The following is a 72,089-nucleotide window of genomic DNA, read 5'->3' as shown; positions in this document are numbered from 1 at the left end:
TTCTTAGTAAACCCATGCTGGTTATCACTTATTATTCTATTTGATGTCATATACTCCAGTATGTAGTCTTTTACTAACCCTTCTAGTATTTTCCCCACAATGGAAGTTAAGCTTACAGGCCTGTAATTGCCTGGCGAAGTTCTAGAGCCCTTTTTATATATTGGCACCACATTTGCCTTGCGCCAGTCACTTGGCACCACACCAGACATTACGGAATCCCTGAAGATTTTAGACAGTGGTACAGCAATAACAGAACTGAGTTCTTTAAGAACTCTGGGGTGTAACCCATCTGGTCCAGGAGCTTTGTACATATTGATTTTATTGAGCTTCGATTGGATAATGCCTACATTCAGCCAGTCTACTATATTACAGGGTGCATGACCCGCACTAGCACCACCCAAGTCAGAAGTTCTCTCTTCTATTGTATAAACGGAGCTAAAAAACCTATTAAGTATCTCCGCCTTCTCTTGGTCTCCAGTCACCGATGCCCCATTTTCAGAATAAAGGGGTCCAACCTGTTGTGACCCATTTTTTTTGCATTGATATACTTAAAAAATTTCTTGGGATTTGTTTTGCTATCTTTAGCCACCTGTCTTTCATTTTGTATTTTGTCTGATTTGATTTCCTTTTTACAGATTTTGGTAAGTTTTTTGTAAGTATTGAAAGCCTCTGGTGACCCGTCAGATTTATATTTTTTAAATGCCCTCTTCTTCTCATTAATTGCCCTTTTAACTGTAGCTGTAAGCCACGAGGGGTGTAATCTAGCCCGTCTATACTTGTTACCTATTGGAATAAATTTAGAAGTATAAAAACCCAGGATAGATTTGAATTTCTCCCATTTAACATTAGTATCACCATGTGACAGAATCTGATCCCAGTCTATATCCTGTATTGCAGCCCTGAATTTTTGGAAATTAGCCCTCTTAAAATTCAAAGTTTTCGATTTTCCCACCTGTTTCTGATTTTTAAAGTTTAAGAGGAAAATAATTATATTATGATCGCTGTTCCCAAGGGGTTCCTGGACACTGACATTTTGGACAATCTCCGCATTGTTAGAAATCACAAGGTCCAACAATGCGTCACCTCTTGTGGGATCTTCTACAAGCTGCAACATAAAATTATCCTGAAGAATGTTCATAAAATGTCTCCCCTTCACAGATGAAGATGAGCCCTGACCCCAATTTATATTTGGAAAGTTAAAGTCTCCCATTATCACTACGGTCCCCTCCTGTGCAGCCCGCTCCATCTGTTTATATAGGTGACCCTCTATTTCCTCAGAGATGTTAGGGGGTCTATAAATTACACCAAAAATAATTTTCTCAAAGCTCTCTTGGCTTTGAATTTCAACCCACAAAGTTTCAGCCTCCTCACACTCTGAGACCACAGACTCATTCACAATTGCTTTTAAGTCTCTTCTGACATACAGACATACACCACCTCCCCTCCTATTTGCCCTGTCTTTCCGAAAGAGTGTAAAACCTTGAATATTAACACCCCAATCATGCGATGCATCGAGCCATGTCTCTGCTACACCAACAACATCTAACTGTTCCTCTAATATCAGAGCCTCGAGCTCGCCCATTTTGCCTGTGATACTTCTGGCATTTGTGAACAATCAGAGCTCAATTTTCATTTTATAAACAGCTGTGGGGAAATGAAAGCTGAGCTCTAATTGGTTTCCATGGGCAACTAGAACAGTTCTACTCTAAGAGACTTATGATAAATCTCCCCCAAAATCTTTATTTTATTTTCCGCACTGAGCAACGATTTCTGCCTGGAAAAAAATTCATTCATTTTTTCATAAAATCAGTTAGCCTTAAAGTTTTGTGTATTAATTAGCCGCTAAATAGATACTTACTTTAAAGGAAATCTACCATCAAAAAGCCTGATAAACCAGGGGCTATGACTCATATATTCAGGCACCGTGACCGTGATAATCTTCTTATACTTGTTATCCATGGCCTCTTTCCTTCTGAAATCCACATTTATAATTATGCTAATGACCCTAAAGGGCTTTGGGGATGTTACCAGAGCCCCTCCATGCTGCAGATTCACATTTTTTTTTTTAACTAAACTTAATGTTAAACCTAGACTGCTCAAATAATAAACACGTACTAACCCGGACCCGGATTGGCCCCTTTAATACCGCATACCCCAAATATAAATAACCACACAGAAACCATTGCTTAACCATTCTCCATTGTGGGTTGACTCGGGGTCGGCCACAGCTTTATTGAAACCATTGATAATTTAACCATTTCTTTGTTTGAATATATACACACTTTTAACCATTCCACTTTACATAACACCAGATAACACCTTGTATGCCTGCCATATGTGAGGGCATGTAGGGCAGTGTTTCCCCTAAAAATCCGCCCGCTGTGACAAAAAATACACGAAAACGATATAAAAAGGGAGGGAAAACCGATGAAAAAGAGGGTGAGTCTCTGCTACTCACCTCTTGTACCGCCCACGTTACTAGCCACGCCTCCAGCACATCCCTCTGATGAATAAAGATGAGAGAGGGTAGAGTAACCTCCAATTAAAGGGGCCACACATCTTTAATTGTATCCAGACTGTTAGCCACCTTTGAGCAGTCATTAGCCCAACGGCTATGCGCCTAGGGGCTATCAAATCCTAATAAGAAAAAAATTGTATAAAAGGCACAAAACGAGATGTGACCTTTTGTAAATTAAAAAAAAAAAATCTGTGTTTTAGGGGACTACGGGGGGTTATAAACCAATTTCTAGAATAATTGAAAAAATATTGGTCTGTCTGAAGTGAATGAAAATTAATTCTATAACCACAACACTTGGTATTTATCAAAATTGAACTATAGATTGAACTATACTACATATAGTTTTTACATTGTTTTTTTTCTTTTTTACTTCACATCTAACAGCGCAGAGCTATGATCTGTGACAACTGGTTAGCTACTATGTCTGCTGTTGGTCTGAGGTAGTCTGAGACACACCTCCTGGTTTCATCATTGGTTCAAGCTGTGTCCATCCCTAACAAACATAACTTTATTAGTCAAGAAATCAACACGTAAATACAAAAAAAGCAGATTTCCACAACAGCAAAGACAGAATGATAAACTCATTGATGTTTTTGGTGTGGGGCAACTGTTTCTGTTAACTCTTCTAATTCTCCTCTGTTGAGGCATCTTAATCGTTAGCGTAATTGTAAATTGTGGGTAATTTGTACATGTCAGTCAGCAGCTCCGGCAGTCAGTAAAGGTTAGGTTGGACTTGGCAACCAAACAGTTTTTGCCTTTGATCACTTTGATACACGTCAGGCGAAAATCCAAGAACCAACATGTGTGCTCTCCTCTAGTCACGGTATATATACAGAAATAAAATATCATGGAGTGGAAACTCTCCACTCGGGAAATGTATGGATTCATCTACTCCATGGATTCTGCTACTTTTGGATCATAGATGTAAGGAGGTGGACCATGGTCCAGCCATTCCTCTGTACGATTAAATACTCATTCTAAGAGAGTGTATTCATTTATGCAGATGGCATAACAATTACTGATTCTTTTAATTATTACAACAATAAAGTAATTTACATTTTCAAAAGGATTGTGTGTACTGCTGTATGGACCTGAACTGGAAGGTCAGAAGTTTGGATTACGCACTGCCGGCATGGTAAAGCCTAAGGGTCGGAACACCGCATTTTCGTAGGGTTTCCCGACTTTTTCCCATTTTGCCCTGAATTGCCCCGGGTTTTTGCCGCACGCGATCGGGTTGTGGTGCATCGGCGCCGGCTTGCATGCGACACAAATCGGGGGGCGTGGCCATCGGACAATCCGACTGATTTGAATTTAAAATATATTGGGCGCACGATCATAGTGAATCGCGGCAGACCCGAATCCTTGTCGGATAACGCACAGCGGGGATCGCGACGGGACGGGTAAGTAAATGATATGAGATTTTATATTGCAGGTTTAATTCGCTAACAGCCTGTTAATATTGTTAAGTCCTTTTGTATTGGCAGTGGTCATGAAGTCAAGTGGCCCTAGTTGTGGACTAGTGGAAACCATCAGATTTATCAGGGCTTGGATGCCAAAACAATTTCTTACTAGTCCTGAAGTAGGGCTTATTCCTGTTGCACAGCCAAATAGAGTACAAACTTGGTGGTGGGGGGGGAGATTTATCATACGCTGATGCTTGTGCATGATGTAAGCCTACCGCTTGTTGCGGTGGATACATCATGAGGCTTAGACCTCTTGATGTATCCATTGGGCGCTGACAGGCAAAATTACAACAGACATGGGGTAGAAATGCGCCATGCCAGAGGTGGTGAAATCGCAAAAATAATTGTAATTTCTTGCAATGCGGAAGAAACTGAGATTATTTCAGTGCTTCTACACCAGAAAACGGGTGTAGAAGCAGTGATAAATCTCCCCCTGTATAGTTAATCAAAGCCCCCATATACATGGGGGCTTATTTACTAAGGACACCCTTTTGTCGGATTTTCCGCTGTTTTCAGGATTTGCGCTGCTGTGACAGGTATTTAACTGGGGATTGTGTTGCACGCGATCGGATTGTGGCGCAGCTGCACTGCTTTCATGCAACATAAATAGGGGGGCGGGCCGTCGGACAATCCGACTGATTCGGACTGAGCGCGGGACTTAACTTAACTCACAAGACAATGCACTTACATGCACCAGGAAGAAGAAGTTAAACTCTGTCGGACCTGAGCGAGAAAGCGACATTTGCAGGATATTGGGCGCATGATCGTCAGACAATGCACTTTTGGGGTATGTGTCAGGACAGGTAAGAAAATGTGCCCCATTATATGTGACTAGAGCATTAATTATCAACAATGACAGTGGCTGCAGAAAAGGAACTATAGGCTTCATTATTCCATATTTCCTTCACAACAGATTTTATGCAGCAGAAATAACTTCAGGGCTGCAGTTTCTGCACAAAAAAAGATTCATCCATCGGTAAATAAATTTCTTACTGCCCTATAATTATTGATGTTATAAAGGAGTGATCTTCTGGGGGGATTATTCATATGACCTCTGGGGGTTATATATAGGACTTTTGGTGGAATTATATATGGTACTTCTGGAGGGGAATATATGCATGTCTTCTGGTGGGATTTTTATAGGACCTCTGGAGGGGAATATATATATGACTTCTGAAGGGATTTTGTATATGATAGGATATAATGGGGGTCATTTACTAAGGGCCCGATTCGCGTTTTCCCGACGTGTTACCCGAATATTTCCGATTTGCGCCAATTTTCCCTGTATTGCCCCGGGATTTTGGTGCACGCGATCGGATTGTGGCGCATCAGTGCCGGCATGCACGCAACGGATATGGGGGCGTGGCCGAACGAAAACCGAACGACGGATTCGGAAAAACCGCCGCATTTAAAAAAAGAAATGTGTCGCTTGGGACGCGCTTACCTTCACTTGGTCCGGCCCGGTGAACTCCAGCGCGTTCAGATGCTCTTCCGTCCTGGTGGACGGCGGAGGAACTACCTTGATGAATCCCGGCCGGACCCGAATCCACCGCAGAGAACGCACCGCTGGATCGCGAACGGACCGGGTAAGTAAATCTTCCCCAGTATGTGCAAATGTATAAAGATAAGATGGCTTCAGTATACAGTATACATTTTATGCCCAAATTCCATACTCAGTTTTCCCAACACTGAAAAAAAGTTAATTTTCTTATTTCACAGTGATCATAAACCAGGGAATATCTTAATTGATGACTCGGATCATCTAAAAATCGCCAATTTCAGTTAAGTCGTCAACAAATTAGATGGAGTAGAAGGAAGAGCAGGGACACCGGGGTACATGGCTCCTGAGATGAGTGTATGGAGAGGGGACTATAGACTATAGTGTGATTGATATAGACAGATGATGATACATAGGGAATGCTGGTTAAGACCTCATAAATAAAAACATCCAAACCTGTTTTCAATGGCTAATAGTTTCCCCCTCCTTCTTGGCAGATCATTGCAGGGAAGAAATACAACTTCCCGTTTTCCCGACGCGTTACCCGAATATTTCCGATTTGCGACGATTGTATCTGAATTGCCCTGGGATTTTGGCGCACGCGATCGGATTGTGGCGCATCGGCGCCGGCATGCACGCGACGGAAATCAGGGGGCGTGGCCGAACGAAAAACCAGACGGATTCGGAAAAACCGCCGCATTTAAAAAAAAAATTGTGTCGCGAAAATTTCACTCACCTTCATCCAGGATAGGCCGGTGTATTTCGAGGCATTCCAGCGAACTTCAGCGCAGCAGCGCCACCTGGTGAACGGCGGAGGAACTACCAGCATAAATCCCCGCCGGACCCGATTCCAGCGCAGAGAACGCACCACTGGATCGCGAATGGGCCGGGTAAGTAAAACTGCCCCATAGTTCTTTTTTTTAACAAAACTGCCATTGGCAGGCTAAATAGCCCATATCCGGACAGAACAGATTAAAGATAAAGCGTCACTTTTATTCGGTAGACTAAAAAGTATTAACTAGACAAAAGTAGCGTGTGCTACTGGGTGCACGAGGGAAAATGTGTTTAAAAAAACAGTGTAGTCCACATCATAGGTAATGTCAGCCAAGCTGTACTAAGCATGTGGAACATAGGACAGAGTAGAGTTCATAACCTGTGCGGGTCAATTATCACAGTAACACTATTGGTCAGATTGGGTTGGAAATCCTATACTTGATGATAATGGGGGTTATGATGTGCCCAACGAGCCGTATACTGTGAAAGCCAGATTGTGCCACAACTACCCCTGCTGGGGAAGCTATATCGGTCTGCCTATTATATTCCGAAAACTGCATGCACCATCTGACCCTATGCTCAATGAGTAATGACACAGTGTTATCCTGTGTAACAGGTAGAACTCTGGCTGTCCCTCTGTAAATAAGGTAGTATTCTATATGCGCTGACTAACTATGAAGTGCAACACTGCCAATTAAAAATTAACAGACATTAGCCCCCCCCCCCCCCAACATGTTTCGCCAGTGAACTGTCTTCATCAGGGGTATGGGCTAACAATAGACATGTATTTCTTAGCGGTATATACACAGATGCCATCATTGTCAAACTGGTGTTCCTTAGGCCGACAAAACAAAATATTCAGAGAGTCCACCCTTCATCATTCCCAGAAAATAGACCGTATTAGGCTCCAAATTTTGTTGTGTTCTGATTTCTCTCTTGGGTCCAGTATATAGCTAGAGCCAAGGCCCACCAGAGGATTCCCGACTGGTCGGCCAGTCTGACACTATATATAAAACATTATGACATTGAATGTTCTCCAGAAAATCTCGAGTGGTCATAAGCAGTGATGTCATGTCCAGGGAGGTTTGTTACAATGAGCCATCACATATAGCCCCCTCCACTATAGTCTATATACAGATATTAACCATAGTGCTTGTTCTTCTTTACAGTGAGAAGACCGAAAGAACCGCCTAGGTATAAACAACAGAATAAGAGAGCATCCATTCTTCAATCTTATCCAATGGAATGACCTAGAGGCGCTGAAAATACCACCACCATTCATACCACTTTGAGTAAATACATCCAGTACCTATCCGCAAAATGTAAAACTATGCAAATTGGACCAAAGATGGTCATTTCCAAAAGTATGTCATGTCTGGCAAAACTGTAGAGCAGTGAGATCTGTCCAGATGTTTGTGGCAAATTCACTCCATCCAAATCCAAATCCATTGGTTTTGTTACATTTTTGTCAAAAATCTGTACCACAGTGTACATTAAAGAGAACCTGTCAGCTCAATTAAACAATCTAGCTACACATACTAAAGGATGAATCTGCCTAGCCCTCATCAGCTATCACACTGTTAAATTTCTAGCTTTATCGGAACATACTGGAAAGCTGGGAAACACTGAGGCACGTAGTTGTCAGGCTTCTGGGGTAGTGGACCCACTGGACCACCAAGAACGATGAAGTAAGCCGACAGGATCCACAGTGGCAGCCAAAGCGAGGTACAAAGACGTTAAGCAGAATCATAGTCGGGGACAGGCAAGAGGTCAGGACGGGCAGCACAGGTTCAGAGTCGGGGACTTAGCAATAGGTCAGGGGAGGCAGCGAAGGAGCATAGTCAGGAACGGAAGAAGGGTCACAACGGGAAATTACAATAATAGCTCAGGGCATGGAACACATCTTTCTCTAGGACACAAGGCACGAAGATCCAGCAGGGAACACAGGAAGGGAAGGTCTATTTAACAGAATTGGCACCCAGCCGGCGCACCCTGGCCCTTCAAATTTTACAGAGCCGGCGCGCGCCCTAGGAGAATTTATTTGATTTGCATTTTCCATCTGTGACTGCAATTAAAACAGCATTTTACCTGCTTTACAATCAGTTTTGCAGCCACAGTGACTTGACCAAGTAGTTCTGCTTGTGACAATCTGTAGCAATCTGCAGGGACTGCTGAGCGACAACCCTGGAAATATCAGCCAGTATCAGAAGTGGCACCTTGTCGGGATCCATGGCTGGATCATATCTGTCAGGGTTTGGGGTCAGTGGACCCCCTGGACCAGCGTAGGAGATGGTACTAGCTGACACCTGGGACTAAAATCTAAGTGGCACCTGGTCTTCACCAGAACCCGCCACAAAGCAGGATGGTCTTGCTGCGGCGGGGTGCCACCAGGTCGTTCCACAGGACCGACTAGCCCGTGGTGGCAGCGGAGGTTGCTGTACGGAATCGGAATCCAGGATCAAAGTCAGGAACAGGCACAAAGTCAGGGCAGGCAGCAGAGATGCAGAGGTCTGAGGTCAGGTCCGGGAACGACAACGGGAGATCAAGGCAGGCAGGTAAAGGAACATAGGGTACAGCACAAGGTAGCTTTCTCTAAGGCAGTGAGCACAAAGATTCAGCAGGGAATCCTGGGAACAGCCAGCCTTGAAGGAAACCCGGAAGTGCCAGCGCCAATCAGTGGGGCGCTGGCCCTTTAAATCCTAGAGTGTTGGCGCTCCCTAGGCAGCCTGGAAACGCGCATTGACCAGAACGGATGGAGGGGGGCAGCGCCACAATGGAGAGGGGCACGGGTATGCCCGCGGTCCGAGACATGGATCACGGGGGCACCCGTGAAAGTAACACCCCCGAGGGACTGGCCCTTCTCCCACAACATCCGAAGACGTCAGGACAGATGGAGGTGACGCCATGCAGCGTGAGTGGCAATCTGGACCCCAACGCAAGATCTCATCATCTCCCAGTTGAGGACTGGAACATGACATTGTAGCCATGGGAGACCCGGGAGGACAGGTGAAGTGGAGCATGGCAGCACGTAGAATGACAGTTTCTCCTTATGAAGATCTCTAACTCGAAGACAGATAGGCTCAGTGCAGTACCGGACTGGATCGGAGAAAAGCTGTCCACTGACTGAAGAGATGCCAAGGGGTTGCTTGAAGGGAACCAATGGAATGTGATGCTGGGAGACAAGGGCGGCATCCACAAATTCCCCGCGGAACCAGAGTCCAAGAAAGCTGAGACTTGCACAGGAGTGTGACTACCGACACCGAGGAGTACAGGAACAGTCAGGCCTGAAGAAACAGTATTCACACCTAGGAATGTTCATCCCAGGACCCCTAAGTGCTGGCGTCTTCTGGACGTCTTCTGGGGGGGCAGACAGAATAGGCCCCAATGAAGTGCTTCGGAGGGCACAGTGCAGGCAGAGGCTATCCTGACAACATCTGGAACGTTCCTTGACGGAGAGATGAGATCTGTCGACTTGCATAGGCTCCACTTCAGATTGTGCATCCAGAGGCTAGAACGGCCTTTGGGAGACCGGAGCAAAACAAGGTAGCTGTGGAAGCGGAGTCTGTGGTTGCTTGTGATGCAATTCCCCAGCACGCTCCATGAACCGCACGTCTATCCGGGTGATAAGTCCACTCAGAGTAGACGTCAGGTCACGAGCGGCAAATGCATCCTTGACCTGGGAAGACAATACCTTTTTGAAAGTAGCAACCAGGGCAGCATCATTCCAGGAGAGCTCAGAAGCCAGGGTGTGGAACTTGACAGCATATTCTCCCACAATTGAGTCTCCTTGGCGCAGGTCCAGCAGCGCCGTTTCAGCTGAGGAGGTTCGTGCGCGTTCCTCAAACACTGAGCGGAATTTAGCCAGGAATGCAGTATGGGTGACCGTGATTGGATCGCCTCTGTCCCATAGAGGTGTAGCCTAATGATGAATGCCACTTTGGAGAGGTTCGGTGACAAACTGAGATGGCATCAGTTCTATGTGCATCAAGCACTGGGAAATAAAGCCCCTGCACAACTTGGGATCGCCATCATACTTGTCAGACATAGAGAGTCTAAGTCTAGGTTCTGCCACTGGTAGATAAGTCGGAGTAACAGGAGGGGTTGCAGGAACTGCCGCAGGAATGGTCACTGGAGCCTGAAGCTGGTGCGCAGAGGAAATCAGCTGTTGCAGCGCCACAGTGACTTGACCAAGTAGTTCTGCTTGTGACAATCTGTAGCAATCTGCAGGGACTGCTGAGCGACAACCCTGGAAATATCAGCCAGTATCAGAAGTGGCACCTCGTCGGGATCCATGGCTGGATCTTACTGTCAGGGTTCGGGGTCAGTGGCCCTTCTGGACCAACGTGGGAGATGGTACTAGCAGACACCTGGGACCGGAATCTAAGTGGCACCTGGTCTTCACCAGAGCCCGCTGCAAATCGGGATGGTCTTGCTGCGGCGGGGTGTCACCAGGTCATTCCACAGGTGCACAAAGTCAGGACAGGCGGCAGAGATGACAACGGAAGATTAAGGCAGGCAGGTAAAAGAACACAGGGAACGACACAAGGGAGCTTTCTCTAAGGCTCTAAGTACAAAGATCCAGCAGGAGCGTAGAGAGGTGAGTTTGATGCCAGGGCCGGCAGGGCAGCGCCACAACGGAGAGGGGCCCGGGTGTGCCCGCGATCCCAGACGTGGATCGCCTGGGCACCCGTGACAATATCCATTGCCTTTGCTAAACACAATGTTATCGTAATGTTATCTCACCATGTGATCATAGGGGAAGCCCTTAGATTGCATCTGAAAACGCAACGTGTGGACACTTGTGGGTGCGGTCACGTGGTCCGTTTTTAGCCAGACTAAAAATCCATGCGTTTGGCTGGTTTGAACTTGTTTATCTTCATTTCTAGAAATGAAGGCAGCTGTGAAACACATTGAATCCAGCCAGACTCATGGTAAACATACAAAAACTCATGCGTTTTCAGTCCATTTAAAAACTGACCAAAAACGAGCCAGGAACGGAACAAGAACGCACCGTGTGATGGCCCCCTAAGGGGGAAATTGTACTGTGTAAAGAGGGGTGGAGAAAAAGGCGTGGTTTAGGGTAAAACATTTTCCTCGGCATGCACCTCGCCACATCTTTTGTCCCTTTTCTTCTGCTAAGAAAGTTGGGAAGTATCGATTTCGTCACTTCAAAATAGTTAAACTGGGAATTCTAAAATCACAATTGTAACTGGAAATCTTGTCCATGTGAGATATGTGACTACTACTATTAGTAAGTCCTGCTGCCCCTGTGACTGTGATCTCTGCGGCTTCCCAGAATCACTCTCTAACCACAGCAGCGGTTGGAGTGCTGTGGCACACATGAGGTTAACGAAACAGCTTTGCAGCTCCCTACACATGATGTGGACCCAGAGGCGGGTCTATGTTTGCTTGAGCCCAGCGGACCATCACTTAGTAAAGAGCACGATCTATAGTTATACTATTTCTTAGACATTTGTAATGATTTTTATTATGACTGAAGAGAAGCGGAAGAAAAAAGTGAGGAAAGAGAGGATTTCTTTTAGGATCAGGTCGTTCCCATTGATGGCAGATAATAAAGGACTCTGTTTCTCTCCTCCACACTTTCTATAGTTGGGGCTAGCGGTGAAAGCGAGCAGCTGGCCAAGGACCAGATGAATTGATATTCCAGTCAAGACTAAGGTAAGCTAGACAATTAGGCTTGCTTATTCTCAGATGACATTCACAATACTCCTCCGTCTCCTTCCTGGCACTGACTGCTCCGCAATCAGAAATAAAGGAGACTAGACGCCAAATATAAGAGGAAACTGTAGAGACTGTTGTACTACAAGTTCCAGAATTCCCAGAACTATTACAATCGGATGAGGAGAACTCAAACCAGCCAGACATGTAAAAAAAAGTTTACAATTGAATATATTAAGATGTGCTTGTTGGCTGATTCTTATCTTATTGTGGTAATTTTGTGCGGGGAAAATATGCTGCAAATTTTCCATCACGGATGTCAAGTCCACATTCACACACTTCGTTCACACGTTGTGCATGTATTGCGCTAACCTTGTGTTTTAATTGCATTTCTGGTAACCGTATTACAAAACTGAGGTTTGTTAACATTTGCACTTTGTAAAGGCAAAGGTTAACACAATGTAATTAGGCAAATCTCCTCTCCTTAGCTGTTGTATTGCGTTGTACACAATGTAAACGCCTGAATACAGACTGAGGCTACATTCACACGAACATATGTGGGACGCATATACTGCGTATATTGCACAGCTGGGAGAGAGAACATGTTCTAGATTTCTCCGGAATACAGCGCCGTGCGCTATATATTACTATGGAGAGGGGCGGAGGTGACCGGCGCTCATCCCCTCCTCCTCTCCCTGGGTGCCGATGTTTGGCCGCCGTACTACGGTACATTGTGTAAATGTAGCCTGAGGGCGCGTTCACACGTTGCGTTTTGGTCGCGTTTTCATTGCTTTTGAAACGCATATACAACAGCTGATGAGAGGTGATTTGCCTAATTACATTACCGTTTACGTTGGTAAATGCAATGTTACCGCGTGTGTTAACAAAACGCATGCGTTAACATCGCGTTTATGATGCGTTTTGTAAACGTAAATGTTAACAGTGATGTAATTAGGCAAATCACCTCTCCTCAGCTGTTGTATATGCATTTTAAACACAATGAAAACGCAGGTCAAAACGCAACATGTGAACGCGCCCTCACAGTCAGCGCTCCCGAAATTAAGTAGATTTTTGCAGCTATACAATTGTAGGGATCATCACGAGTGGTTAGTTCAGCAACTATTTTTCACAGATCATTCTAAACTACAGTCTATGGGCCTTATTTATTATTAGGTGGCTCATTGCTGTTTTCTATGGGGCGCATTTTTTGTGGCTTGTAAGCCTGAAAACATGCGTACAACCCGTGATTTAGTTGCAATTCTGGGCACAATCTGAGTCGTGAGTTGCGACTTCTCCAACCATCAACACCGGTTTGGTAGGGAGGGGAAGGTGGCTGCCCGTACCTGTGCACTGCCTATAGTTTGCGCCCGTTCAGTCACAGGCTTTGGCGCAATTGTATACAAGGTCAGTCCTGGAGTAGTAGTGCCCCAGCGATGCATCACTGTGCTACTACTGCCAGGATTTATTAGGAGGCCAGAACAAGTCAGGGTGAAGACACACGTGGCGTTTTTCGGGCGTTTTTGGTTAGTGCGTTTTCAGATCGTTAAAAACCGCACCCGTTTTTAAAAACGTGTGCGTTTTTTGAAAACGCATGCATTTTTGTCTGTTTTTAACCCCTAGGGGACACAGCCTATTTTGGCCTTAAGGACGCGGCCCCATTCTTCAAATCTGACCTGTGTCACTATAAGTGGTTATAGTTTTGGAACGCTATGAGATATCCATGGGATTTTTAGATTGTTTTCTCGTGACACATTGTACTTCAAATTAGTTTAAAAATTTGGATGATATCTTTTGTGTTTAGTTATGAAAAAAAACAAAATTTGGAAAAAATTTGGAAAAATTCTTTATTTTCAACGTTCTAAATTCTCTACTTTTGATGCAGATAGTCATAGCACCCAAATAAATTCATAACTTACATTTCCCAAATGTCTGCTTTATGTTGGATGGTTTTTTAAGATTCCACATCTTTTACTAGAATGTTATGAGGCTCAGAATTTAGGTATCATTTTTCACATTTTTTGTAAAATCACCAAAACCTGTATTAGATGGACCTGCTCAACTTCTAATTGACACTGAGAGGCCTAAATAATAGCGAGACTCGTAAATTACCCCATTGTGGAAACTACACACCTCAACGTATGAAAAACCACTTTTAAGAAGTTTGTTAACGCTTTACGTGTTTTATAGGGGTTAAAACAAAATGGAGGTGCAGTCTGCAAATTGTAATATTTTTTCACAATACACCCATTTTGGGTGGAAAATTAAACATTTACAATGGATTAAATAAAAAAAGGCTCCACAAAGTTTGATACCCAATTCCTCCCGAATGCACCGATACCCCAAATGTGGTGGTAACCTGTTGTATGGGCGCACGGCCGGGCATAGAAGGGAAGGAGGCGGCATCCAGATCAGATTTTCTATGTCACATTGTACAGGCTATAATTTTTTTCTTTTTTTTAATGTGGACCTATAGGGGCTTATTTCTTTTGCCACATGAGATGCACTTTTCTGGTACGTAATTTAGGGGAATCTATAGGCTAATTGGTGAGATTTTATTAACTCTTTGTTGGTGGAGGAAATGAAAATCATCACTTTTCAGGAAGATTTTTATGGGGTTTTTTTTTTGCCCGTTTACCATACCATAAAAATAGCATATTATTTTTATTCTATGAGTCGCCACGATTACAAAAAGACCTCATTTATATAGATTTTTTATTTTTTTCCCATTTTTACTGCATAAAAAGTAATTTGGCAAAAATGTTGTTAATTTTAGCATCACCGTCTTTCATATGCATAACTTTTTTATTTTTTGCCTCACAAATCTGTTTAAGGGCTTATTTTTTGCGAGAAGGATTGTTCTTTTTAGTGGTCTTATTTTAGAGTGCATAACATTTTTTAAATCCCTTTTTAGAGCATTTTTATAGGGTATTAATTGAAAATGATCTTTTTTATGGAGCTTTTTTTTGTTTTGTTTTTTACGGGGTTCACTTTGCGGAACTAATAACGATTCTGTTTTATTATGCAGATTGTTACGGACGCAGGGATACCAAATATGTGGGGGTTTTGTGTATTTTATTCAATTGTACTGAATAAAAACCAATTTGGAGAAAATCTTGTTCATTTTAGCATCACCATCTTTTCATATGCATAACTTTTTTATTTTTCGGCTGACAAATCTGGTTAGGGGCTTATTTTTTGCGAGAAGAGTTGTTCTTTTTAGTGGGCTTATTTTGGAGTGCATAACATTTTTTAAATTACTTTTTAGAGCATTTTTTGATAAGGTATTAATTAAAAATTATCTTTTTTCGGAACGTTTTTGCGTTTTTTTTCTACGGCGTGTACCGTGCGGGTCCAGTAACGATTCTGTTTTATTATACAGATTGTTACGGACGCGGCAATACCAAATATGCGGGGTTTTTTGTGTTTTTTATACTTTATTAAGTGTTTTTATGGGAAAGTGACATTTTAGGGGCTTATATTTTTATGTATTTATTTTTTATTTATTATAATGTGTAGTGTTAAGTGTTTTTGCATATTTTTACTTCTACATACTTGAACTTAAACCAGTGATGCTCTGATCACTGGTTTAAGTTCAATACACTGCTCTACAATACTATTTTATTGTAGAGCAGTGTAAACTGTCTGAGCAAGCTTGCGCATGCTCAGACAGTTTACAGCCAGACCCGGAAGGGGTCTGGCTGCCATGGAGACTGGGCAGCTCCGGGGCGCATGCCAGTCCTCGGAGCTGCCCAGAAGTGGATCGGATCCCCCGGTAAGCGGCACGGGGGATCCGATCCACAGCGCAAACACCCTTACACGCCGCGGTCATGTTTGACCGCGGCGAGTAAGGGGTTAACACCCGCGATCGGAGCCGGCTCCGATCGCGGGTGTTAGCGCAGGCTGTCAGCTGTACTAGACAGCTGACAGCCGCTGCTTCTGGTACCGGCTCCGTTCGTGAGCCGGTGCCAGAAGCAGGACGTTATAGAACGTCCCCGTGCGCTAAGCATCTAGCGCCGGGGACGTACTATAACGTCCTGGTGCGCCTAGGGGTTAATTGTGCAAATTAAACACACTAAAACTAAAAACGGCCCAAAAACGCCACGTGTGTCTTCACCCTTAGGATGCGGTCAAGCGCCACGTTTACCGCACGCATTTAAAAACGCCCTGCAACAGTTGAAGGGAGATTTGCCTAATTAAACAGCTGTTAACACTTGCGTTTACAAAACCGCAAATGTTAAATGATATGTTAACACTGTGTTAACAAATTGATGCACTAACCGCAATGTTAACAAATGCGTTAACAACACAATTACAGTTTCGTTTTGTAAACACACCTGTTAACAGCTGCTTAATTAGGCAAATCACTCTTCAGCTATTGCAATGCGTTGTTAATACTTTTCTTATGCGCTTAAAAATGCATGCGTGTGAATGAACCCTGTAAATTGTCTGGCACTCTCATTCACTATCTGTAAGTGCTGGACGTAGCCAAAACCTGTGCTCAGCAATTCCCAAAGCTCCCCTAGTAGTGAATGGAGCAGCAGTAGGCATGCTCGATCTGGTGCGTCATTCAATTACTGACAACGAGACCCCCGTTCTTATGATCAATGGGGTCTGTTCTTGTCCCAGCAGTCGGATCCCCACCAATAAATTTTTTGTCTCTTATCCTGTGGATAGGGGTTAACAATCTAATATAAATTAGTGCTCTTGGCGTTGCCGTTCGTGTTCGACCTATTATAGAGAATTAACATAAGACCCGTTCCATTTCCATGCCGGTGTGTGCACAGAAGCTGCGCCTATGTGATCATGGCTGGGGGTATGCTGTAATGCCCGGGATCTGAGAGCCCTCATTATGAGACCCATGTGACATTTACATATCTGTATCCGCTATTAGACATTAGGCATGTGACTACATTTCCACAGAAATCCATGAAATACACAGTTAGAGAAGTATTACGTGACAGAAGGCCGCGTGTGGTCCCGGTTATAGCGCAGAATGTTTTTATATGTTTATTAAACTGCAGAGATTGGAAGAACAGAATTTCTGCAGTAAAATGATGACGGCTTAATAGTTTTATATCAAGCCAAAGACTGGGAAATGTGAGCGGAAATCATTTCTAGAGCTTCACTACACGGAAACCAGATGCGCTACAAGTGCAGAGTCCCTGGAAAAACCAGCTCCGTCTCTATCGCTCTCATCTCTCTCTATCATCTCTCCATCCATCTATCCATTTCCATTGACAATCTATCTATCGATCATCTATCAATCTTCTATATTTCATATGTATCTATCTATCTGTCAATCTATCCATATCATATTTATCTATATACAGTGGTGTAACTTGAAGCTGATGGACCCCAGTGCAAAGTCTGTGCCGGGCCCCCGGCTATAATCTATGGTTTATAGTAATAGTCTTCTCATATAGGAAAGTGACCCCTTATTGCCCCCCCCCCCCCAAAACCTTCTGGGGACAGTTATGATGACACCGTCTGCACCTCCACAAGTTACACCCTTGTCTATATATTGATCTCATATCTCTCTATTTATCCAATTTACACCTCGTTGCCTGCGGCATCCGTTGCCTGCGGGATCCGTTGCCTGCGGGATCCGTTGCCTGCGGGATCCGTTGCCTGCGGGATCCGTTGCCTGCGGGATCCGTTGCCTGCGGGATCCGTTGCCTGCGGGATCCGTTGCCTGCGGGATCCGTTGCCTGCGGGATCCGTTGCCGTGAGCCAAACCGTGCAGAGAGATGAGATAAAGTAGAAAGATTTAGATTATACTTATGTCAAACTGACCTCTTATTTCCCCCTTTCCTATTTCCCTTCTGCACGTATTGAAAATTGTCATTTGGGAAATCTGCACCAAAATAGGCATCTAATCCAGGTTTCATGCAGATATGTCTATTTGGTCTTACTATTTTAGTGTGTTTTTTAATGCAGATTTTTCGCATGCATATTTTCCTGTTTTGTTTCCCCTGATCTCATGTCATTTGTAGCAAAAACCTGCATTATATGTACATCATAGTCCGGACTTGATGCAGATTTGATGCAGATTTTCTCTGTTCTATAGACAAATATATGTTCTATGTAAAAGGAACACTTGCATAAAATTGGAAAAGTCACAGGATAATTTTTTTATTTTCTGCTCTGAGCAAAAATTTCACCGTGGAAAAGAAAAGTGTATCATGCACATTACGTTAAATTAACGCAAAACACCGGCGGCTCGTTCCCGATCGCAGGCGTTTCCATAGAAACGGCCAATGCAATCGGGCCGAGGCCCGGTCTGGTGGGCGTGGCTTTGTTTGCGTTTTCAAACGCTACGTGTGGCACCAGCCTTACTGTCACAGTGGTTTTTGTCATTGAGCACAGTCTGTGACATAGTAAAGTAACACCTGTGCTTTATATGTTCTCGCCCTATATAATACACACCTGATTTGGCTTTGAAAACTGCATCAAAAACCTGAAAACTTATGAAACGTATTAAATGACGGACACAGCTCTGCTACATATACACACATTACACTTTTTTCCCCTTTAGATTCAGCCAGATTCCATCATTTACGCTCCTCCTGCAATCTAATTGAGCAGGAAATAGGTTTTATTCATTAGGAGTCGGGCTTATGATGGCCAGGGGTCTTTTGTTGGGTGTAGGGGGGGAGCTGTTTTCCCTGGCAGTGCTCTTTATAAACTCTCTATGGAGTGTGATTGGTTTGCAAAGAATGGCAAAGCACAGGGGACTGGGAGGGAACTGCAAGGCTAATAATATTCCTCATCCAATAGAAAGCATTTCCTATTGAGACCCCCAAGGGTCCCCTTGCTCTCAGATCCATCCCAGACATTAGGCCTATTCTTCTGGGCAGTCTCCTCTGCAGGGCATGCTGCTTGTAATGCTCAGCCTGGGTTTTGTCTAACAAAGGACTGCTGATAACAGCTGCTGCTCTCACATAGGGAGGATTAACTCTGCTCCTAGGAATAAGGAGCTGGACAACTGTCCGAAAAGCTGGAAAGATTTCGTTTCTTGCAAACATGGATTGTTAATCATTGTCATATGTGCCTGGGATACAGGAAACTCGGGATCTGGTTACTTATAGGGGTAAGTACTTGGGATTCATCCCTGTATCCGAAAACCCTTCGCAGATCCATCTATCTATCCGTTCATCTACCTCCTACCTCTATCTATCTATCTATCTATCTATCTATCTATCTATCTATCTATCTTCTTGTCAAACATTCGTTGCAAAATTGATTCCAACAAACTCCGATAAATGTTACTTTACAACTCTCCTATACGTTGTGCTCACCATCTCCAGTTTTCACATGCTGGGAAGCTTAGGATCTGGCAATGTTATGTTGTGGATCAATACCCTCTGCTAGTTAAAAGCCTATAAGGATTGATGGATCTGTTCATAAGCCGCCCCCGAGATCCCTAAGGACATGGCTGATACAGGGAGAGCTCCTTGGAATGGTGATGTGGTTTCGGAGCAAGGTCAGGATAATCTTTTATGTTTGAGTTATTACGGATTGAATTTGCATATGTCGACCGCTTATTCATGGCGGAGTTGGAGATGGATGATAGACGATTCATGCAGTTGGTAAATGAAATTTAATCTAGATGAAAAATAAAAATTCAAGCCAAAATTTGATAGTATCTAAAAAAAAATGTTTGGTAATTAAACACAAAAGATAAGCATTAATAGAAGTGGTATCATACATAGCAGCGTACGGACAAGTTATCATATGTCATAAGCGCTATGAAACATGTTGGTGCTGTATAAAGAGTAGTATAATTATTTAGGGTGATTCTTGTTTGGACCCTATTTTGTCAGCTCTATATTTAGTATTTGCCGTCACAGAATCTACAAAGCGATTTAGGGACACTTCACGTTGAGGAATCGTATCGCCAGCCTAGTCCTGTAGTTGCGTGACATAAAATTGCTATATCGCATCACTACATCGTGACCTAGAAATAAAGCTCATTGTCGATGACAGAGTTCGGACTAAGAAACTCCTCGTGCGGAGGCAGGATTTCCCGGACTGAACCTGGACTTATTTCAGTTTGTCCATTCAGTAATTTAGGGTTTGGTGTGGGAAATCCTGCATGCACATGGAACGAGATTTTGGGCAATGGGCTGAAGTGTGGCCACATTGCATCTAGAGATGAGCGGACCTGATGGAAGGCCACCTTACCCTGGCGTATTGCCATGGCTAGTTGTTAGGGGCGTCAAATTTTGCTGGTTTGGATTGGCTTATCAAGCAATCTGTTCGGGTCAGGTGGTCGAATCTGAGCATTGGGTGCTCACCTCTAGTTGCAACATCAAAGTTTGCAAAAAAAAAATACTATGCTGGTACTTTGCATCCACATTTACTATCACTAACTGTTGGGTGATGTTGTGATCCCATTGTCACCCATCCACAAGTTACCGCGTAGAATTAGATCCAAATAAATTGTGTGTAATATATTTTTATATCTCTGAACCAAGTTGTCGTTGTATGTGTGTAATATCCCAGGAACTGGTGACTTCAGCCCAGCACAAGCCTCCATCCACATCCTCCACATTAGCAGCTCTATAAGTTGGGTGTGACCTTGGTCTTTTAAATTGAACTGTGAACTTTGATGCAGATGTTGGGAGGATGGACAGGAGGCTGTAGTGTAAACATCAGGAGGGATGAGAAATGCTCCGGGATGGGGGAAGGGCCGAGAGCTGGAGAGGGGGGAGGAAGTGGGCAGTTTACACATTTTTAATGAGTGTCAGACATAATAGGAGCAGATGTATTGTACCCAGGCTGGATGGAAGGAATGCAGGCAGCAATGTGATGTGTTCATGTATTGTATGTGTTTATTGGGGAAGGTAGTGCTTATATGTTAGGGATTAGAATTTTTAGTGTTTGCAACAGAACAATTGTTTCAATTTGTTTAGTATTTGTCTCCTGGAATGTTTCAATTTGTTAAATATTTATCTTCTGGTTTATTTAATTTGTTATTAACTTGTCTTAATATCTTATATATTCTCCACAAGCTCAGAGAATCGGTAATAAGTGTATTACCTAAGAATGGGGGTCCTGGAGATGCAGTTCTAGAGGGGTTTTCTGATTTCTAATATATTGATAATGTTATCTGTAGAGCGTGCAGGGGGCGGCAGATTATTTATAATTGGCGCATGGTCTTCAGGAATCTGGTGCCCCCTGCACTGCTCAGGAAGTGTGCACCATTTTTTTTTTTTTTTTTTTGTGCACTTTGTTCGTGCTGAAGAATTGTGCCGCACGTCAGTAATAAATATGCAAACTCTGACTAAGCACTAACGCCTCCCTTTGGGTGCACATTTTTTTTCTGTCTTGTCGGACACAGTGCAGCCGCAACATAAAAATGGCGCACAGGCACTTTATAGATACATTTGCAAAGTTAGACAAAAAACTGGCGCCAATGACTTTTATGTGTCACTGTAACAAATGGCCGTCGCATCCAAGTGCTTAGAAGCCATAATAAGTGCTGCTGCCCTTCTTGACTCTTAAAGGCAGGTCCCTTCCTACACGCATAGACATGGATCAGGGACCATACCCCCCACGCGACACATGACGCACATGAGTGTTGCTAGAATGCATGCCTGGCCATTGCTTTAATACAGGACATCCCCATTTTCATGACCAATGGGATCCCAGTAATAATAAACGTATCACCTATCCCGTGCACAATATGTTTGGGACATATAGGTGTCTTGGATAAGGATTTTCACCCCAACTATTCCAGTAAATTCACACACGGCAGATTTGTTGAACTTCTTAATAGGGGCTTGAAAAAACCCATTAGTGTCCCCCAGAAACAACGTCATTAACAAGCGTGAAACTGATTTTCATTCGTAGACGTTTCTGCAACAAATCTGTCAAGTGTGAATATGTCATTAGCCGGAGCTGAGACTCTCTAACAAAAGGCAGCGCTCACTATGGTGACCCGGATCTGTCATACGTTACATGGATGGTCGCGCACCTGAATAGGCAATGTGTCAAAACTGCCAGACAAAATGTCACAGCACGCTGCAATGTTTGATGTGTAAAAATGGAGGACGGTAACCTGAAGGACCCCATTATGGTGTGTAGGGTCCATTAGGCGCCATCTGACGTATCCGGCATGGACACCATTCTTGTGATTTTGTTTCTATGAACAATGGCAAAAGAACAATGAGCAGCAACTTTGACCAGAGAACATTTAAGAAGCAAAGTAATCGATCAACGCACTAAGTTTATAGGAGAATGAAATGAGAACAGGACCCCCGTTCTTATTAGTGGTGAGGGTCAATTTTCGGAATCGGTGGGGATCCCAGCAATCTATTAGGGGTCAGATTGTTTGGGTGACTTATCATAGCAGCAGAATATTGTTCCAAATCAAATGTGACTATACACGGTGCAGGTGACATTCCAGCTCATGGTTGAAGATCACAAATTCTTTGAATAATAGCAGTGGTGTGACATGACACGCTCTATACCTTGTGGTTTATCACCTGTGACTCTACATAGTACTTTGGCACATCCTTTCACTACTTAACTAAAAATAAAAAATGGGTCACGGGGACTCCGAAAAACCATGATATGTTATCAACTTTTTACCTCTTCTACAATAAATGAGCTGCCCCGGGCTACAAGCAGGTACAGGCAGATGACTGCAAGGACTGATATAATAGTAAGCAGTTCCTTTAAATGGAATGTAAGAGATTGGGATATGAGATGTGCTTCTTCCACCCCCTACCCCCCTACAGCTCCACTCTGTATCTAGTACAGAGATGGCTAACCTATGGCACTGGTGCCAGAGGTGGCACTCGGAGCCCTTTCTGTGGGCACTCAGGGCATCACCAGAGATGACTCCAGGTATCTTCCTGCAGTCCCAGACAGCCCAGGACTTGCTGTTTTAAAGTGACAGCTGTACCTGGGACTATTTTCTGCTTTATTGGTGTCCTCAGGTGCTGGTATCAATGAAAACTGTGACAGAGAAGGGAGTATAAATCACAAATTACCTTTCTGTGTTGGCACTTTGCGATAAATAAGCGGGTCTTTGTTGTAGTTTGGGCACTCGGTCTCTAAGAGGTTCGCCATCACTGATCTAGTACATCTACTCTACCCAAGTAATGTGAAGCTGCAATACCAGACATGGCCCAATATAAAAGGGGGCTCTCTTCTAGAGGAAACCAAAGCAAACTCTCCTTCTAATCTCTGACACTCCCTGTAACTGTTCTGCAGATGTAATGGAAACAAAATGACCAAGTAAATACGGAGATTGTGAGGAAACATCTCTTACTTAATGTGTCTTAATTACTCTCTCTGGCGCAGAGGTCTTGTTCCCTCGCATCTGTATTCTCTCTGAATTTATCTCAAAAAGTGACCCCCGAACATGAGCCAAGAACGTCAAGATGTTCCTTGTGTTTTTCTGTGTTTAGTTGTTATGGTGAAGGCCTCATGTTACACGATTTCTTTCTAATGAGTCAAGATAGTCACATTGTCGGGACGCTGCACGTGTGTGTTACGGCTATGGAAGAACATCTGTTTTTGTTTTTTTGTATTTTTTTTTTTTAACATATAATCTGGGATTATACAGGCAGTCCCCAGATTACGTACAAGATAGGGTCTGTAGGTTTGTTCTTAAGTTGAATTTGTATGTAAGTCGGAACTGTATATTTTACAATTGTAACTCCAGACAAATTTTTTTTGGTCTCTGTGACAATTGGATTTTAAAAATGTTGGGTTGTCATAAGATTCATAAGAAAGTTTAATTGTATACACCTTTTAATAACTATTATAGCTGTTTATTGTAGCCTGGGGCTAAAGTAGAGTAAATTACCAATTTCCAGAGGTCCGTTTGTAACTAGGGGTCGTCTGTAAGTCAGGTGTTCTTAAGTACGGGACTGTGAAAATGGATTTATATTCCAGGATTGTAGCTGGATTAAACAAGTCCTCACACTCCTGTGCTCTTAGCTCTATATATCGAGTTTCTGCATAGCTTCTCCCTTTTACTCAGATGGCAGAGGCTATAGATGACTATGTTTGTACTCTGTAATGTATTATTATATTTGTATATGTTCCCTATGATTTGTAAAGCGCTACGTAATTTGATTACGCTATATAAATATAGATTATTGTTGTTATTATTATTATTATTATTATTATTATTATGGAGAAACTCGGGTGATGGCGAGAGCACAGCAGTGGGAGGACACGCCCTTGGAGCACTTATGGAACGCCCTCGGAGCACTTATGGAACGCCCTCGGAGCACTTATGGAACGCCCTCGGAGCACTTATGGAACGCCCTCGGAGCACTTATTGTGAACTGTGGCAACTTTTTCTGTTCATGGTTTAGCACTTCTATTTTGCGGGGGTTGATCTCGTAGTGGTTTGATAAAAATACTCCCCGTGTGCTAGATAAAGTGCAGCCATTGTCAGTTTTGAGAATTCCAAACCTCTTCTTGCTGTGGTAAAGTTGGGTAAATGTGTGAAGCGGTGGGAGGATCTTCAGGAGTGAGAAGTACTTTGTTGATAGACTTTAAAGAAAATCTACCACCCGGGTGGACGTTATTTGAACTATGAACCCTCACATGTCGTCCTTTTCTTCAGTCTTCTGAAACTTCTTTACTGTATTCTTGAAACACCTGTAAAGATAAAGCTAAAAAATGTCTTTATAGAATATGTTAATCAGCCCTGGCGCTCCTGTAGACGTCACACAGGCAGCCTGGCGTGTCTTCGCTTCCTAATTATGCACGCCTACAGTATGCGCTACTGTACCATCCCATTCCCCTTCCCAAGTCCGAGAGCTGGTGATGTCACCCAGGGCCAATTCTAGCCTTTTTTGCTGCCCGGGGCGAAAATGTCTCCTCCACCCTGTATACTCGGCCTCCTCCCCCTCCCCCCCCCCTGTATACACGGTCTCCACAGCAGTGCACAGTTATGACACCCCAAGAAAATCAAAACCTTGTACTCACCTTCAGGCTCCAGCCCTGTTGCTCCCCCGCAGCTTCCTCCTCTTCTCCCGCCAACAGCTGCGTCTAGTGTATAGTGGCACAGACCGGTGTGCATGATGATGTCATCACATGCACCACCCTGTGTCGTGCAGAGCAGTGCATACAGGTGCGCTGTGCTGCATGCTCTGCCTATCAATTACATCTGCACCTTACGGGCGTCAATGTAATTGATTTTTCAGGTAGTATGGACTTGCCAGCCATTGGCAGAAAAATGCCGCCTCTAAAAGGGGTCCGCAATTTGCCGCCTCAGGCAGGGACATCACCCGCCTCACAGCTGTAAGTATGCATAATTAAGAAAAGAAGTGGTGCCAGACCCCTGACGAAGCCACAGTGAGGTGGCGATATGCGTGAGGCAGCCAGCCTCTTCCCCCCGAACAGACCGCACTAGGTATGATTATATGGCTTAACTAATTATGTACTGAATGTTACCCTATGTCATGTTTGGTATTACCTGTGGGTCATCCAGATTGTCTGCACTTTGACTCTAGGGGGGACAGAGTACACCAGTTAGTCCACATTGGAGGCATCTGGTCATTTCCCTCTGAATGATGGGGATTTGTTGCATTTTAATAGTTTTTAATGTATACCAATAAAGACCAAATTTTATACAAAAAAAAATAATTTCAGGCTCTATAATACCAGGACCCAGTTGGGTTTTTGTGTGGACCAGGCCCCTTGTGTAACATCCCCTGGAGTGCCGGACGCTGATTAGCATATTCTATAAAGTTATTTTTTATCTTTTTACCTGTCTTCCAAGAATACTGAAGAGAACACTGAAGAAAAGGCCCACATGTTCATAGGTTAAATAACGTCTACCCGAGTGGTAGATTTCCTATAAGCTTCGCTGTGGAACAGAAGACCACAAAGTTTTGGTGTTTCCTACTTTTTGTCGTGATTACTCTATGTTCCTAGACTCCAGTGAGTCAGCCATAGGCGTAGAGGGGACGCCAATAGGAACCACCCCACAAATCGGCACATCTAAAGGACCCTCATTATCCAAACTAGACAAGGCTTTAAAGTGATGTCAGTTGTGGTTTCCTTCATATGATGACTGATAGTCTTTCATCATGTCCTGGTTAGGCCCTTGCTGAATGCGAGGGATACACTAAATGGAAATGTTTAAAGGGCCAGTGGTAATTTCTTTCCGAGGGACAGTTGGAAAACATACTCCCATTATGTGACCTGATATCTCTGAAGTAGCTTAACTGTAATATTATTGTGATTTTTGCAGGGTGATTTTTGTAACTAAGTTCTTGTAGCCTCCTAATTCCTCCTAAAAGTATATGAATTGACAACTGGTGGTTACTTGTTGAGATGTGTCCATGCACATCTGGCAATATCCAATTTTAATAATTTTGGTTAAGTTATACCAAAAGTTTTATTAGGTTCTGTTTAGGGATGAGAGAACCCCTTCAGGTTCAGGTTCACCCCCACCTGTGCGGATCCCAGGTGTTACCCTTTAAATGCCAATGGCGCAGATTTTCAGTGGACCATTGCTTCCCATAGTCGCCACCTAGACTAAACGGCAGCGCACATTTGCTGGATCACAGGTGTTACCAACATGGATGGTGAGCCGGACTTCGATCTTCTAGCAGACTCGAACATTGCAGTTTGGGTCCGCACTATTACAGCCCCCTTGGATCATCAGTAGAAAGCCTAGGCTAAGCCTTGGTGATCTGCTGTGGTTTATACTTACACGTAAGCCACATATAATGGGCCTCAATCAGCCATGGCCACCTGCAGAGGTTTCAATTGTGATTCTGAAAGGGAAACTACTGCAAAATACGGAAAAATGCGGAAAAATTCCACCTTTGACTTGTAATTACACCTAATGTATTTGACAGATGTGTTACACATGCATACTCGGCTCTTCTACCAAGAGAATGAGCAACTTTCTTATGACAAAAGGATTAGGAAAGTTAAAGATGTTGTCCAGGAGAGTATTGTTGAATCCGAAGTAAAATTAGATCATTGGGTGTTCAACAACAGCTGCAGTGTAACAGAATGAACACCGCGCCCTACAATTTTTAGTGGCCAGCAAAGATACTGCAGGTCCTTTCCATTAGACAGTGAATGGAGCTGTGCTAGTCCTGGTTCTTGGTGTCTGCTGCAAACATCATCAGCAGAGCTGTCATAGGATTGAGGCCTCCGCTCATTAATGATCCCTTAGAGAAGAATAACATATGCAGCTTGAAATTGTGAATTTACGCCAAAATCCGTGTTCTTTTGTAAGGTATTCTTAAAGTAGCCATGTTTAGCCTGCCGCTATCTTTCCTTACTTACCCATAAATGTATGGACTATGGATGGGATCAAACGGTTAATCCTTCTTTCCTCTGACTTCATTAAAGGGATACCCCAAATGCACTTTAACCTTGACTTACAAAAATAAGAACTAGTGTAGTGCAGTGGATATGGGCAGATAAGAGGTATTCTAAATATATTTCTGCTTGTCCAGAGTTTGCCTTCTAGCACTCTAGTTATGAATAGTGTTCTCCTGCACAACCCCTTTAAAGGGGTAGGGGATCATATTCTGATCGGTGGTGGTCCAACTGCCGGAACCACAAGGATTACAACAATGGGCTCCCGTTTTCACTAGTAGATGGAGATGCTGTTTGGCTATGCATCCTGCTGCTCCATAACAATACTATGGTAGCGTCGGAAATTGTCAAGCACAGCACTCACATTGAAGGACAGTTGGTCCCCCCCCCACTATTCTGTTGATCGGGGATAGCAATATTATAAGGTACAATTCTTATCAAAGGAACCTGTCACCAGGTTTTACCCCATTTAATTACCAGCACTATCATGCAGGGGATGAATTGTCTTTTCCAAAACTCCCCCTATCATGCAAAATCTCACCTGTTCACAATAAATCTCCTCCATATTCAGGCAAATAAGACTCTTGTCACCTCATTTTCACATGAGATGAGTCAAGTTTAGGGGTATCAGGGGTAGGGTCAATTCAGAAGCCCATATCTTTGGTGCCGTAGCACACAGAAACATGCTTTGTTGGTCATATTAAAGATAATTATCTCATCTTTCACATTCCATCAGCTTATAGTTATGTGAGCTACAGAATTGGACTTACGGGCAGTTAAAAATAGGTGGGAACTGGATCTTTATCTGCAGTTTACATTTGCAATTTTGTCTGTAGCTGCCTGTATCTTTGGTTCTGCCGCTCACAGATCCTTATCTTTCTATATGACACGGCATGTTTTTAGGTGCTATAGAGCAGAAGGTTCTGAAGTGACCCTACCCCTACAATCACTAAGCTTGACTAAGCTTAACATGAGATGAGTCATATTTGCCTGACTTTTGGGGAGATTTTTTTTATAGGTAAATAGGAGAGATTTCACTTAAAAGATGAAATTTAAAGGTCATTTCACACCTGACTTGAGGGGACTAATAATTTGGTGGGGAAAAACCTGGTGACAGGTTCTCTTGAAGAAGCGTTCCTTCTGAAACCTGCTCAAACTCGCTACTTTCTGTTACTTACATATACTGGAAATTAAAACCTGAAACATGATCAGGAGAAGATGGTGGTTCTTTATAGTCCAAAAGGTTTTCTTCCAAATTTTCCCACTGCTTTTTGTATTAAAATACAGCGAGGGTCCATGAAGGCAGAACATATGGCCGGCCAGCTCTCTGTTGTGTGCATGTTGGTGGGTTGGCTGACATTTATCTGTTCTGAAGAGAACATGTGCCCCCTTCCCCCAGGGCTGAGGATCTGGTCAAGACATCTCTGTGAAGATAATTAACTCAATCCAAAACAGATCCTTCACTGCAATGTACACTAGGCCAGGAAATGCCTAAAAGACCTCACAGGATATAGACGGCTAAGGAAGGCAGAGCGAGCAGCCATCAGAGCCCCCACAAGAGAAGATGAGGCCAATTTTCTTGGTTTGTTTTTCATTTGTATGTACAGTAATGAATTGTGCATTGCAGTGTAAAACATCGAGTCACATTATGCATGATGTGACCTGACATGGCAGGGTCTGTAGTAACTACTGGACTTGTTGTAACAGACCTGATACTAACTTTGTCATAAGGTATTGTATACAATAACAACCATGGTTGGCACCTGGGGGAATTATTGGGGCTTGTAAGCCCTGACATAATCATAATACATACCGAACCCTTGCCATTTACAATTATTTTCCCTGTTACATCAAATCCACCCCAAATGGGCATGGAGGGGTCATAAGAAGTGGCAGGAAAGTAGGTAAGCCTGTCTGCGCACTAGCAATAGACAGTGAACGTTCACGCCAATTCTAGAATTGTGGCCTTGCACAGTCGCCATCCAATACTTCAGGAAGCCGGATCCTCCTGATCAGGGCTTTCATCATAAGTGCTGGCGTATGATAACTCCCTCCCAGTGTGTGTGTGTAATATACATCTATATAACCAGAAGATAGCTCCCTACATACCTGTAACATCACAACCAAGGCTGGTACACAAATACAGCACCAGAACCAAGATCTCTACATAAATACATTGCCAAGACGGGGACAAAACATAGATTTCCAGAACCAAGTTCCAATGCGTAAATTTAGCAGAATTATCATGGTCAGTACACAAATACATCTCCAGAACCACGCTCTCTACATAAGCCAAGACATAGCTCAATAAAATAATTGCCAGGACCAAGCTAAATACAGTGCCAGAACCAAACTTTATACATAAATTTAGACTCAGAACCAGGTTTGGTCTACAAATACAGCACTGGAGCCAAGCTCTCTTCATTAACAAATTAATGGGAGCAAGCTCAGTACAAAATTATATTGCAATCCCCATGAATTTCCCAGGTCATGGTGTCTAAGGCGACGCTAAGGCCTGTACAGGGGGATAGTAATATTGAGCAGATTCCTGCCATTGTCTCTAAGAAGGACCCTAGGGGCCTATACAGAAAGGTATCAATTCTGAGCAGACGTGGCAGTCATTTCTTGGTAATGGGGGGTGAAAAGACTACAATACTATCAATACTGCAGATGGATCATGGTAAGTGGAGTTCTTTTACATATTTTGCATTAGGGAGCAGGATATTAAGGGAATATGCAGCAATAGTTGGGAGATGGCAGCTTTAGGACCTTGGTGTCTAGCTCCTGCATCTATAGGGGTGATGTGAGATGATGCTACGATGAAAATATCCGTATGCAGTTTAATCTGATGTTCTCATGGAGGAGCCCTACAAGAGTGCACGAGGGGAATTCACATTCTATTAACTGGTTCCAAGGAACAATTAAATATCCATGAATAACTTTGTAAGAAATCTAGAATGATTTATGGATGGTGAGGATGGATTCTAATGTTCAGTAGTAAATGCGATGGTTATGTAGTGAGTGCATCTGGTCGAATGACATTTCCCAGAAGTTCATCCACTCTTGAAAGTAGGGACAGTCAGAGACTCTAGGGCAGGGGTAGGGAACCTATGGCTCGGGAGCCAGATGTGGCTCTTTTGTTGGCTGCATCTGGCTCTCAGACAGATCTTTAATAAATAGTGATGGCTGCTGTTTGTGTCTGAGACTGATCACTGGACACAGGCAGCAATTTTACCGCTGTCTACGTCCTTTGTGCGGCCTGGGCGCCATCGCTGCCATCGTCTATGCCTGGGACATAGAGATGAGCATAGGAGCGATGAGGGGCTGGCTGCAGGGAGTGCAGGTAGGTTAATATTCATTTTCTTTTGCTGTGACTACCTATCTACTGGGTAGCATGTGCTGTGGCTATCTATCTACTGGGGATATGTATCTACTGGGAGGCATGTGCCTTACGAATACCATTTTAAAATGTATGGCATTCATGGCTCTCTCAGCCAAAAAGGTTCTGACCCCTGCTCTAGGGTATACATTTGTGTATGAGTTGTGCTTCTTGTCATGTGAAGACTGAATTACGCAGACCAATGAATGAACCATTTGTTGTGAACAAACCTTTTTAGGAATGATTGTTACCAATAAATGAGAAGACCTATTAGACAAGGGGGTGGCAACTAGTGATGAGCGGACACAAACCTGTAATTTCAGATTTAGTGCTCATGATCATCCGCCTGCCATTGAAGCTGCCACCGACCCCTGTTGTTAACTTTTTATGCCGGTAGTGCGTGAGGATCGTAGCTCACAGTGATGTCACGCGGGAGCAACGATCCTTGGAAAATTGGCATTGCAATCATGACGGTGGCATTTAAATGGTAACACAGGATCATTGCCAGTGGGGCTGAGGGTTCATCACTCAGCCAAACCTTCATAGGTTCACTCATCCCTAGAGGTTACCATTTATTTTCATATAGCAATCGGGATTAGAGTGTGCCCCCATAATATACTAAACTGTTACTGCCCCCTTGGCAAGTAAGATATACATTTTTGCAGCAATATCTTTTTGAGGTGAATACTGATTTTTAATAATCCAACACAATGTTGATCAGGGGCGCAGCAGGAATCAGATGATAGCCCAAATTTATTAAAGTGTTTGCGCCAGTTTTCTGTCCAACTTTCTTATGAAAAGAATGTGCCAACGCTTTGCACATGTATTTATGAAGTGTCTGTACCAGTTTTGTGTTGCGGCTGCACGGTGTCCGACAAGACAAAAAAAAATTTGCATCTAAAGGAGCGTGTTCGTGTTAAGTCGAACTGTGCACCACATTCATTACTGATGTGCGCCACAATTCTGCAGCATGAACAAAGTGCACCAAAACGGTGCAGGGGCACCAGACTCATGAAGACTGTGCACCAGTTTTGATGAATCTGGCGCCCCCTGTACACTACACAGGCAAACTGCACATTGTACAGACTGCACTCGTTTTGATTCATGTGGGCTGATGTGTTTTTTTTTTTTGGGGGGGGGGGGGGGGGGTTCTGCAGAAATCTTTGCCTATGAATATAATCTTTGTTATGTGCATGGACACTTGGGTGCATATTTCATTGCCAGACACAACTCTGGCTTTGATAAATCTGGTTCCTTATAAGACTGTAAATCTAAGAACCAAGTTCATACATAGATTTGGGGGTTCTGTTACACACTCCATTTTGGCTTGCCTTTCGTTACGCTGCCACTAATATCCTAAATTAAGAAATTAATGAGGGACATTTATCAGAACTACGGCAGAACTATTCTATTTGCCCAGGGCAACCAATCAGAGCCTAGCTTTCATTTTCCTACAGCTGTTTATAAAATGAAAGCTGAGCTCTGATTGGTTTCCATGGGCAACTAGAACAGTTTTACCTCAGACACTTCCGATAAATCTCCCCCAATTTTTACACTTTTAATCACAGAAGGATCTAATTTTAGTTCTAAGGTGCGAATTAAGCTGAACTTTGCACTTTCTTACTGTAGTTTCTTCTGCACGTCAGGCCATAGTCATGTCAGTCACACCCTATCAAGCTAATTTCATCTTCTAAAATACCTAAAACTAGAAACGGCATTTTGTGCCCAAAATGTACCACATTTTCTAACAATTTTGTAAAGCTGCCCCATTAATTTAAGAGTGCAAAGCCCTAGATTGTAACATTTTTATTGAGCAAGCTCGGCATGTCTTTATTAAGGCAATCCATCTAACAGTGTTCAACATAAAAGATTTTTATGACACATCAATATGATCTGCCATAAATGTTTTAATGGTGGCCGTCTGACAGCTGGGACCCCAATTGTGAGAGTAATAGGCCTGTAATACTTGCATGTATCTGCATGGTCACCCTACATTATAATAAATGGAAGGCACTGAAACAGCTGAGCTCTCTCTAAGTGATTACCAATGCCAAGCTCAATGATGAGGTTGATCTAAACAGCCCAAAGTAATCATAAAAAATCTGGGGCATTTCCACAACCTATGGAGCATCCAATTTGAATTTTGACAACTATTTGGGAAAGGTGTAAAATAATAAACCAAGTGATGCTGATCTCAACAATTCCCTGCTACTCTGATCCAAGGCCGGCGCCAGCACTGGGCATACCTGGGCAAGTACTGCTGGGGTGGGGGCACGTAAAGGCTGTACATGGGGGTGAGGGGGGACTGCAAAGGGACCTACTGAGGCTCTATCACCCAGGGGCCCACTGAGACCTGGAGCCAAAGCTGCTCTGATCCCAATGCTTCATGGAACCAACCGTTTGGCCTTGGATAGAAATGAGCAAATTTATTTAGGCATCAAATGGAATCTGAATATTTTCTAATTCACTTCGGATGAATCTTGTATATACGCCAATAATGGAAGTCTAACGGATCCATCAAAATGTTCATTGACTTCAAAAACTTCTGTTAGGCTTCCTTAGGCAGGTGTCCCATACAGATTCCCAGGACAATTGCTTTGAACCAAATAGATTTGGACCTGAATCAAATCTTACAAATTTTCAGTGAAACTTCAATAAAGCGAATCTTGAATTTGAAAATTTTATTTGCTCCATCACAGTCCTGAAATAACAGAGCTGGGGACATGATACCCCTAGTGTTTAGGTAGCTGACAATGGACTTGCCTTCACGTGGGCCACAGTCGGTTATGATGGGTGTAGGCGTTGAGCCCTGAGTACACACTCCAGTCTGGTTATGTGGTCTCCCAGTTACTGTTAGTAGAGTTGAGCGGACACGGGTGAGCGGGACACCTCCTGGCCAATCATAGTCATGGCTAGTTGTTAGGATTGTTGATTTGCCAAATTGGCTGTTCGGCCTTCAATCTAGCAATATGTCCAAGTCAGGCAACCAAGCCTGAACCTGACCCCAACCATCAGGTCCACTCATCTCTGTTAGGTAATAAATTAAGGTTAGTTAATATTTAAATAGAGACCATTAGATGCGCTCAATCACAAGTTTACAGCACAACTCTCTTCACTGTCCAAAATCCCAAGTCACCTGTGTTCTGGAGTCTCTTTAGCAACTGTTACAATTTAGGATAATGCTCTTAGCAAATTCTCCTTCTCTATAATCTAACACCTCCACCAAGCTTCTACCATCCGAGGGGCAATGTGTCCTTTTTGGCCCTTCGTTTTCTCATTCACATAATCCTCTCTAGCCAGGAACTTCAAGTGGCCCAGGTAGCCCTCCTGCAAGTCTGTCCTGCTTCTTACTTACCTCTGAAGTATGGCTTAAATATGAGCCAAGTCACATGGTGGCATTGTTGGCTCCAGTATTCTCTGTGTGGTTTTTATCCGGATTATTTGAATGTGTAATATTAATCACAGTAACTGTGGCTTCCTCCTATCTGTGTACAGCAGTTGTTACCTAAGCATAATGTGGGATAAAAGCCTGTGAATCTGCAGCACAGAGGGACTGTGGTAAAACCCCCCAGAGCCCTTCCATCTCATTAGAATAATTTTATGTGCTTGATTTTGATGGTAGATTTCATTTAAATAATTCTGTTTAAAAAGGCTACACAAGATACTCCCAATGACTTTTATCAATATCAGATCATTGGGGTCAACATGCCTCATCTATAGCCACTCTATACAAGGAATGGATCTGAAATTCCAGCTTCGGTTATCTTTTAATATTCATTTCCAGCAGGCTGTCATTATTGGCTGATGGCAGTGGTCCAGAGTGGTGGACCTCACAAAACCTATATTGATGACTTAACCAGTTGAAAATTATTGTCCTCTTTTAAAGGGATTCTCCCATTGTGGCAATTTAGGCCTTATCCTGTGATTAGGGCCTAACTTGCTGATCGGTGGGGGTCTTAGTGAGGGGTGTCGGCTTCATAGAGATGAATGGAGCAACCCGAACCTCCATTCTCGTGATCCGTGGGGTCCCACCACTGAGACTCTGGAAAGGACCTTACTTTCTACAATGGGAGAACTCCTTTTAACCCCTTCCCGACATTTGACGTAATAGTACTGCATTGCGCGACGTGCGTTCCCGCAAAATGCAGTACTATTACATCAAACTTCTGGCCCCGGCTCCTGAACAGAGCCGGGGCCAGAAGCTGCGGGTGTCGGCTATATGTTATAGCCGACACCTGCCTCTAACACCCGCGATCAGAGATTTCTCACGCTGACCGATCACAGCCCCGGGACTGCCAGTGCAAAATGTTTCAACTAACATGAAGTACAAAGTGTCACGAGAAAACAATTTTAAAATCACTTGGATATGTTAAAACGTTCCGAAGTTATAACCACTTATAGTCACACAGGGCAGATTTGAAAAAATGGGCCGTGTCAGGAAGGTGAAAAGTGGCTTCAGCGTTAAGGGGATCATGGGAAGAAAACATTTACAGTATCCTAAAAGAAATTAAGCCTAAGCAGTTCTATCCCACTATGAAAACTTATCTTACTGGTGGGAAACAACCCAAGGCAGCATATTTTATCTTAACATTTTATTTAGTCTGTCATCCTGGAGGGTCTCTCTGAGCTGTAAGCTTTCAGTAAAGTCCATGTAATCCATGACAGAATAGCTGACTCCATACAGTGAAAATCTGACTTTCTTGCCTTAGATAAGTGTATATAGTCATAGAGAATGTGACACGGAATCCATCTACTTCTTTCAATGTGTGCTAAATAGACTGATTCATGGCCATCGGTATCCAAAGGGATCCTTGTGGTATTTTAATCCTATAGGAATGTTGAGGTAAATATCCTGTCCGATGGGAGCATTTGGAGTGATTAGAATAAATGCAGAAATAAAAGCGATAACAGCTGGTTTCTCCTAGCCGTGTCCATCCGCCAACAAATGGGGAGAGACTCCTATGTCCCGTATAGAGCACGGGTCACTTTAAATTCTTCTTGAGCTACAGATGGACATAATGGTCTAATTGCTTTTCTATAAATAACCTTGAGTTTCATTGGCATGTGATAGAAGATAGGATAGCAAATAATGAAATCTTCAGAAACAACTGGGGACGTGGAAGTTGTGACAGTGGCGCCAATCTGAAGTGCATATAGTGTGACATAAAACATATCTGAGGAAAGAATGTACCCGATGTGCTAGAAATCTGACCTCCAAAAAGTCACACAATGTTTTATTGACACCGTTTTGGACAAAACAGTTGGGCCATTTTATGCTGGTTCCATCAACTTTTTTGAAAGTCAAGAGGTTCATCAATTTTTGTAAATCCATGGTTTTTTTTTCTACCGGGGTATTCAATTCTTGAGTAAGGGGCCAGTTCTGGGCTAGGAAAGAATACGAAGAAGAAATCTGGAGAACAAGCAGGTTGTTACTTGATGGAGTATAGAGGTAACTTTTGAGAGCCCATTGGGCATCTATCCCCTATATTAGTAGAGCAATAAATTAGGAGTCTGGCCAAATATTGCATTGGGGTTCAACAAGTTACACCTCTGTTACAACAAGAAACCAAAATCCATAAAGCTAAGAACCTACAATACTTTACTCTAAGATGACAGATTACTGGGAAAACGGGAAGGCTTATGACATGCACTTCGCAATGCTGGTTTTAATTGTGGGGTGGTTTTTGAGCTTCGCTATCACTTTACCCAATAAGATGAATAAAACCATTCTCTTGACATCACTATTGGAACCTCCTCCCTATCCTGAATATCTGCTTGGGATTGGGAAACTCCTTTATGTTAACATTTGGATTGAGCATGTTTTCAAAAAAATCTAAAATATCCTGTGATATTACTGGAATTCTGGAAAATCCCTTGGGGGCCAGTGAAGAGAGAACTAAAAGAAAAACAAGGTGTACTTATCCTTCCAGTTCCTGTGTTGCACGTGGCTGAGAGTTCAGGAGGTGACACAGGACCCACTTTGGCTAATACATCAAGTCCCATGGTGCAGGGAGACCACGGATTGTCTAAAATGATTCCTGGACTCCTCTGGCACTTTTGACCATGGGCAGTTTATGAAGACCACACCCAATATTGGAATTGAGAGCCAGTATAGCTTAGTATACTTTATGGGTATACTTTGCCACCTCTGGATTCTCCAGAATTCATTGAAAACCCCTTTATGTAGGCCAGGACCAGCGAAAGCACTGGGCATACCTGAGCAAGTGCCAGGCCCAGAGCTGCTGGGGGCCCACATAAGGCTGTACTTAAGGAATCCAAGGGGGTGAGGGGTGCTGTATATAATAAATTCATAGGGTGTGAGTGGGGCTTATATTAAATAACCATGAGGGGGCTGTTTGGGATGATAAACTAGGGGATATTTTAGGGAACATAAGACTGTTTTGTTTTATTTTCTGAATTTTTTTTTATGCCGCCACGTGATTTCACTGCAAAGGGGCCCACTGAGGCTCTGTCGCCCAGGGGCCTACTGAAACCTGGAGCCGACCCTGATGTAAGCCATTTAATTCTAGTGTTCCAAGATATTAAGCATTTTACCTTTGCACAAAGACTCTACTTGGTCGGAAGTTTCATGTGAGATAAATGCATTAAAATTTCAATCAGAAATAAATGATGATGAATGGGTCATGCATACAGAATGGGTAGTACCATACATCTGGACCAGTAAAACAAGATTTCCAGAAGTAGATGTTTTGTGGGTCCTGGATATGCTAATAAAATCCAGTTGTTGTGTAGCGATAGAATACTTTACTACTGAACCACAGATGATCTAAACCTGTTCTGCTGCTATGTATCTGCACAAGGACCTGTATAAGTTCGGGTCTAGATTCCAGTAACAGCAAAACATAAACATGGCTTATACTCATTGCAGGACTCCATGGATATTTAGCCTGTTTAACATTACGAAGCTTTGGCAGGACTCCTCTATCCTGAAATGCCTTATAGTTTTCAAGTTAAACCTTTACTTACAGCACAAAACCACAAGAAACTCACTACATCCTCCTATATTATTATATTGCGATAGTTGACCATCTTTTTTTCATTGCACATCTGGCGTCCTTGGCTTCGGAATATGTACACGTGTATCTTACACCATGATCTAGGGAACTAGCTGTAGAATCCAAGTTATAGAAGATGTGAAATTCATTATTTTTGGAAAATAGGACAAAGTTACAAAAAACTGGAGATATATATATATAATTTTCCACAAATAATGAATTTAGCATCTTCTATAACTTTGATTCTACAGCTGGTTCCATAGATCATGGTGCAAGAGAACCACTATACACTAGCTGTAGATCCCGCAGTTGCCCGGGATAGTAAATAACTGCTCTTGGCTATAATAAAATAGTTGGTTAACAAAAAAAAATAAATATATATATAATCTCCCTGTCCGTCACTCGCTCTCCCTGCCTGTCTCTCTTCTTCTCAGCTGTTGTGATGCATTTGAAAACACATGAGTTAACGCAAACAAAATGCAATGTGTGAATGCAGCCTAAGCTGTATTATACGCATTACCTATAGTAACCTATCAAAGCTCAGAGCTCCTATTAATGACATGTGGCAAAATAGAAGCTGAGCTAGGATTGGTTGCTTATTACCACAGCAGACAATGGCTCCTGTATATGGTGGTTACAATATTGCCTCACATTACGTCACATATTGTCTTACCTGATACATGAGCTGTATTATACTCATTGGCTATAGTAGCCAATCACAGCTCAGAGCTCATATTAATGACCTGTGGCAGAACAGCAACCAATCACGGCTCAGCTTCCAACTGCCACAGCAGCAGCCGACAATGGCTTCTGTATATGGTGGTTAATAAGCTACAGACATACTACACGTACACTCAGCTTTATATATAAATTATTTTTTTTTCAGTTTTCAAATTAACTCAGAATGACCATTATAAATTAATTCCCTTGTGTTTGACAGTTGTTTTGATATATAATATGTATAGTCTGGGGCAAATGGGGTGACTATGGCGATGTTGTTTAAAGTGCAGCAGGGTTTTTTTTTTTTTTTTTTTTAACGGATTAGCGCAGGAGCAGAAGAAAACCTTACAAGTAGTGGTGGCTATTAGGTGTACATAACTCTCTTCATTGAAATCTAGTATGTGGACTAAACTGAGAAAGCCTTCTGTATATATGCCAATCGGTTGAAACACAATAGCTATTTTTTATCTCCTTATATAGTCAAACATAAGCTTATTGTTTTTCTCCAAAATTACTGAACTAATTTTGATTATTTTTCATTTTTTAGGCTTCCAACATGTGTTTTGCAGATGGAGACTTGCTTAACCATGGTCTACTTTTTCTCCACATAACCATGCCATGCCAAGATTTCTTCTAAAATATTCTATGGGTACAGTTAGAATCCGCAGAGGATTCAGCAGAACATTCTGGAGTTTGGGATGGGAAACTACAGCAATTCTACCTGCTTTGTCGATGACTCTTTCAAATACAACCTTTATGGAGTGGTATACAGTGTAGTATTTGTCCTGGGACTGATCACAAACTGTGCTTCCCTTTGTGTCTTCTGCTTTCGAATGAAGATGCACAATGAGACTGCCATTTACATGACCAACCTTGCCGTGTCTGACCTACTGTTTGTGTTCACTCTTCCTTTCAAAATTTTTTACAATTTTAACCGCCATTGGCCCTTCGGAGACACTTTGTGCAAAATATCAGGCACGGCATTTTTGACAAACATCTATGGAAGCATGTTATTTCTTACTTGCATCAGTGTGGATCGATTCTTGGCAATTGTTTACCCATTCCGTTCCCGCACCATTAGAACACGGAGAAATTCTGCCATTGTCTGTGCAGGGGTATGGATTTTGGTACTGAGTGGAGGCATCTCCGCATCTCTGTTCTCTACAACCAATGTGTCCAACACGACCACCACTTGTTTCGAAGGTTTCTCCAAAAGCATCTGGAAGACGTATTTGTCAAAAATTACTATGTTCATCGAAGTAGTTGGATTTCTTATTCCGTTGCTTCTCAATCTTACCTGCTCTTCTCTGGTTTTAAGGACACTGAGGAAGCCAGCGACCTTGTGTCAGATCGGAACCAACAAAGAAAAAGTTCTAAAGATGATCATCGTCCATGTCGCCATCTTTGTTGTATGTTTTGTGCCCTACAATTCTATTCTCTTCCTTTATGCTTTGGTACGCTCACAGGCAATAGCCAACTGCTCTGTTGAAAGATTTGCAAGAACAATGTACCCAATCACTTTGTGTATCGCAACGATGAACTGTTGTTTTGACCCGTTTGTGTATTACTTCACTTCCAAATCTTTTCAAAAGTCCTTTAACATCAACCCTTTAATAAAAATGGATAACCTTTTCAAGATAGATTCTGCAACGAAAATGGCCCTGCCGGTAACTCAAGAGGAACTAACTGAGCAAATGAACATTAACAATGGAGGAGATTTGATGTCGGAGTCTAATTTCAAGGACTAAAGTTCCATAAAGTATAACGTGGGACAAAATGTCTCTAATAAATGGGACTATAATTTATGAAGGATGCTTTGAGCTCTGTGGTCAGTATTATAGTTGGAATAAATGTGTATAAAAAATAGAATTTTTAATTTAAATAGATATATATGGTCCGGTATACTGTAAAGTTCACAAAAAGTTTTAATGCTTTTGTGTAAATATTCATTATGAAGTATTGTAGATTTGTCCTGTTTCAGTGTTTCAATATTTACACCAATTGAATGTAAAAAAAGCGGAAAAAAAATATTACTAAAAAAGAAATATTACACTCAAAATTTGGTGGTCGGCCTTGTTTATCACGTTCTGTCTCAGTGTTAAGAAAAGTGACTATGAATTGATAAGCGTCATAAGAAACTACTGTACGTGAGGCAGTTGAAGAACATCAAATCTTATGTTCATGTGCAATTTTATTTTACCTCTTGATGTTTAAAGGGAACCTACCACCATAACGGTAGATTGGATGGTAGGTGCCTCTGTAGGACATGAGGATAGCCCTTTTAAGGGCTAATCCTCACGTCCCCTTTATGTTTTGATAACTTTTATTTCGCTAATATGTACATTTTCTAAATGGGCTACTGGGTCTTGGAGTAGCCAAAGCTGAGGCTACATGGCACGGCTACTCCACGCCCCAGTAGCTTCTTTGATCCTCCTACCATATAACTTTGTCGTGCAGCTCTTCATAGCTGCCTGCCCTAGTTTGCGAAGCCTGCCGTCTGAGCATGTGCAGAACAGCAGGCCCGCGGCTGCACAGTCACTGCTCCGAAGCCGGAGCCACTGCGCATGCGCAGAAGGCAGGCTTTGTGGATGAGGGCGCATAGCTATGAGGAGCTGCGCGCCAAAGTTTTATATGTAGGAGGTTCAAAGAGGCTACTGGGGCATGGAGTAGCCACACCATGTAGCCTCAGCTTCGGCTACTCCACGCCCCAGTAGCCTCTTTAGAAAATGTACAAATAAAAGTTATCAAAACATAAATGGGACGTGAGGATTAGCCCTTAAAAGGGCTATCCTCACGTCCTACAGATGCACCTACCACCCGATCTACCTTTTATAGGTACGTCCGTGGTGGTAGGTTCCCTTTAAGGATTAGATGAATTATACATGGGATTTTTCTGATTCTTAAAAATTTATCGTACAGATTTAATTATTCGTTTACAATCTACTGAGTGTGAACTTTTTATGACGTTTATCACAACATTTCTGGGGAAAAATCTGCCAATTTGAATCTTTCCAAACCATTTTGCATTGCTTTCCCCAGAACTGAGTAACATCTGGCAACTCTACAGCCCCCATAGAATATGCTGAGCCGCTAAGTTAACAGAATTGTTAGAGGGATCATCTATAGACTGAAACAGATGTTTTACTTGGCCATCTACTTGCTGTACGTTGATGTCTGGATTGTTTAGCGGAACAATCCAACAATTTACATGATAATACAACATGAATATAATTGGGCTGAGTAATAGGGTTGACCGGATCACGTCTTATGTGAATGCAACCTGGGTCATCAATAAAGAGTCGCAAGATTTTTTTTATTGCCAACTTTTCTAATGACTTTTCTGAGGGAATCCTACAGAAGAAAATTATAGTAGATATTAAGAAAAATACAAAAAAAAATTACCATTACTGCTTAGTGTGGGCCACATGCCCCAGTACTACTGAAAGCCCAATGAATTTATGTTCACCTTTTTACCCCTTTTTTAAGCATTTGAGTGGATTAAAATTTTTTTCAGCTTAATTTTTTTAATGGGACTTCTTGAAACTTTTTTCATAAAAATTGGAGTAAAATCTATGTGTAGCTGTAAAATTTATAAAAGGTCACAAATAAAGCTTATGGCAGGTTCCTATAGAGCCCTATTAACTAAATGCCATCCTTTTGTTAGCTAAAATGTTTCCCTCACATCCCTATAAAATTGACCTTGCCTTACATAAAGCCACATCTAGAACAAGGTGAGGAGCATGGCCTCCTCGGGCTGAATCCAGCATCTCCTTTTGATGCCTTTTCAGCATCCGCAATTAATGTCATGTGACCAGGATGACATCATCTAAGGCCCTGTAAACCCTAACATTTGCAATGTCTGCCCCATGTATGTATGTATCTGATCACATGAAATCACAGCATGCCTACGTGGACCTCTGCTCCTCTCCATCCTTCATGAAAACATGCTGTAATTTAACTCATAACTGTACCCCATGCATATATCTGATCACAATTAAGTGTTATGTGGCTAAAGGACCTTAGATAATGTCATCCTAGTTGCATGATATTGCTGATGCTGAGAAGATATGGGGAGGATCTGCTGGATTCATCCGCGGGAGGGAGGCCATGCCCCTCCGACTTGCGCTACATGTGGCTATATGCGAGGCAAGATTATAAAGTGGATTTTATGGGGATCTGAGGGAAACAATTTTTAGAAGAATTTTTTTTAAAGAACGGTGGCATTTAGTTAATAGAGCTCTATATGAGAACCTGCCACTAGCTGTATTTGTGAAAAATGTGGTTATGGGTTTCCTTTAATTACATTCCAACATAATGCAGGACCTCACAAACTTTTTCACTATCCCACCCCTGCCCTCCAGGTGTGGTGTGATATACTAGCCTTGATAAAGTCATAATTCCTGGCAAACAATCACCACCTTACATCACCTCCGCGCCAATAGGCATAAAGGGGCATTCCAGCTTGGCACACTAGCTATAGCCTGCGCCCCGTTCCAAGCACGGCCCATGTAGAATTGCCCAACCAGGACCAAAGGAGAGGAAGAAAATAAAGCAATGGAGCTAACCTATGGTGTTTATCCAATTCTTTTGTATTTAAAGGACAGTTTTCCCAGCGATTAGATGACTCCAGAGTTATTTTGCACATATTACTTTTAGGGTAATGTTTACTGTTTTGATGACTTGCATCTATGAATCCTAGGAAGTCATGGAAGATTGATTGTCCCCAGTATACCGTGTCTCTGCATTTCAATATCCTACGACAGATCTGGTGCCATTTTGCTGTCAGGCCTGATTATTTATAACTGGAACCATCTCTGTATTCTCTCACCGTGGCGTAGCTAAGTGTTTAATTGTCTGCAGATTGGACAATCATTGTGCTCTGTCAGTCCGGGAATGAAAAGCCATTGTCTCCTAGGAATATGAAGGCTCTTTTCGATAATAAAAGGAAAGCCTTACAAAGGATGTTTAGATTTAATAAAACTGGTCGTATTAAGTTAGTTTCCTTAATCGGCTCTGGGCGACATATAGGAATTGTCCTCTAATTAGGTTAAGGGGCTCGTACACCAGACCAACGGTAAAGAATATGTGAATGTCAGTAGAACAGGCCTGAGGATGGCTCAGACTTATATTATTGTCACTCAAAGCCAAAATAATTGATGGCCTTCCTAGATGCGGCCAATAATAGGTCTGTCACACTTGGCTGACTTCTCGCTGTGTCCTTCAGTTGTCATACAATGGAGCTTCCTGTTGTGCTTTGCCCAAGGAAGTCATATGTGCATAGGAATATTAATTCCCGCTAGTGCACAATGTCTTATTGTTAGCAATCGAGGGTATTTAATGTGTAGACTTGTAGTTTCATATTTGCGGCTTGAGTAGTATTCAATAGAAGTCAACACAAAAGTTCATTCTGTGGGTTTCTCAGATGTAAATCTCGAGCTACATAGTGTCTTGTGGTTGTAAAAAGTTAAAAGGTAGTGTTAAATCCTTTTTATTTTAAGAGCTCTATAGCTGGGGGTATATGAATTAACTAACAATTAGTGTTCCTCGACACTCCATCGCTCCTAATCCATGTTTCACTCTACTTCCTGTTTGCCTCCAAGCACAACAGGAAATGATAGGATAGACCTCCTCAGCCGGTGACTGATCGGGTGACTTATCTTAGCTAATGTTTGGCTGAGCAGATCTCTCCTACTGTTTTCTGTTGTATCAAGAGAACACAAGCAAGTGACGTGCAGTGAGGACTGGGATCTATATGGTCTACTTAGTCTTCCTCTCATATGTTCTCAAACCGCTACTCAGAACAAAGGATCACATGACCTCTATGCTCAGGTTAGTAAACGCACAGTCATGGTAGGATTTATGGCCCCGATACAGGCCTCGTGACATGGCTGCATTGTGTCTGAACGGGTCCTTATACGAGTATTTAGTGATTATGCTTTAATTGGAATCAAAAAGTAATTGCTCTATAAATTACAAGAGAATTGCATTCACTAACAGGCACTAGCTTGAATCTATAATTTTTTGCCTCCACCGTTAACCAAATTTACCCAAGCAAAGTCATATATCACATTGTGGAGAGAAGCTATACATCTCCTTTTATGTCTCTAGGAGCAGAGATAAATGGGAGCTCACACAGGAATGCCGGGCTCCTCGCTGCTATTACCCAGTGTTTACCGCGCTGACGCCATAGTGAGGAAGCTCCGCACTATATCACATGTCATCCTCTGTCTCTTTTGTAAACACATGGACTACTACCAAATCATCATACAGGAGAACAGACGCGCCCCTCCCTCTGTGAATCCAAATGCATTATAAATAGAACTCTACCGGAAAGAAAATTTTGTAGATTTCCAGCAGAATTAAATCTGAGGTAATCCAGGATCAATGGGCGCTATTCATGGTCTGGACTATATTTATGCTTGGCGCCGCACTATTTACTGTGACTAAATCTGGTCTCATTAAGAAACCATTAATTCACTTCCAGTATGACACACCTTGTGCACACCTAAGATTTTGCAGGACTGGATAACCATCTGATGTAGGAACGGGCTCCTGACTCTCTTAGAGGTTTGGAGAGATATGTTGGATTTCAAAATGGCCGACACTTTTTTTTTTTTTTGCTCTTTTTGATGTTAGGGACTTACATCCCATGGGAAATTTATGTACTCTCAGCTGAGCCAAGAATGCACTTGTATTGGAAGGGGAATAACTTTCAACTGAACAAAGATTTGGGAACCCATTATCCAACTTGTATGCTCGGTTTAAGACCTAGGGCCACATTTATCACTCATTTTTTCTGTTGTTTTTGCGCCTTTTCGTTTAGGCGCACCGTTTTTGCGCCATTTTTGCGATTAAACGTCAAATTAGCCGCGCAGCTAAAATAACCACCTTTCCCTCATCTATCGTTCAATTCCAGATGTTTTGCTGCGCCTAATGATATTCATCACGTGCGACTTTTGCAATTAGGCGCAAAAACGGGCGCAAAAACACTCCAGCTCGAAGGTGGCGTTATCTGAGAAGAAAGCACTGAGCCCCTTTGCAGAAGAGCTCATTTCTAGCAGCAGAGCTCAGCCAGACACTGGAACATATAATAGATACATTAGATACACTGCAGACAGGAGCTGCAGACTCTATTTACAGTTCATCACCTTCTATTTACTAAATATTCTGCAAAACGCTGAGCTCACAGCAAGAGCAAGAGAAGTTTGCACAAGTTTGCAGAAGCTTGCAGATACGACATACAAGTGTCCCCCATGTAATTCTGCACAGTGTCTGAGGGGGATACTGTGCAGAATTACAGGGGTGCAGCAGGAGACCAGCACTGGGGGATCCCCTCCAGTAGAAGCCACTGCTGAGGAGGTCACTGGGTGCTGGGTGTCACACACCTGGGTGCTGCTGAGGAGGTCACTGGGTGCAGGGTGTCACACACCTGGGTGCTGCTGTGAGTGTTATCTTCATTCTGGGCTGTGGGAGAAGCAGAGAGGAGCTTGTAGCAGGATGACATGTAAGTGCCCGAATCTAACATTGCGCCTAAACTGCGCCTAAACTGTGTTAAAGTAAAGTGATTAATAAGAGGCAGAAAATATACTTATCACAGATGGTTGTAGCTTGTGATAATTCTGGCAAAACAGTGCGCCAGAATTTAGGCGCAACTACTACACTTAGGCGCACAAAAGTGATAAATGTGGCCCCTAGTATCATACACTGCCGTTTCATGGATCCAGTTCCAAGATTATCCTTTACATATCACATTTTAAAAGTATTTTCCAATTTTCACAAAGATTGTTAAGGAGGGGAAAGGTTTGGTAAAAAAAAACGGAGAGCAATTGTTATCTTATCCCATGGTTCCATTGGAAGGCTCATGATATCCCCACAGGATGGAGGTGTCAAAGTTACCTTCATAGTGTAAGTGACCCAATTTATTTAGATGTGACAGCTTATAACAGGGATAGAATGCAGAATATACAGGATGGCAGCCCTTTTGGAGCATCTGGCACCTTGAGCTACAACTTGAGCTGTGGGGATACCTCAGTAGAGGTAAGTATTGTTTTTCTCCTATTTTTTCCTGCCCACACTCAGGTATATCCAAAAACGAAATAATCTGTTTTTAGGATTGCACTTGGAATGTTTTGGCCACAAAATCTTAAAATAAACATCTATGAAATGGCTTGCAAAAATGACACCCTCTTCAATCATGACCAGACGATAACTGGGACCTTCACATTTGGTGCTCTTAAAAGGACATCTACCACCAGGAACAAGGATTGTAAATGAACCACACTGACGTAATTCTGTGCGCCCCTCTGGCAGGATCTGCTCTTCTTTTAGCTTCCTATGCCTGGGATTTTACATCAAAAATTATGCAAATGAGCCTTAGGGGCTCAGGGCTCCATAGGTTTTAATGGAGCCTGAAGCCCCATGGGCTCATTTGCATACTTCTTATACAAGGGCCAGAGGGCCATCCTGCCAGAGGGGGCACACACTAGTATATCAGTGTGCTTGGTTTACAACCCTTAATCCTGGTGGTAGATATCCTTTAATTCCGTCTGCAGATGAAAATACTTGTGGAAATGGACCCATATGCTGGTCAGATCCCACGTACCGAGCACAGTACTGTGGACAGGAATTGCAAAGAGTCCCTGTCTCCAGTTGAACTGTAGCACAGATACTGCGACAATTGTTACAGTGTCTGCGCTGATGTTCAGCCAGCGGGCAGAGACTCCCTGCATCATATTTCTATATGATGCAATTACTCCACTGTACTGTGTTCGGTCTGTGTGATCTCACCAGCATATGGGTCCATTTCCATAAGCATGTTTGTGTGGAGCTGGACTTGAAGACAAGTCTTACATTGATGACATCTTCTTAACATGACCAAAATGCTCACATAAATAGGTACGCTAATCATCCCTTTTTGAAAGTTTTTATCTTTTCGACCACGCCACTAACTGTCAGATTTATCTTAGGCTTATACTCAAGTCTATAAAAACATTTTACACTGTACTCACCTTACCGATACCCCCGCAGGTCCTCTTCTTGCTTCGGGTGCTCCAGCTCTGTCCTCTTTGGGTATTTCCGGCTCCACTGATGATGGCGGCCCACAAACAATGGCATTGGCAAGCGGCTGATGTAATCGTGTGTGCCGGCCGAAGAGGAGCCGGAGCCGGAGGATCCCAAAGAGGAGTCAGAAAAACTTGAGGAGGAACCAGAGGACCCGAACACGGAGTCAGAGCACCCAAAGCAAGAAGAGGACCTGCAGAAGGGGGGGGATGCGTCGGAAAGGTGAGTGTTTTTTTTAAAGCCTTGGCATGCTCGAAGCCGGGGATGGGCTTGTTATATACTGAGGGGCAGGGGCTGGCAGGCTAGATACAGTGGGGCAGGAGCTGGCTGTATACTGGGGGTAGGGGCTGGCAGGCTCTATACTGTGGGCAGGGGCTGGCAGGCTCTATACTGTGGGTGGGGGCTGGCAGGCTCTATACTGTGGGTGGGGGCTGGCAGGCTGTATACTGGGGGGTAGGAGCTAGCTATATACTGGGTGGAGGCTGTGACCAATGCATTTCCCACCCTTGGCTTATACTCGAGTCAATAGGTTTCCTTTAAATAACAATGACCCCCACTTTTCATACAGTCCAGAGTTTATGGCTGTCTTAATCCTCCTCTACTGTCAAACTAGATAACTCTGACTAGTTTCACTATAGAATATGCAGTGAATAAGCTGAAACCGTTGAGAAGGTTAATATGGAATTGTCCTTTATGACTATTATTTGGACATAATCTGATATCTCAGAAATCGCATAATATTATAACCCCTCTCCCCCCATTTATTTATGGAGCAGTTTGTTATATTCCTGCCTCTGGAGTTAGATGTGTGTCTCGTCCTTCTTAGGATATGTCAGGTTGGATGCGGTTGGCCGGGCTCCAGGGTACATATACACAGTCAAACTGTGTTGAGAGCATAATGGTTGTCTATGACGGAGGCCAAGGCTCGCCGGCCTATATTTGCAGTTGCACAGAAAAAAAAGCCTTGTGGTTGATATTCTCACATAAAATGAAACTTTACTGCCATGTGCCAGCAATGAGCTGAAAGGATCCACTATTTTGTAATCAAACGTTTTTTGGAAATTATATAGAGGTCATATGTTTACTGAGACTCAAATGTGTTTAGTAAGACAGCTACTCAATATCCCTGGGACAGATAAATGGCTGTGCAGCCCTCGGCCGGGGTATAAATAGACGATAAACTTTGCTACAGAGATACCGATTCGTCTTCTAGACTGATAGTTCAGTCTGGGCGACAGCTTAGATACACACAGCAACGTCATGTAATAACCATTCTTCATCAGATTGAAGTCTTCCCTCGGTGCACGTGGGTGTTCCTTCTGTAGAGATCCAGAAAGGTAGGAAAGAAATAAACAAGTAGAAAAATAACTTAAAAAAAACAAAAACAAATAAAAATTGGAAGGGGTTGTTTAACGTGTATCTCTCTTGACACCCTTAAAGGAAACCTACCACTACGGATAAACCTATTAAGGTAGATCCGGTGGTAGGTGCATCTAACGTATGTAAGGATAGTCCATTTTAGTGCTAACCCTTTATCTCCTCTATCTTTTCTAATCTTTATTCAGGGTAATATGCAAATTTTCTAAAGAGGCTACTGGGGTGTCGAGTATCCGGAGCTGAGGCTACAGGGCGCACCTACTCCACGCCCCAGTAGCCTCTTTGATCCTCCTACCCGCATATCTTTGGCACGCAGCTACAAGGAGCTGCAAGAACTCGTCTGCAAAGCCGGAGCTCTGCACATGCACAGTAGCTCCAGCTTTGGAGCCGAGATCGCGCAGTCACTGGCCTGTGTTTTGTGCATGCACAGAACTCCGGCTTTGCAGACGAGTGCGTGCAGATCCTTGTAGCTGAAGATGTCTGGGTAGGAAATTTTAGAAAATTTGCATATTTCTCTGATTAAAGATTGGCAAAGATAGAGGGGAGTAAAGGATTAGCCCTAAAAAGGACTATCCTTACATACGTTAGATGAACCTACCACCGGATCTACCTTAATAGGTACATCCGTAGTGGTAGGTTTCCTTTAAAGAGCATCTACCATGTGTTTAGTGATGGACAATGGGGCTCATTTACTAGGGGTCCGAACACCACACTTTCGTGGGGTTTCACGATTATTTCTGTTTTGCGCCGTATTGCCCCGGGTTTTTGTCGACCACGATCAGATTGTGGCGCACCGGCTTGCATGCGACAGAAATCGGGGGGTGTGGTCATCGGACAACCTGACGGATTCAGACAAGTTGCGGAATTTAAAAAAAGGAAATGTGTCGCAAGATCAGCCCTCACATGCACCGGGAAGAAAAAGGTGAACTCAGGCAGACCTCGGCGCAGAAGCGACGGATGCAGGAACTCGGGCGCACGATCTTAGTGAATCACGACAGACCCGAATCCTCGTCGGACAACGCACTGTGGGAACGTGACAAGACCGGGTAAGTTAATCTGCCCCAATGTGTATTAATATGAAGTTCCTCAGGACTTAAAGTGTGACTCTATAATATACAGTTATAAAAGTTATGCTAATTACTCTGAGGCGCTCAAGCTACGTCACCCGAGCGTCTCGCGGAGCCTCGTATTTAATTTATGGGGTCCTGCCCAGCACCGCACCCACCATAGAGCAGGTGACAAGCGGGACCTGTAGCTCTACGGGGGTGTGCATAACTCGGGTGACGTAGCCTGAGTGCTCCAGGTTAGTTAGCATATAAGCATTTCCACAATATCAGGACACATCTATAATCAGTAAACCTATACCGATTTTCCTACAACTCCCTACGGTGCTGATCCTTTTTTTATTCCAGAGAGAAATGACAACTGGGTGTGTCCTAGCACAGATTGGACAGTATCAGACTATGAAGAGACATGCCCACAACTAGGAACATGCACTTGGCTATCTACTCATAAATTTTACAAGGAATAACAAAGGAACTAAACAATAAAGTTCTCTTACAAGTTTTGTTCATGGAGAAGAATAGCTTCAATAAAGCAGGTCAGTCAGGAAAGGTGACTGAATATCTGGGAAATCTGCCATCAAAATCCATCCTGATAAACCGGGGACATTACTCATAGATCCAGGCACCGGGACTGTGGTAATCATCTTGTATTTGTTATCCATGTCCTTCTAATATCAACCAATGGAGGATGTTATCAGAGCCTCTTAGTGCTCTATCTTAACAGGCTGTTACACTGTCTCCCCTTTCCCCCTGCTCTCTCAGCACTTCTTCCCTCTGCCTGATGTAATCTCACAGCAGCAGATGAAGTTTCAACACGCAGTGGGAGGGGAAAGTGCTCCTGTACAGTGTAACAGCCTGTGAAGCCAGAGCATGGATAGGCTCTGGTAATGCCCCTAGTGCAATTCTGGCTCACTAGTATAATTTTAAATGTTGATTTTAGAAGGAAGGAGACCATGGATAACAAATATAAGAAGATTTCCACAGTCATGGCGCCTGAATCTATGGGTAAGTGTCCCTGGTGTATCGTGCTTGAGTTTGATGGTAGATTTCCTTTAATAAAGTAGGAACAAACATTTCAAGGTACTGTATGTTTCACAGGTATCTGAAAATCCACCTTGGATCAGCTCAGTAGAAAAGGACCCACCACAAGGCCACTTCTTTTATGGGGACAAAATCTTGGACTTCAACATTCTTCAAACCATAGAGGAAGCCATCAATAGGGATAACCATGGATCCACTACTGAAGGCAATGTAGAAGAAGTGGGACCTACAATACATCAGCGGCAGGACCATCGACTCCCAAATCATGAGGCTTGTTTTATAGGGAGAGCAACAAAGAACAGTAAGAACGTTGGCCTGATGTGAGAAGGGGATAAGGCTGGATTCAGGGGTATGTGGGACTGATGCACCTGAAGGCTGGGGACTGGCCTGGCACCCAATAGTAATACCCCAGGGCAGGTAAACATACCACAAGCACCAAAACATCTCATGATTTAGGCTGTAGTATAATAAGCCATGTTGAATGTGATTTTGGGTCACCTTAAAATTTCCCATAAAGGGAGGGGTCACGTCAATAATTGCTTTTCTTAAAATAATAGCGGGCTCAATATTATTCATGTAGCTTCATGTCTGTCTATGAATGGGTTAGACAAAGCTTAAAGAAAACCTACAATTTGATTTGATGCATTTTGAAACAAACATACGTTGAGAATGCTGTAGCTACACTGATGCAGGATCATATCTTGGTTAATCCCTGAGCTGAGTGATTTCGCTGAAAAAACAATTATAACATTCAGGACCTTGGGAAAGTCGGGTCAGCATGGCTGCATAGATCAACACATTACAAACAGGAGCTTGTAATTACAAAAGGAGGTTAGTCAAGCATGACTGATCAACCTGAGCTGGATCACTCATACACAGCAGCTGGGGGATGGTGCAGCAAGTGATTATTCTGTCTGGCAGGGAAAAAAGTGATTGTATCATCCTCTCCTGCAGAGAAAAACTCACATTCTAGGAGAAGCCCAGGAGCAGCCATAGAAGAGACAGAGCTTCATTATCATAATGTTATATCTGTTTTTTCAGCAAAACCACTCAGCACAGGGATTAACCAAATATATCATCCTGCATCAGTGTAGCTACAGCATTCTCAAGGTATGTTTGCTTCATAATGCATCAAATCAGATGGTAGCTTTCCTTTAAATCCTACTATGAATATCAATAATGGATTAATGAAGAATAACCAATAACCATAGACATTCCTATAATTCTCATCACTGCCTTCAAACATAAGATTTGATACAGTCTTCACGCTGCCTGCATACACCCAAGAGCAATATTCTTTAAATAGAGACATTTTATTTGTTAGGTGCTGAAAAGTGCCAGTCGGTGACTCACACACTGTCATGTTTGGTCCCAGTGCTTGAGCTCATTCCCTCTATAGTGTAAAATATCTCAAGATGGTGGCATTGGCTGCAGAACGTTACAGAAGCTGTATGCAAGGAACAGCACCTATACCATATCTGTTTAGCAACTTTTTCCAAAAGACCTTTAGTCTCAGTAGGAAAAACCTGCACCGATTGGTTGTGAACACATGATTTAAACCTAGAGAAAAACTGGATTACTGAAAGTCCCATAGAGTAACATTAGACTTGAGTATTGGGAAACAATGGGCCACATTTATCAGAAATAGTACAAACTGCATAAAGAGGGTGAAGTGTGTGACAGATTCATGGATTCTGGCCACATTCTTAATGAACCTGGCGTCTCCTGCACTGCACTGAGTGCACCAATTTTTTTTTGGCGTACCTTTAACATAGAGCGTGCAACACAATTCTGTCGGACACTACATGATAAATGTGTCGCAAATTCAACTGTGCACCGGAACGCCCCCTTCAGTGCAGAATTTTGTGTCTCAGACACTTCATAAATACATGTACAAGTAGTTTACACTGAAAAGAAAGTGCAAAGTCAGACAGAAAACTGGTGCAGGGGCTTTAATAAATGTAAGCCAATGGGGGTCATTTACTAAGGGCCCGAATCGCTCTTTTTCATTGGGTTTTTCGAAAATTACCAGTTTGCGCCGAATTGACCCTGGATTTTTGGCGCACACAATCGGATTGTGGCGCATCGGCTCCAGCATGCATGCGACGGAAATCGGGGGACGTGGCCGTCGGAAAACTCGACGGATTCGGAAAAACCGCGGTATTTAAAAAAAAATGTGCCGCTTCACACGCGCTTACCTGCACCCAGGAATAGGAAGGTGAACTCCGGCGAACTCCGGCAGACTTCAGCGCAGCAGCGACACCTGGTGGACATCGGGTGCACTACCTTAGTGAATCGCCGAAAGACCTGAATCCTCACCGGAGAACGCGCCAGTGGATCACGACAGGACCGGGTAAGTAAATCTGCCCCATTGTCTTGACTCCAGGAGGTAGCCTTTCAGTGGTCAAATGAAAAGGCATTGACGTGGCTTTCCCTCAGAAGTGATGTGATCTCTTGAGAAGTGTTTTTTAGCGCTGATATGTAGAGGCAAATTAAAGGGAACCTGTCATCAGGAGGGTTATTTGTTACATGATGACAGGTTCCAATAGCCTCTGGCATGTTGATTTCAAATATGCCTTTGTGGTGCATCTGAATAATTACACTGCTTTTTAATAGTTTCTTTAACATTACCTGACTCCATCCCAGAAGTGTGTGGTGAATCCCGGAGGGGAACAGTTAAAATGGCACAAACCGTCCTTTCCTCAATTTCTCTTCCCCTTATCCTCACTCAGTGCCCACCACCTCCATCAGTCTTTCACCTGCTCACTCCCTCCACTTATGTCAGCTCATTGCCACAAGCGAGTCTCATTTAAACTGCCCCCCCCCTACCCTGGGACTCACCACAGGCTCCTGGCAAGGAGCTGTTAAAGAAACAATTAAAAATCAACTATTTTGAAATCCACATGGCAGAGGCTATTGGAACCTGTAACTATGCAAAAATGCCCTACCTGATGACCGGCTGAGCCATGAGCAGTATGACAATTCTGGGCCTTTCAGAAGTCAAATTTTATTTTAATGGTTTGACATTAATGGCCAGAACTGATTTTCTTGGGAAAGATTAGAAACCCTCTCTGCTTTAAGTTCAGCAGTTAAAGGACGTTTAGAATCCATAAAGAGCCAGCACACATTTACGAGGATTTTGTGGATCTGGGTCCCTCTCTTTATTATCTCAACAGGGTAGTGTCAAACTTGGTGGCTGTTTTGGGTGGCCTTTGGGCCCCCTTGAAAACTTGGACCCAGTGCTGGTGCCCAAACCGCCCATATTATAACCTGGTATAGCTAATATGGCTAGAAGACTAATCCCACAGCTTCCTGGGTGCCACAGTCGATTCCAGCTTGTGCAGGTTATAGTACATCGGATGGACCACCTCAAACTGCATCCCTAATAGTGGCTAGTAGAGGATAAAATCCAATTTTTTGGGAGGAGCAAACAGTGCCTTGTGGCAAAAAATGTGATTTTACATGCCATATATCAGTTTTCTGGCATTCAGTGCATAACAAATAGGGAGGAGCAGACAGTTTCATGTTCAGTTCCACAAGTTCAGTTGAACCCGATCCTGAAAATTATTTTTGGGATCGGGTTCATGTACCCCAAACTGAACTCTCACCCCCACCGGTAATATATATAATTGGTCATGACACTGATCAGAGGTGTTAACCCTTTAAACACTGCAGGCAAAGCTGCATTCAAGCACTGGCGGTGCATGCTTGCAGCCATTTTCCTTAGGATTGATGCTCCCCTGACATCATTGGCACGGACCTGAACATTGTGGGTTCGGATCCACTCATCGGTAATGACAGATCAACCCCACATTGTAAATAAATGATTTTTGTTTACATTACATCCATGCAATTTCCAGGGAAAGCCACTGATAGTTTGACCAAGAAATAAGATTAAATTATAAATAAATTATAAACATTATAAATAAATAAGATTAATCTGTTTTTTACCATCTACTCATATTGAGAGTTTTCGCCTCGGATAAACTATAGAAGACATTCTTTGCAGATTTTGACTTCCTCAATCACTTGGAAAGTATCTTATCTCTTTATATCCAAGTTGCACCAATTTCTAATTCCAATTTTTTTTTATGTGTGACGCTTATGATCTCCGCCACAGTAACAATAGTGATCGGGGGACATCTGGAATTCAGGTTACACATAAGGAAATGATTCAGGAAAACAATTATATTTCTCCCTTATTTGTAACCAGCGACTATCCATGAACTGAAAACATTTGTATCCTACGCTTTTCCTCCATGACCTTTACCCTAATTCCGAGTCTTTCTTCTTCACTTAAAGGGAGAGGAAGGGATTCCAGTCTGGAGTCAGTGGTGGAGGAGCTCACACACACACAGGCACATAGTCATTCTAGACGTGATATTGCCGAATCCATCATCTTAAGGAGTTCCTAGCGTCAATGTAAAGATGGAAACAATTATAATACAAAGACAAGCGTCTGGTCGCTTGTGTCATGAGGATTATTTTTTACATATATATTAGAATAATACTGACAAATACTAAGCTCTATATCCTATTTGCTAATTTTAAGATTAAGGGGGTTGGCTACTGAAAAAAAAAAACTTAAAAAACAAACAAAAACAATGGATCACCTGCTACTATGTATCAAACTTGGTGGCTGTTTTGGGTAGCCTTTGGGCCCCCTAGAAAACTTGGGCCCGGGCTGGTGCCCAAACCACCCATATTATAACCTGGTAAAATCCAATTTTTTGGGAGGAGCAAACAGTGCCTTGTGGCAAAAAATGTGATTTTGCATGCCATATATCAGTTTTCTGGCATTCAATGCATAATAAATAGGGAGGAGCGGACAGTTTCATGTTCAGTTCCACAAGTTCAGTTGAACCCGATCCTGAAAATTGTTATTGGGACCGGGTTCAGGTAACCCAAACCGAACTCTCACCCCCACCCCTTATTTTGCTTATTGTAAGATTCAGGGGTTGTCCACTGAAAAAAAACTACTTTTTAATAACTATTTAAAATGGCTCAACACCCTGTGTTTAAAAAAAACCAATGGATCACCTGCTACTATGTATCAATGCTGACTGTTACCATTTGTTCTACACTTCCTGGGCCAGCGATTATATCCCGACTTTACTGCTTTATCGTTGACTTTACTGAATCAAATTTAGTTTGTGTTCTTGTTATCCGCAAACCATTGCCAAACATAGCTTTATCCGTGATCCTGCTGTGAAATGAGTAAAGAAGTCGACAAAATCAGAGATTACACACTGACAAGATCATTTACAAAAAATTGTCATCATCAACAAAACCAATTGCTTTTTTTTAGACATTTTTGATAAATGGGACCAAATGTTTCTGTTCTTGCCTGACAGGTGCTCATAATCTGACCATATGTTAGCCTCTTCGAGGTCTTCCCGGAGTCCCTTGGCAACTAAAGGGACATTATGATTCAGGAGATAGATGATGTGTAATTGGTCCAAACTCTGGAACCCACAGGCATGAAGGCATCCTGAAGGCCGTACTATATTCTGTAGTTTCATATGCCGGTGCGCCAGATATGATAAAGCCCCGCCACTTTGGTAGATACATCAGTCTGGATCGCTCCATGCTTTGCCATCACCATCTCACAGGCCGCAGTAATCCTGCAAACTCTGCGATGGATCCTGTGTCTCCTGCCTACACAGGCCTACCATGGGGCCCTGTGACTATTAGCTATGGGAAAACACCTTTACTATTGGTTATGGAGGCCATGTTACTGTTGGAGATTGGGTGGCCTTGTGACTGATGGTTATGGGGGCACTGTTTGAAACTGGGGACTATTGGCAATGGAGGGGACTTTGATTTTGGGGGCACTATATCTTAACTACTGGGGGCCCTGTGACTATTGTCTGCTGTGGGGGCACTGTGACTATTGGTTTCTGGGGGGCACTGTGACTATTGGCTACTGTGAGTTGCACTGTGACTATATTGGCTATATCTATAGATATGGACTATAGATAGATAGATAGATAGATAGATAGATAGATAAACTGAATATCAAAAACCTTAAGTAGAGAAGTGGAGGGAATTGACCTGCAAAGGAGCAGGTCTCCACCCGGTCTCAATTAACTGGAAAACTTCAAAGGGCCGACATTTTAATTTTGGGCTGCGATGGCTAACAAGAAACTGAGAATGATAACGTTACATCCGAGTAATAGGCGGCTTGGCCATGGGAAAGTACAGGGTTGCTTAGCAGTCCCTTCACTCGATTTTCTTAGTAAAGTGCTGTGGTGTCAGGAGGCGGACAAAAGCCTCTTTGACGTTGTTCTTCTTTGGCGGAGGATAATTTAGGAGCGAATAATTTGGCTGTGTCACACAAAGCAATTCGCCGGGTAAATGAGAAGCTTCATGAATTATCTATGGCCGTGTTACTTTCCTACAAAAAGAAAAATATGATGTCATACAGTCAGTGCTGAATGTAGAAGGTACTTTCCTAGTTCTTTATACTGAAGATGAAACTCCTAGAAAATGACAGGAAATCCCACCCTAGTAAATGTAGGATCCTGAGTCATGCTTTCCAGTGAAGTGCTAAAATAAGTACATTTAATGCATTTCTTAGGCCCCTTACACATGGTTGTATGCCCACAGGTGATGCACAGGGCTGGGTGACACTGAGTACTCGGCGCACCATGACAGAAGGCCATAGACCCATAAGGCCTCCGTGATATGGCCACAAATTGTGTCACTGAATTACAAGTTGTCGTATGTATGGGGCCTTCTTTGTACAAGGCAGTGACAAAGACAAAGCATAAATAAATAATAAACCACTACTAATATAATAATACTTTATGTATATAGCACACACCGATTACACAGCGCTGCACAAAGCATGACAAATTGGTCCCTGTCCCCATGGGGCTCACAATCTAACAGTATGTTTTTGGAGTGTTTGAGGAAACTGGAGTACCTGGAGGAAATCCACGCAAACACAGAGAGAACATACAAACTCTTTGCAGATGTTGACCTGGGTGGGGCTTGAACCCAGGACCCCAGTGCTGCAAGGCAGAAGTGCTACTCACTCATCCACCGTGCTTTATATATGTTGTTAAATGGGTAAACAATCACTAGATTATTTTTCTTTCATGGCCCAGTATTGGAGCATAATCTGGAAATGCTACTTTGAAGTGAGATTTAAATTGGATGTATAAAGTCAAAGTGGCGGAGAGTTTAGGAAAGCCCCTTACGCTCTGATTGATGGTCCGGCATCCAGGACTTGCAACAGTCTCTCTTGAAGTCTGATGTATGAAGTCAATCTCAGAAGATGGAGTGTTCTGAGCTGGGGAGAGATTGAGCTCTCTGTCTCTGTGACTTTATACAAACAAAGTTACATACATTTGGAACTGACAGGTTCCCTTTAAATAGTTAAAAAAAAATCTCACCTATTGAGAGTTGAAACCTTAGTGCTAGGAGCAAATAGTGATGTCCAATTAGACTGGAAACTTTCCACCTCTTGCTGAGAGAACTCTGTGTTCTGCTGAGACTCGGACCACCTCCAGGAATGAATACAAGGTCTACACGACCTGGGATGATGCTTCGAGGAAAATTAAAGTGACATTGTTTAGATAATCCTCAACTGTTATATTGTAGGCCAAGTCTCTGGCTTTTATAGGACAGTAATATTACAGAGTATTACTCTGATGTTTGGTGGTATCATTCTTGTTCAAAGGTGAATATATGGGGTTTCATGCTTCAGAACTTATGGTTTCCTGCTATGTGTATCTTCTCATGATTAATATTAATATATTCATATATATCATAAATAGATGATAGATTCAGGTCCCAGGCCGAATACAGAATTTGCAGCGCATGTGCAGGGTTACTCCATTCAAGAGTATAATATATCAATGACAACATAGACTTGAATTGAGAGTGGACGCACATGGCTGTGGGAAAGGGGTCAGCAGTTTGTGGAGATCTTGATCTATCATGCATTTCTGACATAGCCACTTGATCTATCCCAAATATATAACATGAGGGCAACTTAAAGTTATCATTTATTAAAGGGGTTGGCCACTTATACATTCGCCACCATTCGCTGCTGACCCCCGGGCAGCAGGACTTGGTACTTCCTGTGATGTCCAAGGTCCTGCTGCTTTCCGGCAGATATTGTGGGATAAAGTGCACCCTCAATATTAACCACATCCATATCAATGGTTGGAGGGGTCTGTAGATGACTTCACTGCATGTCCCGAGTGCGGCTGCCCAGGTTTCACTTGACCTACGGCGAACAGCGAGATATGTCAAACTTTGACAATATAATATGGGAGACCTTGTTAGGGTCTAATATCTAAGCTGTTAAAGTGCGCTATAAGTGGACAACCCCTTTAAGGAATTTTGTTCAGGCTAGTAACTCTTCTTACATGTCACACGGCTGCTCCTGACAAGGTTTGGTCGTGAACCTGTCACCATATTTTTACAAATGTAGCTAGTGACAGAAGTGTAAATGACACTTTAAAATCAACCTGATGTTATTCTACCTGGCATCAGAGGGGGCGTGTCCTGTTTTGCCGGCCCCTCCCATCTACTTCTCCCAATGCCTCACCATTCAACACTTCATTGCATGTGATCAGAGTGATGTCATCTAAGATTCTTTACCCTTAATATTTGGAAAATGTACCCCATGTATGTATCTGATCACATGAAATCAAAGCAGCCTCCATGGACTTGTACTCCTTCCCATCCTCCATGGTGGCTGCTGTGATTTCATGGGGTTACATTTTGCAAGTGTAAATGGTAAAGGAGATTAGATTATGACACCCTAGTGATATGACGGGAAGTGCTGACTGATGTAACTCAAGGCACCATGTAAAAAATTTGACATACTATTACCTATAAATAAACAGAGCCTTATAAGTCTGTAGTTGGCAGATAGTTCCTAAGCATTAGTTCCATACAGAAGCTTGTCCTAGTAGTGAGACCTGTCAATCAGGAACAAGGAGGCAGGGCAGTGCAAGTAAAATCTAATATGCAAGGCTCACATTAATATGATTGGACTCACATCAGGTTGCATATGATTTTTTAACATTGCAGCCATGGAATGGAATCATTTAGGGATAAGGGGAATGCATTTTAATCATAGTTTTTACAAAGTGGGTTAATTTGAAGGGAAGGTTCCCTTTAAACAAAGAAAAAATTTTATGTATCATGAACAAGAGTGTAGTGCCCTCTACTGGCAGCTTACCAAACTTGAGAAGATGTTTTACTGAGTTACAAAATTCGTCCCACTTGTCAGAATCGTAGAAATGTAAAATTTGATGTGCTAAATGGAAAGGCTGGTGCTGTTCAGGTGCACTAGAAGGGTTTGTGACACATACTACTGAGTATATTGTAGTTTATAACAAATATATTATTTGCTTTAATGACTCCACAATTTATATAAGCTTTCATGGTAAGGGATCATTCACACGGACGTATTGGGGACCGATAGTGGTCCCCAGTGATGCCTATGTGGCCCGGTCATGGTGTGGTGAGCACATTGGGGCACATTTACTTACCCGTCCTGTTGACGCCGCCAATCCGGAATGTCCGACGAGGATTCGGAGCTGCCACGATTCACTAAGATCGTGCGTCCAATTTCCTGCATGTGTCGCTTTCCCGCTGAGGTCCGCCGGAGTTCACCTTCTTCTTCCGGTGCATGTAAGTGCGTGTCTTGCAACACAATCAGTCGGACTGTCTGATGGCCTCGGCCCCGATTTGTGTCACATGAAAGCCACAATTCGCTCGCGTGCAACAAAAACTCCAAGGCAAATCAGAAATATTCGGGAAACCCGATGGAAATGTGTCCGATGGACCCTTAGTAAATGTGCTCCATTGTCTCACACATTGTGGCAGATTTATCAAGCTGTCTGAAAGTCAGAATATTTCTAGTTGCCCATGGCAACCAATCACAGCTCCCCTTTAAAATATTCATGAGCACTGGTAAAATGAAAGCTGAGCTGTGATTGGTTGCCATGGGCAACTAGAAATATTCTGACTTTCAGACAGCTTGATAAATCTGCCCCATTGTCTCACCGCTACGTGACATGTCATATATTTTGCCATGTTACGGCGCTGGCCCTGCGCTGCTCTATGGAGAGGAGAGAGGTGAGTAACATTTATCCCTCCTCCTCTCCCACATGACGCTGACACGTTCTCCTGAATGTACCTTAAGCGTAGAGACCAATGGGGTCAAAATCCTAAAAGATTACAATATACAAATATACATAAACATGTCTGTATGTAATTGGAGATGAGGTAGTGTATGTGTATATGTAATAGTAGGGGATATGCTGTATGTCTGTATGTAATAGGAGGGGAGGTGGTGTATTTTATTATGTCAGAAGAGACCTAAAAAAGATTGTGAATGAGACAGTGGTCAATGAAAAGTGTGAGGAAGCAGAAACTTTGTGGGTTGAGTTCAACGTGTGCTGGAAGGGAACCCTTCGCGAACAAAGGAAGAAGAGTGAAACTCCCTGCTCGGAGAAGAACTCTCTCATACATCCTATTCTCTGAAGGGATAGAAAGACACTGGTGTAGGGTTGTTACGGAGGGCCTTTTAAATTCTCTTAACTTCCTGTCCCTGAAGAGAATAGGAGAAACTTCCAGGTGGGCTGTCATGGGGGACACAGTGGGAAAACAAAGTTTAATCACCAGAGGCGACAGAGCTTTTTTACTGTGATAATTGTAAATGTATAGAATAGTCGAGCTCAGGCTCTGGTCACAGTAGGGACAGCAGAGAGCTTCAAGTAGCGCCGAGATGCCTTATTACATCTAAGTAACATTGACAGTTATGTTATAATATAGAATTGTTTCCCCTAAATCACTTCCTCATCCAATCCCTTCCCTTCTTTGGTTGAACTTGATGGACATGGCCAATGGGGTCAAAATCCTAAAAGATTACAAGATACAAATCCTTATTTTAGCCACAGATCTTTCTACGGGGACAATCCCCCATTATGTATATAGGTTTAAAACACTGGGGCACATTTACTTACCCGTCCCTTGCACAATCCCTGCTGTGCGTTGTCCGATGATCATGGACTCCAGCGCGATCACTAAGATTGTGCGCCCCATATTCTGCATGTGTCGCTTCCCTGCTCAGGTCCCCCGGAGTTCACCTTCTTCTTCCCGGTGCATGTAAATGCTTGGCTTGCGACACAAATTCAAATGTTAAATCCCGCACTCAGTCCAAATCCGTCGGATCGTCTGACGGCCGCCCCCCCCCCCCCATTTGTGTCACACGAAAGCTCCAAAATCTGATAGCGTGCACCACAATCCCCTTTTTAATGCGGCGCAAAAATGTAATCGGCGGAATATCCAATGTTTGTGCGTCCCCTGGAACCTTAGTAATGACGTTATCAACAATTTTTATTATATAATAGTCATTTATTTTGGGAAAAATAAAATGTGAACCGTCAATATTTTTAGTTTAAGATAGAGAAATACTGGAATATTGTGAAATGCTGGAGAACTGATTATGGGATTTTCTGTTTCTGCTGTTTCTATCCCCTGCTCTTAAAATTATACATATTTGGTAGATACGATAATTGTTCTCATGCTTTTTCTGAGCATATCTACATGTTTGATCACATTGTGATAGAGCAGAGTTTGATATGATTACTCTAAGGTGTATCTGAGATATATCATAAATTTCTGATAGAAACAGGTACCACCTGCGGAACCAGTCAAAAATGAGTCCCCCAGACCCTATCCCTGATAATAGTGATGTTTTGTAACGTAGTAGTTATGCAGTGTCAGGAACTAGTCCAAAAGCAAAAAATATGTGGAGTAGATACAAAATAGTATAGGTGGTCTAGGACGGGAGATCTCCAATTCCCCCACATATAACAAATGTCCAAAAATCTACAGGAACTTCCCCGGGGCAGCCTCGGGTCTTCGGAAGACCCAAAGCTGTCATGGCGACTAATTGCCGCTCCCCAATGACGTTACGGGGAGTGACGTTACTTGGAGCTTTGCTAGCAGCCTTCTGCGGGTTAACACCCACGATCAGTGCTGGTATATAAACTTATATAGTCACCCTTTGGCGGCCCCGATGCTCACCGTGGCTCCTGGATGTCGGTGCGGCTCCTATTCTGTCTTCGGTGTTCTGTAATGTTATCTGCCGGCCACCACATACTATGATGTCAACAACGGCCGCATCATAGTGTGAACCTGCCGACAGAGCACACGGTATTGTCTCTTCCAGCTGTTACAGAAGACCGAAGAAAGAAGCAGAGCCATGGGGAAGACAGAAGAGGAGACATCGGACAGCCGCGCTGAGCATCAGGGCTGCCAGAGGGTGAGTATATAAGTTTATTTTTTTAAGTGCTGGGTGGGCTGGCTGTAAACTACAGGGGGGACGCTGGCTGTATACAACTGGCTGTATACTATAGGAGGCAGGCAGGCTGGATACTACTCGGGGCTGGATGTATACTACAGGGGGCAAGCTGGCTGTATACTACAGGGGTCAGGCTGGCTGTATACTACAGGGGAAGACTGGCGGTATACTACAGGGGACAGGATGGCTGTATACTACATGGGGGAAGGATGGCTGTATACTACAGGGGAAGACTGGCGGTATACTACAGGGGACAGGATGGCTGTATACTACATGGGGGAAGGATGGCTGTATAATACAGGGGGCTGGTTGTATACTGCTGGGGGCAAGCAGGCTGTATACTACATGGGGGAAGGCTGGCTGTATACTACTGGAGGCAGGCTGGCTGTATACATGGGGGCTTGCTGGCTGTATACTATAGGAGGCAGGCAGGCTGTATACTACTAGGGGCTGGATGTATACTACAGGGGGCAAGCTGGCTGTATACTACAGGGGGCAGGCTGCCTGTATACTACAGGGGAAGACTGGCAGTATACTACAGGGGACAGGATGGCTGTATACTACATGGGGGCAGGCTGGCTGTATACTACAGGGGGCTGGCTGGCTGTATACTACATGGGGGCAGGCTGGCTGTATACTACAGGGGGCAGGCTGACTGTATACTACAAGGGGGCTGGGCAGGCTGTATACTACAGGGGACTGGCTATATACTTCTGGGGGCTTGCTGGCTATATATTGGGGAGGCTGTGATCAATGTATTTTACCACCCTCGGCTTATACTCGATAGGTTTTACCAGTTTTTGGTGGTAAAATTAGGGGCCTCGGCTTATATTCCGGTCGGCTTATACTTGAGTATATACGATATATTTACATAAATGTATATTATTAATGTAATATATGGTGTAAATGTAAACTTCTGGCTTTAACTGTATGTAACTCAAACAAAATGGAGCACAAAGCAAAGACATTCATTTCACAGTCTATGGAGACAAATGTTGCAATAACTTATTATGTTCCTTTATACTGACACTTTTTATCTCTTGGGAATCAGGACATTGGCACACGGGTGTGAGGAAAGAAGAGAGAGAATACAGACTTGTTGTTCACAAGGAAGTTAAGAAAGTTAAGACTTGCTATGAGGTAAAAGATCTGAAGCAGAGCTCCGGCCTCTTGATGTATTCGGTGGGCGCCTGGGCAGTGTTTATGTATTTTCACTTATGAAAATTTGGGGGGCTGAAGAGAGTGCGCAGGTGCGGGCACAGGAACACCCTGCATCGGCCTAATCACTGCCAGCCGCGCCAACCCCTGGGATTAGTTCAGGGATACTACGCTACTGGTGTGGTGTAGTAGCCCTGGTAAATACCCCCCTATGACTTGGCTAAAATGTCACCTTCTCAAACTCTTTACACGCTTAGGGGTGTTGCTTTGTTGTGTGACGTGTGTTCTCTTGAGTTTTTCTTTAGATTTTGATAATATAACTTCTTTTGCCAAATTCTTAGTTCCATTTATAATGGCGAACTGCCTTGACTTAGATGTAGCAAAACAGGCCAAAATCCTGATAGTACCAGCACCACGTTTCATAAATACATAACATACCCTCAAACTTTTGCGCCGATTTATGATAATGCCCCCTGTCATCATGGCGGATACATCATGGGGCTTAGACATCCCAATGTATCCGCTGGCCGTTCTGGGTGGCGGAAAAAACTACGCCAGGCCACATTTATTTCCATGCCAGGTCCTACATGTGAATGTTGCTGCAGCGAGTGCGCCGGTGCAGGAACGGCCAAAACCGGAAGAATCCACTGCCAGTCCCATTGATGTGGAAATGCCGTGAAGGGGGAAATAACCGCAATTGATAGCGATAATCACTTTGTGCCAGTGTTTTGGCATAGATGTCCTGGAAAATAACCCCCATAATGAAATCAGACATATAGGACTTTATACAAAGCTATAGGAACCGTATTACAGCTTTATACATCTTATAATTGTAATATGTTTGTGGGCCTAAGACTTTACTAATATTATATATATAGGGGGAGATTTTGGTTCCATTTAGATTAAGGTGGAGACATAATAGCGAGAGGAGTCTGAACTATTCCCCCCCTGGTCTATAAGTTATACCTCTGTATAACATCCAACAATCTTTTTCCATACTGTAAGAATGAAATGCTTCTCTTCTATGACTGTTTATATGGTTTTCCAGTGGTTTTGTGCTCCTATAATCCCAGTGTATTTTACGCTTGTGTTAGATGACAATAGTTAATCTTTCTGACATTTATGTAAATGCTCCCTATTATAGATAAAGTGTCACTAAGCCTTTTAGCTACAAAATATGAAAAACTTCATGAACTATACATGACTTTTGTAAAGTTTTTTTTTCAATTAACAGTAACTTACTCGCTATGGACATACATAAAAATAAACCAAACTACTTTAGAAATTGGATATAAATTTTTTAGGCTCCATTCACACAATGCATTTTCATTGCATTTGGTGTTGCTGATATTTAGTTGCATTTTTCCTGTTGTGTTGGCAAGGGGTTTTATAATGCACAACTAACACATAAGCCCAAATGTATAAAAAGTGGTGCTATAATAAGTGTGATGCAAATGCTGACTAAGCACCACCACACCCCTATAGGTGCAGAGTCTACTAAAGTGTTGGACAAAGTGCAGCCGCAACACAATTATGGCGCAAACACTGAAAAGATCCATGTGGCGGCTACAAAGACCTTCTCTTTAGCGCATCTGGGCCACAGTGTGAACAAGGTTGTGTCCACAAGATGCGCTTGAATTGCGTTTTGAAATACATTTCAAGCGCATCTGTCCTAAAGAAAACATATTTGTGTCTAGACCTAAACTCTTTTGTGCACTGGGTAGCAAAAAAAAACACTATTTGCTACTTTCTTAACACATAAGACTTAAAATGCACGTCAAATCACAATTCAATCGCATCAAACAAACCGTAACCAGCAGAGGTTCTAGAGGAACTAGAAGTCCCAGCATGCACTGGTGTCGCTGCTACATTCTGGGACTTGTAGTTCCACAGGATTTGCTGACACCAGGAAATGCACAATTTGTGAGACTCTCATTTCTATGTGATGGGAAGGGTTTACACTACTAGTGCCAGGGAGGCCGCACGCTGGCAAATAATTATTATTATTTATAATAGTTTGTCCAAACTAGAAAACAAAAAAATAAGCCACCACACAAACTTACTGATTATTAGTAACATGTTGGTGTGGAGGTGACATGAGGGGGGAACAGGCGCCCTGATAGATACTTCCTGATACTCCTGCGTATTGTATAGATAGGTTGGATATGTCACTGGGCATGGAGGGCGGGGGAACTACCATAACCTGTCAGTACAAGATGGGGCATAATGTACAAGAAGCCTCCAGGATAAGAAAACTGACTACAACCATTAAAGGAGTCTAAGTGCAAAACTGTTCTGATTGCTCATAGAAACCAATCAGAGCTCAGCTTTCATTTTCCCACAGCAGTTTATAAACTGAGACCTGAGCACTGATTGGTTGTCATGGGCAACTAGAACTGTTTTGGTATCAGTCACTTTTGATAGATGTCTTTCTTTTGATGCTGTTGAGAGGTAACTGCTTCACTGAAAAGCTTCACAGCAAAATAACACAGCGGCCATATCCCCTCTGTAGTCAATAAGCAATGAAAGACAGCAGCAAGATATCATGACTCCCATGACCAATAAAGGACAAGATGTTCAAGCCCCGCCCACAAGAAACCAACCAATCAAAAGCAAGATTATACAGCCCCACACATTAAACTGACCAATCAGGAGCGACATTATACAGCCGTGCACAATGGAATTGTCTTGATGATGATGTCACAGCCACCAGGAACCAAACAGCTGTGAGCAAGAGAGTGCAGCCATGTTTACCCCACACCAACCAATCAAGAGCAAGATTGTACAGCCACATTCACCCCACCAAAGCCTACTTAGACCAAGATTGTGCGGCCATACATTGTGCAGGTGTTGAGACCTGACGGCTCGAGGACCTGAAGACCTGAAGACGTCTAGAGGAGCCAGAAAAGACCAGAATAGGACGGAGAAGACATCAGCTAAAGAGGACAAATACTTCAGACTTAGAGGTCAGGAATATTTTCCCCTGAGGAGGCCATTAGAGGGAGGGATAATAGTACAGGGACAGTGCTAGGACATATGGGGGATAGGACAATGGGGGAGGAGGGGGAAGAACGCACTCCCATTGCCAAGGTGATACTGTGCTAATAGGGATCAGTGGGTAGGGACACATTGCAAAATGCAAGATAGGGGTGGGTATGCACACATGTTGTCACTGCAAGTGGGGTGGGTAAGGGCACTTTGCTGCTGCCCAAGTGGGGTTAGTATAGGTATGAATACAGTCCTGCTGCCTAGTACAAAAGGTTCAATGGGACAAGAAAAAGCTTTTATTTTTAAAAATTGGAAATAAGAGCTGCTTTGTGATTGGTTGCTGTCGGCAACAAAGACCTTGGGGGAGATTTATCAGATGTGTCTGAGAGCAGAACTGTTCTAGTTGTCCAGTGCAACCAATCAGAGCTCAGCTTTCATTTTCCAGCTGAGCTCTGATTAGTTTCCATGAGCAACTGGAACAGTTTTACTTTAGACATTTCTGATAAATCTCCCCCTTTGCTCTATTAGGTAGAGTTGTTAGTGACAGCTAAGCCCCTCCCACAATGGTAAACAATACAATGTGACAGTTGGAGACGATGTATCCCATAAGTATCTAACCCCATCATCACTCAGACGCTATTCACACACTGCAGATTTTATGCAGTAATTCAGGTAATATAGTAAGTAAATGAGCCCTATAGACCCATCTGTTTTATTGTATGCTGTGCCCAGTGCCCGACCTGAGATAGGATCTTCTTGTATTTGTATAATACCTTCCCTCATTACATTAGGTGCTACTGAAATATGTAACAATCTGGAGCAATTGTGGAGTCTGGGGTAGTGATCAGTGTAACACTATGTGAAGCTGTGAGTGTATTTTTCTACTGAGCCTGTGTATGAGGACATCTCTGTTCTGTGGTCCTGGTAGCATAGCCTGCAGTTGTACGTTGGTAGGGGACAGCGGGGATCTCTGCACCTAAACTCATGTGCCCATAAATTGCTTTCAAATTTCTCCCTCCCCTCCTGCCCAATTTGACTTTTTGGGGAAGAATTTTGTTCCAAATTTTTAAATAAAGTTTCTCTGGAGGCGTTGTTGCTTTCGCATGGACTTCCATATTAAAGCAGCACCGGATGAACTTCAGACTTACCTCCAGGGGATAGGAAGGGTACCCCTTACATTGCAGGGGAGATTGGACAAACACTAAGGACTAGTGTTGAGATTAAAATTAAATCTTTATTAGTGAAGAATGCAAACATATAAAAATATACAAGTGACAGCAAAGTGACACTAATATATGGATAAAACTTGTGTACATAGTTTACAGAAGAGAAAACAAGTGAGATGGCACAAATACAAAAGCGGGACTACCCGGACAAAGTGGAGGGTGGATGGTACACACAGTATATGCAAATGGAGCTAGGCCTGAGGTGTATACTGCACCAGGACTGTTTTGTCTATGGACCAATCCATTGGCAACCAAATACTAATGCCCAAGAATGGGACAAATTATGCATTGTGAGAGAAGTGAACAAACAGGTGAATAACCGGCTTCTACCAAATTTGAGAGGGTAATAGTGCTCCACCGTCCGGGGTATGCCGCGTCCCCGACGTGCGTTTCGGCTCGCGCTGAGCCTTCGTCTGGGGGGTGGCGTCTACCCGGTATGGAAGCCGTATATAAAGGGGGAACGAGCCAATAGGCATGTAGAGAAGAATACATGTGATCGCAGACCTGCTAGTTACGAGACCAGATGATGCCGGGCTTGGTCACGTGACCTGCGGCGTCACCGAGACATGTGACGTGATCTCGCGAGACTACGACATATGTTATCCACGCTAGTCTCTAGGTGCCCCCTAGAAAAAAAATACCTAATTACAAAAAGAGGGAAATATATTGTAACGTGCAGGGGACCCTGGACAGCACCTATGTAGGGTGATTAGGGTTACACAATCCATAAGGGTCTATGTGGGGTTTGGTGTAAGTTAAACAGTCTCAGGTTGGATGTTTTGTTGCTTTCCAGCGATTAGTAGGAAGTTGTGAGTGTAAATGGCCGGTGCTGCTCATGTAATAACATTCTAACGAGCCAGTTACTTGTTATATTCAGCTGGAAACTGTGATGTGTCTCAGGTTATTCTATATCATTCCTTCACAGATCACTTGTAATGTCCCACAATCTTCTACAAAGTGTGAATGGAGAGTTTCCTGAATCCTCACCTCCCGCATGAAGAAACCAAATATATAACTACAATCTGCACATGACCTTCTAGACTCCATGCATCACTGAAGACCTGCACATGACCTTGTAGACTCCCCTCATCAATAAAGATCTGCAGATGACTTTCTAGACTCCCCACATCACTGAAGACCTGCACATGACCTTCTAGACTCCCCTCATCACTGAAGACCTGCACATGACCTTCTAGACTCCATGTATCACTGAAGACCTGCACGTGACCTTCTAGACTCCCCTCATCACTGAAGACCTGCACATGACCTTCTAGACTCCCCTCATCACTAAAGATCTGCACATGACCTTCTAGACTCCCCTCATCACTGAAGACCTGCACATGACCTTCTAGACTCCCCACATCACTGAAGACCTGCAAGTGACCTTCTAGACTCCCCACATCACTGAAGACCTGCATGTGACCTTCTAGACTCCCCTCATCACTGAAGACCTGCACATGACCTTCTAGACTCCATGCCTCACTGTCTCTCCACTCCCTCCCAGGCTGCTATCTACATTCAACTGGTAATGTAACCCTACACTTGGCGTTATAATATAACAATGTATATGGACTATATGTCTGATTGTAGGAATACTTAGGCTCCTAAATAGAAAATGCATTTTTAGTGTTTACACTGATTATTCATGTATACCTGCACTTTAGAATTGAATTTAATGTAGCTTGGGAGTGGATTATGTATTTGCTGTTCAGCCTGTCACGGCTGTTTTTAGTGCTTCATTAAAGGCGTGTTCCCATTTCAGAAAATTAATGTTATTGTTTGTATTCAAAAAGGTTATAGAATTTTCCAATATACTTTCTGTATCAATTCCTCACCGTTTCTTACATCTCTGCTTGCTGTCCTTCTACAGAAAGCTTCTATACATACTTCCAGTAGACAGAAATCTGACCATGGTCACACAGGTGCACAGCTCGTTATGTCACACAGCTCTGATTACTCTCTGTGATACTAACGAGCCGTGCACCTGTGTGACCTTGGTCAGATTTCTGTCCGCTGGAAGTAAATGTAGAAGCTTTCTATAGAAGGAGAGCAAGCAGAGATCTAGAAAACTGTGACTAATTGATACAGAAGGTATATTGGACAATTGTATACATTTTTATAATACAAACAATAACAATAATTTGCTGAAATGGGAACATCCCTTTAAATGTATTATCTTCTATCAATAATAACTTTTTTGTCCTATATGCATATCTATTTTTCTTTCTTCTTTGCTGAAGCTTCAAGACTCCCCTCATCACTGAAGACCTTCACATGACCTTCTAGACTCCATGCATCACTGAAGACCTGCACATGACACTCTAGACTCCATGCATCACTGAAGACCTGCAAGCCTGAGCAAGATCTTTAGAATTTTATGCGATGCAAAGACTTCACAATGATGACAACAAATTGCATGAGTATTTTTAGAGATTACCTTACTCACATCATGCCCTGTCCTCTGGGTGTTATCAGCTGCTGGTTGTGCCACTTCCTCCCTCAATATGCTCTGAAACCCAACTCATCACATAAAGGCGCCGATAGTCGTCACTGTGATTTAAATTCTCTTCCGAACAGATTCCTCCCCTTTGTCCATTTTCACCTCACATCAACTTTCACAATATGATGGTGTGATGTCTGGAAGGAAGGGAGAGAGCGAGATGAGTTGGCCTTCAGATATATTGAGGATGGAGGTGGCGCAGCTCTTAGCACTAGCATCTGAGAATAGCTCTATAGTGGTGGTTGTGTAGATTACGATTTGGTACATGTGCAATGTTTTATTTGACAACATTCTTACATAGTAAAGTTTTTATGGCCTTAAAGGGAACCTGCCACCAGGAGACCCATTTTTAGCACACCCCCAGTCCCCACAGAGCTTAGTACATACACTGCCAAACTGTTTTGTATTAAAAATAGCTTTTACAGAAAAAAGATATGTTATACTGTAACTTTCAATCACTTGTGCTCTGAGAATAGGCACTCGTCCCCTGGGTGTGGCTATAGAGGAGAGGTTTCCCCCTACCCTTGGGAAACCACTCCTTATGTGTTCTTGTGCCTGCGTAGTGTCCATCCATCTATATGTGCACCTGGAAATGCGCAGATGAAGCGGAATTGGACGTCCAATCTCTGTATTCATCAGCGCTTGCGCCACTGTACGCTTCTGGCTGCTAGACACTGAGGCGCGAGGAGGAACGCAAACTCCGTAGCGAGTAGAGTAGCAACTGCAATGACTATGAAACAGAAGAGTACAGCGGCGCATGCACAGATAAATGTGGAGACTGGGAGGTTTTTTTAATTTGAAAAGTACACATGGAGGAATGGTTTCCCGAGGATCGGGGGGGGGGGGGGGACCAATCCTCTATAGCCAAGCCCAGTGGACAGGTGCCTAGTCACAGCTCACATGGAATTGATAGGTACAATATAACAATCTTTTATTCTGTAAAAGCTATTTTTAATACAAAAACTAATTTGCCGTG

At 43.0% G+C, this 72,089-nt stretch overlaps 1 protein-coding gene and 1 long non-coding RNA gene across 4 annotated transcripts; one reads left to right on the top strand and one right to left on the bottom strand.

The window, feature by feature from the left end:
- The first annotated feature begins 11,614 nt into the window (after nucleotides 1-11,614).
- On the top strand, nucleotides 11,615-40,434 carry LPAR4 (lysophosphatidic acid receptor 4). 3 transcript variants are annotated; one of them, XM_072123616.1, is made up of 3 exons: nucleotides 11,615-11,770; nucleotides 11,864-11,932; nucleotides 38,910-40,434. In XM_072123616.1, exon 3 carries the CDS (start codon nucleotides 39,061-39,063, stop codon nucleotides 40,108-40,110), a length of 1,050 nt encoding a protein of 349 aa, XP_071979717.1. In that variant the 5' UTR covers nucleotides 11,615-11,770; nucleotides 11,864-11,932; nucleotides 38,910-39,060; the 3' UTR covers nucleotides 40,111-40,434. The 3 variants fall into 3 exon arrangements, with proteins under 3 accessions (XP_071979717.1, XP_071979719.1, XP_071979718.1); XM_072123618.1 differs by lacking the exons at nucleotides 11,615-11,770; nucleotides 11,864-11,932 and adding an exon at nucleotides 11,982-12,139; XM_072123617.1 differs by lacking the exons at nucleotides 11,615-11,770; nucleotides 11,864-11,932 and adding an exon at nucleotides 18,768-19,022.
- A 7,956-nt stretch (nucleotides 40,435-48,390) lies between these two features.
- LOC140078029 (uncharacterized) lies at nucleotides 48,391-56,107 on the bottom strand. Its single transcript, XR_011849880.1, has 3 exons — nucleotides 55,945-56,107; nucleotides 55,175-55,315; nucleotides 48,391-48,741 (listed from the first exon to the last, which is right to left on the bottom strand). It is a non-coding gene; the product is annotated as an uncharacterized lncRNA (long non-coding RNA).
- Between the last annotated feature and the right edge of the window lie 15,982 nt (nucleotides 56,108-72,089).

This window comes from Engystomops pustulosus, chromosome 9 (assembly GCF_040894005.1).
Source record: "Engystomops pustulosus chromosome 9, aEngPut4.maternal, whole genome shotgun sequence".
NCBI lineage: Eukaryota > Metazoa > Chordata > Amphibia > Anura > Leptodactylidae > Engystomops > Engystomops pustulosus.
Note: the sequence above shows the minus strand (reverse complement) of the source record. Positions and strands in the feature narration are given on the sequence as shown.

Bases quoted from the DNA above. Each gene is read 5' to 3' on its own strand.
- LPAR4 (XM_072123616.1), top strand. From the start codon at position 39,061: ATGGGAAACTACAGCAATTCTACCTGCTTTGTCGATGACTCTTTCAAA.